This window comes from Cavia porcellus, unplaced genomic scaffold (genome assembly GCF_034190915.1).
Source record: "Cavia porcellus strain 051 isolate PalLab524CR breed Dunkin Hartley unplaced genomic scaffold, mCavPor4.1 scaffold_9, whole genome shotgun sequence".
NCBI classification, from domain to species: domain Eukaryota; kingdom Metazoa; phylum Chordata; class Mammalia; order Rodentia; family Caviidae; genus Cavia; species Cavia porcellus.
In genome coordinates, this window is record NW_026947492.1 from 15,743,086 (window position 1) to 15,815,174 (window position 72,089).

At 35.7% G+C, this 72,089-nt stretch overlaps 4 protein-coding genes across 4 annotated transcripts; all 4 read left to right on the forward strand.

The window, feature by feature from the left end:
- Positions 1-215: 215 nt before the first annotated feature.
- On the forward strand, positions 216-1,154 carry LOC100716464 (olfactory receptor 10D3-like). Its single transcript, XM_003472625.1, has one exon. It carries the CDS (start codon positions 216-218, stop codon positions 1,152-1,154), a length of 939 nt encoding a protein of 312 aa, XP_003472673.1.
- Positions 1,155-25,644: 24,490 nt separating this feature from the next.
- On the forward strand, positions 25,645-27,265 carry LOC100716177 (olfactory receptor 10N1-like). The gene is made up of 2 exons (XM_003472624.2): positions 25,645-26,551; positions 27,249-27,265. The coding sequence occupies exons 1-2, from the start codon at positions 25,645-25,647 to the stop codon at positions 27,263-27,265; spliced, it is 924 nt and encodes a 307-aa protein (XP_003472672.2).
- Positions 27,266-40,615: 13,350 nt separating this feature from the next.
- On the forward strand, positions 40,616-41,569 carry LOC100715896 (putative olfactory receptor 10D4). The gene has a single exon (XM_003472623.3). It carries the CDS (start codon positions 40,634-40,636, stop codon positions 41,567-41,569), a length of 936 nt encoding a protein of 311 aa, XP_003472671.2. The 5' UTR covers positions 40,616-40,633.
- Positions 41,570-53,130: 11,561 nt separating this feature from the next.
- Positions 53,131-54,069, forward strand: LOC100715610 (putative olfactory receptor 10D4). Its single transcript, XM_003472622.3, has one exon. It carries the CDS (start codon positions 53,134-53,136, stop codon positions 54,067-54,069), a length of 936 nt encoding a protein of 311 aa, XP_003472670.2. The 5' UTR covers positions 53,131-53,133.
- The last annotated feature ends 18,020 nt before the right edge of the window (positions 54,070-72,089 follow it).

A 72,089-nucleotide genomic window follows, 5' to 3' on the forward strand; every position in this document is an offset into this window, starting at 1 on the left:
TTATTACCTCACTTAGCATTTTAAAGAAGTGGGGCCAAATATCACACGTTTCTAAATTTGACCTTAATGGCACTTTCATTACAGGTCCTCAGCTCTTCTTCCCCTTTTGCAAGGAGAGATTGACCTAAATGAAAGTCACTTTGTCAGGAAGATAGTCTTACTTCCTGTGGTCTTAATGCATGAGTATTGCTTTGCTTTTCAGGATCATCTTCTACATGAAGACTGGGAACTCCACCACTGTGACAGAGTTTGTTCTGCTGGGAATTTCTAATATAGAAGGGCTGGAGACCATGTTATTTGTTCTATTCTTGACCTTCTATGTTTTCACCTTGCTGGGAAATCTCATCATCTTCCTCACCATTCTGGCTTCCTCCAACCTCCACACCCCCATGTATTTCTTCCTGGCCAGCCTGTCTGTGTTTGACATATTTTTCCCTTCTGTGAACTCCCCCAAGATGATGGTCTTCCTAGTGGGGCAAAGCCGCACCATCTCTTACCAGGGCTGTGCTTCCCAGGTCTTCTTTTACCACTTCCTGGGGTGCACTGAGTGTTTCCTCTATACCGTGATGGGCTATGACCGATTCGTTGCCATCTGTCACCCTATGCGATACATGGTCATTATGAGCCACAGGGTGTGTACCGGCCTGACCATGGGCACTTGGCTAGGGGGCTGTCTGCATGCATCTGTCCTCACGTTCTTCATCTTCAGATTGCCCTACTGTGGCCCCAATGAGGCGGACGGCTTTTTCTGTGATATCCCGGTGGTGCTTCCCCTGGCCTGTGCAGACACTTCCCTAGCACAAATGTTGAGTTTCACCAATGTAGGTGTCGTTTCATTTACATGTTTTCTTCTTGTCCTCACTTCTTACACTCGCATTGTTCTGTCCATATTGAAAATCCGTTCTTCAGAAGGCAGGCGCAGAGCCTTCTCCACCTGCAGTGCCCACCTAACTTCAATCCTCTTCTTCTATGGGCCTGTGATTCTCATCTATCTCTGTCCAGCTTCCAGCCCTTGGCTGGCTGCAGCAGTTCAAGTATTAAATAATGTCATCACTCCTTGCCTGAATCCTTTGATTTATTCCTTGAGAAACAAAGATGTGAAATTGGCCCTGAGGAAGGTGTTGCTGCAAATTGTCCCCCCTTCTGCAGTATAAGGAATAGAAATAATTCCTCTCTCAAATCATTTGGAGAGATGCTTCTAATTCATTCCTGCAGGAATATATGGCTACCGAGTGCTGACCTAATCAACATTAATATCTCCCACCTTTGGGAAGTTATAATGTTTAGGACCTGGAGGATTTTGTGATGGTGATAGATTTACATCTTCATGGAAAGTATTTCAAATTAACCCAGAATTTTTCACTTTTGTATTTCGCCTAAATAACATGCCTCTTCCACTCATCATTAACCGTGTTTGCTGCAATTCTGTTTAGATTGAATGTCAACCTAAACAGATTTGGGGGCCACAGACTATCTTCTTTCCCTCTGTTTTCTACCTCTGAAAATTTATGCCTTCCTCTGTCTGCAGTAATACCACCTTGGGTCATTCAACAAAGTTTGCTTTAATGTATGATAATTTATGAAATTTGAAAGTAAGAGTACATGTTTGTAAATATGTCTTTAAGCTCTGGACTGAAAAGAAGAATGGTTCTTGATGGCGACATCTGATTCAAGGAGCTACAAAGATGAGCACCAGTCGCTTCCAAGGTGCTGTCTGTTTTTAGGGCTGAAAGTTCATGGGGTGGGGGTTAATTGCATTATTTATTTATGAAAAAAGTCTGAAGGATGTTACAGAGTTAAAATTGCCTCATGGATGGAGGCAATTCCCTGGATGGAATGGTCCGTCCAGGGAAGAAAATGAGGTTGCTACAAGCCTTGCTAGGCTGCTTAGGTTCAAAATCCAAACCTTAGGAGACAAGAATTGTTGGGAAATAAATACTTTGTTCAAGGAATGAATGATGGGAATATTTTCCATCCTCTGAGAAGGAGACTATCTTCCGGATCTCATGTAAACAAAAAGGGCTGTTACAGGGAGTAAAAGTTTCCATGCTGAGTTGGTCAGTCATCCAGGGCCTGTTTTCTTTGCAGTTTTTCTTCTTCTGCTAGAACATACTTGAAATGAAAAACAACTTTCATATTATGACAACCCCTATTTTTAGATAAATACATTGTTTTCCTGCAAGTTAATCCTTATTCCTGTTTAAAGGAAATATTATGAAATTAGTTGTTCATTCTTTCATGGTATATGTAGAAAATACAATGTTCTAGGCTCCAGAAAACTAAGGAAAGGTGACAGATAAGGGTTCCTGGTAACAACGCTTATCTAGTTCATTTTCTTTCAATAGTTAATTCCAGCTGGTGGTTTCTAGGTAACTTCAAAAGTAGATTTTAAAAATTTGCAACAGGGAGCAAAGGTTGAATAAGTGAATAATGTTTTAGGGCTGATTTACAGGGTAGAGGTTATGTAGGTAAGGTGCCGAAAAACATAATGGGCTTGGTTATAGCTACAGGGTCGTTGTACACACCCACACAAAGGCTAAGGGTTTCATCTCAGAAGTTGCTGTTCACTCCAACACCCTAGGTGAGCATGCACCTGGCTGGGTTTGCACAGTATCTCAGTCAAGAGTCCAGCTGTGAGTATGCCTGTGGTCTGGTTTAAGAAGGCTTCCCTAATCAAATGTCATTCCACCTCTTACAAAGTAATTCATTTTGGTTTTGGTTTCCTTCAGCTACACTAAAAATTTGGTTTTGGCTTTATTCATTGTGTATCAAGCGGAAAACGGGCAATAATCTTTTTGTAGAAAAAGAGAATACATTTTTATAAATTTTCATAGGAAAAACTTCTACGAAAAATTTATCTTTTCCAGGTAGTATTTCTTGAGAATGTAATATATTTGCAATTAATTCAATATGATGATATTATTCTTTCTAATTTCTGAATAGTTCAGCCATCAATCAAATTCATTTCATAAATCTATATAGAGTCATTTACTTAAATACCGACAATAAGAACTGATTTCTAAAATCTTTTTATTGTCTAAATTATAATGTTCAAAGCATTTCACCTGTACTGACTGAGATAATTCCTGGAATCCTACAAAGCAGATCCTATGATACATTCTTTTCAGTAACACAGAATGTGAGAGGAGAGAAATATTCATATCCAAAATATCCAAACCAGTAACTGAGCCCTTAGCCTTTGATGTGGCATCTGCCTTTATAAGAGAACTGTAGCATAATGGTAGCTCTCTTCATACCTTTATATGTATTGTTAATTGTTATAACTGATTTTTGTACATTAACTAATTGAACCTAAACTGTATGTTGGTGATCTTGATTTTGAACACCGTCCCTAATTAGATATGAAAGAGCTGAGGCACAGAGAGGCTGAGTAACTGCATACTGACAACAGTGATGATATTGGGTATAAGTAAGACGGTAATCCAGGTAACAGTCACAGAAATGGGCAAGGAAAATAATAACTTCTATTCCTTTCTACCCTTGTATTCATTCAGTCACTGATTACATGACTCACTTAAAACACTATGTTTAACCTTTTTCCAATGTGTAGCAGGCTTGCTAAATGAGCCACACAGAAACAGTAAAATGAAAGGTCACTTGGACCCTCCAGGAGAAAGTCACCTGGTGTAGCATCTGCTGGCGAGGTGGTTCAGGGCAGAGCCCTTTAACTGGAATCCCAGGCTTCTCACTCAACACAGAGGCCTCTCCTTTAGCCATTTGTGTATCCTCACCTCACAGGAGCTGCTGACTTCATCATAAGTGATTCACTGGTGAGCTTAAGCAGGCTTCTACAGAGCCTTCCTGTCCAAAGCCAGCAGAGTTACATACCTTCACTCCTTCTTTGCTTTGATTGCAGCTAGAACTCACCCAGTCCAGCCCATGCTCAGTAGGAGAAAATTTATGCTCTGCCTTTTGAAGGAAGTATCATATAGTTCCAACGGTTACAGATACAGTTCCACTTTATTTAAAGTTACGTGCACTGCTTCGTTCTGTTTTGAATTGTTTTAGATGCTAAAGACACAACCACGACCACCTGTATTTTCCATGGTTTCTTTGGGATGTGTACTACATTTCTCACTGTCTTTGTAAGAATCACACATGTTTTAGGCATTTACCTTCTAACTTTTTCCTAACACTGTCTCTGAATTCCACACTCTGTGACAATTCCTTTCTTCTATCAGCTTTATTTAATAATGCTAACATTAACACAAATTGTGCTACTTCTCACAGCATCACTTTGAAATTTTACACAATTCATAATTTATCATTCAACTTTTAAATACTGATGGTTTTGGAACACAGTCAAGTCAGAAAACAGCCATGAGAATATCATCAAATATTTATTGGCATTTTACTATATGTAAAGCTGAGTGCTAGCAAATAAGACACAGCAATGAATAAGATAGACATGAGATTTGCAGAACACAGACATTGACAGGGTAGGCAGCACATTAGTGGAGATGAAGACTTGAAATATAATATAATGGGAGGTTTTAAGACATAAATTGTAATTAAAATCATAGAAACAAGGAGAGAGGCATCCTAGAAACTGGGCAAACGAGGGGACAATTGTGATTGTATGAAAATTAGAAGTTCCATAAACTACTTATTTTTTGGAGAGTAGGACAGAAAAGTAAATAAAATATATGATATAGAATGTTCTAAAGAGAAGACTCATATTTAGCTATAATATATAAATTTTAAATGCAGACAGACTGAAATTTAAATGACAGCTCTATGAGTTTTGGAATGCACCTTAGAAAACTGTTACATTTTTTATTGTTAAGAGAAAAAAATATTAAAAGGTCTTACATAGCCTTGTTAAGGAGCCTTGAATGGTCAGATTCTCAGTCTGCAGTAATTACTAATTCAAAACAATGTTTAAGAGACTTTGTATTCTGTGTCACCTGAGAGAAATAAAGTGGTGTAAAGACTCTAAGATGATCACTAATAAGAATTATAAGAATGTTATTAATATTAGTCAAATTTCATAAAGTTATTTTTTGTCTTCTGTATTACCACAAGGGAATTTTAGCTCTATTATTTATTAAGCCTCAGTGCTTATTTCCTAGACAACCACTAAAAATAAGGCACTCACGGACCTGTCCAATCTACCCTCATCTCCACTGATCCACTCTCTACAAATGAAACTGAATTCTGACAATATGCATGAAATGCATCAAAATAATTAAAATAGATAGAAATGTGAATGTCAAGTTAAAGGACAAAAACAGTTTCCAATAAAGAATAAGACACGAGGCCAGGGGTTTAGCTCAGCGGCACAAGCACCTGCTAAGCAAGCATAAGCTCTTGAGTTCAAACCCTGGTACAAAAAAATTGCATGAGTTGTGAATTTAGGCAATAAAAGATGCATAATTGGGAGATCATAGTTTAATTTCAGAAAGCAGTGCCCATTTGTTGTGCCTCCTACAGAATCACTGGCACCACGTGGAGAGGTGGCCTCCTGTCTTTGAGTGATGGTTTTCCTACTCTTCAGCTCTTCTTTACTGTAGATGCTTTAAGCAAAGGCTCACTGGACAGTGCCAGGTAGCTGAACCCAAGGGGTTGCTCTGAAACAGGAACAGCATGCTTCAGAGTTATGACCAAAGTGCTTTAAAGTACACAGACACAAGGCGGTGAAGAGAAAACAAGGCAGGAAGAGAAGGTCCCCTTTACTCTATGCTGCCCCAGTGCCACACCCTCAGGTGCCCACCAGGAACAAGGGTCTTAGTGGAAGCAGGAGACTGTCATCCTCTCCTGGAGGAAGTCTGCTGCGTATTCACTCAGGTCTGGACCTGCTGTGGTGTCTAGGTCATCGCACCTGAGTTTGTGGATCTTGGAAAAAGAGACTGCTAGCTTTTTTGTGGGGGTGTCAGGGGTGAACTCTGTCTGAGTTTATGTGAACACTGATGGGATGGACTGCATATTATCTTCTTAGTGTTTCTCCTGACTAATGCAGTTGTGCCTGAAACCCTTCCATGGGGACTGCACAGTCTCGTGTTTTAGCAGATGCTGCAATTGAGACTGACGTCTGTGCTGAGCCAGTGGCTGTTAACCTTCGGAATTGTGCATTGCTTTGTCCTGTACTACATATTATCTCTCCCTACTTGATTTAGTAGAAATGGAATATGTCATCTTTCTAACTGGTTTCATTAACTTAATATAATGTTTCCATCTTTGTCTGTTTTGAAGCATATTTTAGCTAAATAATATATCATTGTCTATTTATACTGACACTTTTCCATCAAAAATTGATGGACATTTGGTTTGTTTATTTTTGATATTGCAAATCACGTTCATATTAACATTTGTGTAACATTTTTGTTTGGCACCCATTTGGAATTCTTTTTGATATATAGCTAGTGGTGGAATTTTCAAAACATATAGTAGTGTCTGCTTAAATTTCTGAGGTACCATGTACTATTTTCCAGAGCATCTGTACCATGTTACATTTCCAGCAGCATTGCACAGAGGTTTCAGTTTTATTACATTATTGCTGACATATGTACTTTCTTTTAAAGATAATTATAGGCACCTTAGTGACAGTAATGTGCCTAGTGGTGGCTTGAATACTTCTGATGACTCATGATACTGATCACCATTTCACATGCTTTTTGAACATTTATATATTTTCCTTCAGAAATAACTATTGAAATTCTTGGTCCATTTTTGAAATAGGATGATTGCTTTTTATTGTTTACTTATAAGTGTTCTTTATATATAGTCTGGAATAATAGATCCTAATGAAATATATAACTTGCAAACACTCAACATACTCTTTGTGCATTTTATTTTCACCTTTTAGATAATGCTCTTTGTAGACAAAAGTGTTAAATTTTGATTGTGTACATCATACTCATACTTTCTTTTGCTATTTTAAGTTTTCTCTGTCATATCCAAGAAACCATTGCCAAATCTGAAGTCATGAAAATTTACCCCTAAATTTTCCTGTAAGTTTTTTTTTTTTTTTTTACTTTAGGTCTTTCCTTTAGACTTATGGTCTATTTTGAGTTAAATTTTACAAGTGTTGTGAGTTAAAGGCCCAAATTTATTCTTTTGCATATTGACATCTCATTGTACTGGGACTTATTGAAAGATTCTTCTTTCACTCAGAAGACCCAGACTTCATTAATTATTGGATTCGTTTAATGCTGTAGTTTCAATCCTATCCCATTGATTAGTTTGTCCATCCTTATACTGGTGCCAAGTTGTCCTGACTACCATTGATTCGAATTTAGTTTTAAAATCAGATAGTTTGAATTCTCCTACTTCCTAGCTTCTTTTCAAGATTGTTTTGGTGGATTCTTGAATTTCTATAAATTTTAAAGCAAGTTTGTCAAATTCTACCAAAAAGCAGCTGTTTCTAATAGAGAATGCAATGAATATGGATTACTTTGGTGAGAAGTATTATGTTAACAAATCTCCTCAAGCACATAGTCTGATCAGGTTTCCATTCACCTGCATACTGTCCATTTTTTAAAGCAATGTTTTAAAGCTTGCAGGGTAAAAGACTTTGGTTCAATTTATTTTAAGTTTTTATTGGTTTGGAAATGGCACCATTTTCTACAGTTCCTTTCAGGATTTTTTGTTGCCCATATAAAAAGAGTTATTGATTATACATATTATCTTATTTTGCAGAACTACTTTATGTACTCCAATAACTTTTTAGTGGATTCCTGAAGATTCTCTATATACATGATTGTGTTATTTGCAAATATATAGAGTTTTACTTCTTCCTTTCCTACACACATGTGTTGGTTACCTTAGGTCTTTTTCTTTACAAATTTCTCTGAGTAGAAAATCTTACACAATATACAATAAAAGTGATGAGAACAGATACCTGGGGCCAAATATGCTTTGGTTCCTTACTTAACAGCAAAACATACAACCTATGACCATTGAGTATGACTTTCATGGTGGATATTTTTATAAGTGCCATTTATCATACTGAAGAAGTTCTCTGCTATGCCAATTTGGTTGAATATTTTGCCATGAAAAATTTTGTTTTTATTAAGTAATTATTCTTTTTTATTGAGATGACTATGCAGTTTGTGTGTTTCAAACGGTAAAACCATTAATCAATTTTTTGAATGTCACTCCAAATTTTCATATATGAGATAACGTTTCAAGGAGTCATAGTGTTAAAATAACACTTTACTTATATTGGCAGATTCAGTTTGTGTGAATAATTTTTAGGACTTTTGTGTCCATATCATAAGAGATTTGAGTTGTCATTCATTTTGTTTCTTTTCATGATTTTGGCTTTTGAAAGCAGAGTAATCCTGGTTACAAAAGATGGAGAGACCTTCCTTCCTTTTTTTTAAGAGTTTAAGAAATGATATTAATGTTTTAAATATTGTTGTACTATACAGCAATGAAGTTGTTTAGTTTGGAGCCTTGACTCATGGCTAGCTTTGTTGATTCCACTTTCAATTTGTACTTTTTACAGAACTGTTCAGATTGTCTATTTATTCTGTAATCAGTTTGTTAATTTGTGTATTTCTAAAAATGTTGATTTTACCAAGGCCATTTAACTTATTGACACACAGATGTTCATACTATTCCTTTATAATCCTCTTATTTACTTTTTTATTTCTGTATGTGGGCACTAATGACTCCACTTTTATTGAGTTTTGTATTTCTGAGGAAGATACTAATGTCTCCACTTTAATTTCTGACACTAGTAACTTAAGTTTAATTTGTGTGTCTATCTAGCTAAAGTTTTGAGTTTTTTGTTGATTTTTAAAAAAGGATTTTAGTTGCTCCCATTTCCAATGCTAGAACTAAAAATATGTTTTCTTTATATATACAATTAGCTCTACATCATGGCCATCTTTTGAGGTTTATGGAGTGACTTTTCTTGGTTCCTTGGCTCCTGGCTCAGATGTCCAGATTGTGATGTGGGTTCAGACTAAACAAACTCACTGAAGTCCAGGGAATGCTGTGATTTTTGAACTCTGACCCAGAAGAAATCCTGCAATCTTCTGCAGAAAAAGAGAAGAATTGAGCATCTGGGATCTTGACACAAGAAAAAGAGCTGCAAATTGCTAGTAGATAAGACAGAGAGATGAACAATTAGCATTAAATAAAGGCGAAGATAAGAGAGTGAAAGAAAGTAAGTGTAAACCTTAACGTCTACGTGTATAACCTACCAACTTATCTTTTCTACAATAAACATGATACTCTAGTGAGTCATTAGCTTAGAAAGAAGGTGCATCTTGTTTAAATATGATGAAAATTATGAAATGAAGGGTAAACGAAAATGATAAAATATTGAGTGATCAGTTTCTTTATGCCATAGGAAAACAATATTTGTACAGTGAGACTGGATGATTGACATCTATGATTTTGAACAACAGAAAAAGTGGAACAGATTGTTTTACTAAATAACATGCCATCTACTTGCAGATACACTGCTACAGAAAACAGACCAGCACAGAAAGAAAAATCACTGAGAAGGTTTAGGAGGCAGTTTATTACACTGGTGGGCTTCACTGAGCTTCTCCTAAAGTCAGAACCCCACATAGCAGGGATCAGGATATTTTTGGGGAGAGCAAGTGGCATCACCATAAATCTCTTGAGCTGCAATGGAACGGTCCCTACATTGTCATCCTCAGCACTCCAAGCACTATCAAAGTAGCCAAAAAGTCTGCCCAGATTCATCATTCCTACTTCAAGCAGGTCCCGGCTTCTAAAGGTGATCAGCCTGCAGATAAGATTGCCAAATGTAACTGATAATCGTGTGTTCTCCCTTATGGAGACTCCAAGGAGGCCTCTGTCTGGCTTTAAAAATTGTTACTTATATGCCAATCATTCTGGAGTCATCAAACAAAACAGAGTTAATTGAAATGTTTGTTTCTCCTTTTGGTTAACAGCTTTAATAATGGCAGATGCAAGACCTTTGCTAATCTTTCTATTGGGCCTTATATTGTAAACAAGTTGATAAACTATGTCAAAGATCGGGGTCAAACTATAAAAGCTTATGATTTTATTTTATTTTTTAAAATTTTATTTAAAAGGAAAAAGAGAAAAAACAAAACAAAACAAAGCGGTGTAAGGATACAAGTAATACAGAACTACAAAAAAAAAAAAAACAGTAAGAAATCACCAGTTAATAGATTACATATTATCATCTTAGAGATAATTGCTCAAGTCACAGTATCAAAGCATACAAAGTGGACATTCAAACAGTGAGACTGCAAACAGTTGAGTTCAATGATCCAACCAAAAACATTAATATCGTCAGCTATTTAACACCCCTAAACACACTTGCTGTTGTGTCCTTTAGAGCACTTTTTTTCCTTCTCTATTTTACAACAAAATTTACACATTTTGGGTTTTATTACTCCTTAGTTCTTATTACTATTTTTGGGGGAGAGAATAAAGTCAAATATGGCAAAACAAAGCTGTCAGTCAAAACCGAGGATAGACATAGCACATGATGTAAAAACAGAGTACAAGGTTATCAACAATGGTTACCATAATGTCTCTTGTCTCCTTAAAAAGAATTGTTTATCTCATTAGGTATTATAAAGTTGAACAAGACAGTAGAGAACAAGACCAATAAAACTTAAGCATTGTAAACATTACAGGACTTCCAAAGGAGACAATAGTCAAACCAGAATGGGCATCTTAGTGAATCTTATTGCCTTCACAATAGTTGCCTATATCCTCAAACTTGATACTATCATACAGAATGGAACAGAGTCTAATCAGTCAAAACAAGATCGTGGGAGTATTACAGGACTTCAAAACAAGTTAATAGGAAATCAAAAAAAGTTACTATTATATATCCTGCTATTTTTTAAAAATTTTCCCCCTTAATTAAAAAAAACATAAAAATAACTAAATAATTTTTTTAATGAATAAGGGAGAGATTGAGATAAAGGAGGACATAACAATATAACAATACAGGTCAAAGTATGACTGTTTCAGCAACCTAGTGCTTCACCACCAAATAACCCGGCTTAATAGTAGTTACCATAGTGTCTGTCTTTTTCCTTGAAATATTTGAATACAACTTCATATACTGTAGCTTCAAATAGTTCCATATCAAGAAGTCCAGAATAAAGCCTTTCCAATTATTAAGTAAAAACTTTATAAGGCTTCAAGGCCACATAATGGGGAATCATGATTACCACATATTTTTATATATTTGAATCATTACTTATATTAGGGAAACTATTCAGTATTCACACATGCGAGATTGATTTATTTCACTTATGAGTATGGTCTCAAGCTGCGCCCATTTATTGATAAATATCTCAATGTGATCCTTCTTTATTAGCTGAGTAATATTCCATTGTATAGAAATACCACAACGTTTTTATCCATTCCTCAGTTGATGGACACTTGGGTTGTTTCCAAGATCTGGCGATTACAAAAATTGTGCTGCTATAAACATAGGTGCACATATATCACTGTGGTATGATGCTTTCAGTTCTTCTGGGAATATGCCTAGAAGTGGAATAGCTGGAATAAATGGGACTTCCAATCCCAGCTTTTAGAGAAATCTCCAGACTGACCTCCACAAAGGTTGTACCACTCTACACTCCCACCAATAGTGTAGGAGAGTTTCTTTTTCCCCACAGCCTCTCCAGTATTTGTTGTAGTTGGTTTTCTTGATCCTGGCCATTCTTTCAGGAGTGAGATGGTATCTCAGTGTGGTTTTAATTTGCATTTCTCTAATGACCAATGATGATGGATATTTTTTCATGTATTTATTTTCCAGTTGTATTTCTTCATCTGAGAAGTGTGTATTCATCTCAGATGCCCATTTTTGAACTGGATCTTTGAATTTTGGGGGTCTGAGTTTTTTTAATTCTTTATATGTTTTAGACAAGAGTCCCTTGTGTGAGAGAGAGTTCACTAAAATCTTTTCCCAGTTTGTGGGTTTTCTTTTCACTATGCTGGAGATTTCTTTTGACATGCAGAAACTTTTTAATAAGAAGTGGTCCCGGTTATTGATTCTGGGAAGTATTTCGCGTATGGTTTGAGTACAGTTCATGAATTCTCTACCTACTCCTATGTCTTCAAGGTTTCTACCCAATTTGTCTTCCAATAGATTTAGTGTTTCTGTTTTAATATTCAGATCTTTGACCCATTTAGATTTTAATTTAGTACATGGTGGTAGACATGGGTCTAGCTTTAGTTTTCGGCAAATGGAGAGCCAGTTTTTCCAGCACCATTTATTAAAGAGACTGTCATTCTTCCAGTGAACCTGCTTGGCTCCTTTATCAAAGATAAGGTGGTTGAGTGTGTTTGTAGTTGTGGTTGTATCTTCTAATCTATTCCATTGATCTTCGGCTCTGTTTTGATTCCAATACCATGTTGATTTTACTACTGTTGCTTTGTAGTATAACTTCCAGTCAGGGATTGTGATGCCTCCTGCCTTGCCTTTGCTGCTTAGAATTGCCTTTGCTATTCTAGGTCTCTTCTGGTTCCAGATGAATTTTAGGAGTGATTTCTCTAGATCTATATGGTATGTTGATGGTATTTTTATTGGCATTGCATTGAATCTGTATAACAGTTTTGGGAGAATGGCCATTTTCACAATGTTTGTTCTTCCTATCCATGAGCAAGGGATGTCTTTCCATTTTCTGAGATCATCTTCAATTTCTTTTTTCAGCGTATCATAATTTTCCTTGTATAGGTCTTTCACTTCTTTTGTAAGAGTAATTCCTAAATATTTCATTTTTTTGCTTGCTAATGTGCAGAGTGTGGTTTCTCTTATTTCCCTCTCTGTGATTTTGTTGTTTGTGTATTGGAATGCTATTGATTTCTGAGTATTGATTTTGTATCCAGCTACATTACTGAATTTATTTATTGTATCTAAGAGTCTTTCAATGGAGTTTAGGGGGTCTTCTATGTAAAGTATCATGTCATCTACAAACAATGATAATTTAACTTCTTCTTTTCCTATTTTTACCCCTTTTATTTCTCTCTCTTGCCTAATTGCTCTGGCTAGTACTTCCAGTACTATATTAAATAGGAGTGGTGATAAAGGACATCCTTGTCTTGTCCCTGATTTTAAAGTAAAGGCTTTCAATTTTTGGCCATTTAGTATGATGCTGGCTGTTGGTTTGTCATAAATGGCTTTTATTATATTGAGGTAAAGACCATCTATTTCAATTTTTTGTAAAGTTCTTATCATGAATGAATGTTGGACCTTATGGAAGGCTTTTTCTGCATCCATAGAAATGATCATATGATTCTTACTTTTGGCTTTATTGATATGGTGGACTACATTTATTGATTTATGTATGTTGAACCATCCTTGCATTGCTGGGATGAATCCCACTTTGTCATGGTGTATAATCTTCTTGATGATTTGCTGCATCCTATTTGCCAATATTTTATTGAGGATATTTGTATCTGTGTTCATTAGGGAGATCAGTCTATAGTTCTCTTTGTTAGTTGGGTCTTTCTCAGGTTTTGGTAGTAGAGTAATATTTGCTTCCAGGAATGAGTTAGGAAGGATTGCTTCCCTTTCAATTTCATTGAATAGTTTGAGGAGTTTTGGCATTAGGTCTTCTTTGTATTTCTTGTAGAATTCTGCAGTGAAACCATCTGGGCCTGGGCTCTTCTTTGTAGGTAAGGACTTAATTTCATTTTCAATTTCATTAACAGAGATTGGGATATTCAACAGTTTTACATCCTCTTGATCTAGCTTTGTTACTTCATATGTTTCTAAGAATCTGTCTATTTCTTCTGTGTTATCAAGCCTTGGAGAGTAGAGGTTTTTGAAATAGGTGTTGATGATCTTCTGTATTTCTATTGGGTCTGTAGTGATTTCACCTTTTTCATTTCTTATTGCATGAGTTTGAGATTTTCCTTTCCTTTTTAAAATAAGGTTGGCTAGGGGCTTATCAATTTTATTTATTCCTTCAAAGAATCAACTCTTTGATTCATTGATTCTTTGGATTGTTTTCTTAGTCTCTATTGCATTGATTTCTGCTCTGATTTTTATAATTTCCTCTCTTCTTTTCGCTTTGGGCTTGACTTGCTCTTCTTTTTCTAGCTGTTTGAGGTGTAGCATCAAGTTATTTATTTATATTTGTTCTGTTTTCCTGATGTGGGAACTCAGTGCAATAAATTTTCCTCTGAGGACAGCTTTCATTGCATCCCTTAAATTCCGGTAAGTTGTATCTGCATTTTCATTTTCTTTTAGGTATTGTTTAATTTCTTCTTCAATTTCTTCTGTGACCCACTGATTACCCAAGAGTGTGTTATTCAGTTTCCATGTATTTGCGGGATTTTTGCAGTATCTTTTATCATTAATTTCTAATTTCAGAGCACAATGATCCGATAACATGCAAGGGATGATTTCAACTCTTTTGCATTTGTTTAAATATGTTCTGTCAGCTAATATATGGTCTATTTTAGAGAATGATCCATGTACTGCTGAGAAGAATGTGCATTCTGATGTTGTTGGTTGGAACATTCTGTATATGTCTATCAAATCCATTTGTTCACAGGTGTGGTTCAGTTCTGTTATTTCTTTGCTCATTTTCTGTCTGATTGATCTGTCCCTTGGTGTCAATGGCATATTAAGGTCTCCTGTTACAATTGTGTTAGAGATAATTTGAGTTTTCATTTCTGTTAATAGTTGTTTTATACAACTGGATGCTCTGGAGTTTGGCGCATATATATTTAAGATAGTTATCTCTTCCTCTTGGAGTTTTCCCCTAACGAGTATGTAGTGACCTTCTTTGTCCTTTATGGTCATTTTTTGTTTAAAGTTCACGTTGTCTGCAAACAGAATGGCTACTCCTGCTTTTTTTTGGATTCTTGCTGCATGAAGTATTGTTTACATCCTTTGACTTTCAGTTTGTGAGTGTCCTTCTGGGTTAGATGGGTTTCCTGTAAACAGCATATGGTTGGATTTTGTTTCTTGATCCATTCTGCTAGTCTGTTTCTTTTGATTGGTGCATTGAGACCATTTACATTAATGGTTATTACTGTTAAATGCTGGTTTATTGTTGACATGTTATCTCTCTGCTCTCTGCATCTTTATCTTTCTGTTCTGTTTAATTATCTCCTTTGGTTGGTGGTTTTTTCCTTTGTGTATCTAAACTGTCTTTCAATATTTTTTTGCAGGGTTGGTTTGGTGTTCATGAAGTTCTTCAACCGTTCTTTTTCATGGAAATATCATATTTCACCATCAAATTTGAATGATAGTTTTTCAGGATACATCAATCTAGGTTGGAAATCATTTTGCTTTAGGATCTGGAATACTTCACTCCATGCTCTTCTTGACTTTATTGTTTGTACTGAGAAGTCTGCTGTGATTCTGATAGGTTTTCCTTTATAAGTGTTCTGTCTTTTCTCTCTGACAGCTTTTAATAATCTATTCTTGTGTTGGATTTCTAGGATGGTGATTATTATATGTCTGGGTGTATTTTTATTTTGGTAATGACTACTTAGAGTTCTACATGCTTCACTGATCCTGATGTCGGTTTCTGATCTCATGCTTGGGAAATTTTCAGCTATTATTTCTCTAAATATCCTCTTGACATCCTATGTGTTGTCTCCTTCTTTTTCATTACTATCATTCTTATGTTATTTTTCTTTGCATTGTCTTGCAGTTGTTGAATTGTTTCCTGATTCCTTGTTATTTTTAAAAGATCTTTCCTTTCCTGTTCACTAGCTGCAATCCTGTCTTCAAGGTCTGAAATTTTATCTTCACCTTCATTGAAGTGGTTTTTACAACTTTCAGTGGAGTTTTTTATTTCCTGTTGATCTGCATTATGTATTCTTTTTGTTTCTTATATTGCTCATCTAGGGATTCTATCTTTTTGTTTAGTTCCTCCAATTTTTTAACTGTGTTTTCTTTACATATATTTAGAATCTCTTTCATTTCTTTTATCATTTCTTCTTTTACCTGGGAGATTATTTCGAGTTTGAATTTCTTTAAAGCTTCCTGGAGTTGCTTCTTAATTTCAGTAGCTATTGTGTCTGATATTTGAGGTGAGTGGCATATATTTTCTTCTATATACATTGGTCCTAGGGTTTCTTGAGATGGGCTGGAGGTTTGAGGTTGTAATTTGATCTTTTGTTTTGTCATTTTCCTATATTTCTGTGTTTCAAGTGTTATTTGAAAGCTTCCTCAACGTCTGTTGGGAATCTCCTTCTATTTTCGCAGCTCCTGAGACTCTGGCACCCCGTTACCCCAAGCCACTGGGCCTGTAGAACCAATGGCCCTCTTCTGCCTTTTTAGAGCTCCGTAATTCCAGATAAGCTGGCCTTCAGGGACACTGTGCACCCACCTGTTTGTTGGAAGCTCCACAGCTCTCCAAGCGCAGCCAGGATGGGGAGGCGGATGTAGATGCCTCAAACCCACTTATCCACTTCACTGCACCTGGAAGCCTGGAGGGTCCCGAACAGTCTTTGGGCAGAGTGCAATGAGCACTTACCACAGGCTGCGGGGCCTCTTGAACCTGCGATGCTCCCCTGCTTGCTAAGATATCCACAGTCCTCCAGACACACGGGGAGGTGGATGCAGGTGCCCCAGATCTGCCCAGCCCCTCCTCTGCACACCAATGGTGAGGTGCAGGAGTCCCAAATAGGCTGGGCTCCAGCTACAGCATGCGCCCGCCTACTTGTTGGAAGCTCCACAGTTCTCGAAGCGCAGCCAGGATGGGGAGGCGGATGTAGATGCCTCTAACCCACTTATCCACTTCACTGCACCCGGAAGCCTGGAGGGTCCTGAACAGTCTCAAAGCTTATGATTTTAAAGACATAAAGTTATAAACAGATACCTGTGTCTAAAAACCCCATGAGCCAAAGATTTTCATCAATGACTAAAATCAGTGGGAAATGCTGTACACTAGCAAAAAGAGTTTCTTATTTCTTGTTATGTTTGTGTTATGTCAAAGTACCCGTAATGCCACATACTGGTCTGTATGCAAGTGTGAGCTCACACTTGCCAGGCAGTCATTTATGTCACTGAGCTAAATCACTGAGCTAAATTTTTGTATCTTTAATTTTGGTTTTCCTAAAACATTTCTCATACACCCATTTACCTATATGCTCCAAGCCCAAGATGCCGAATAGACTTGGAATTGACAGAAGTACAAATCTACTGAATTATTTTCTTTTTCATGTTAATTCCTGGTTATAAGTAGCATAGAGTATTGTTCTGCTCATTCTACCTTTGCCAATTTTTCCTGCCCTTGTCACATCCCATTTTCAAAGTTTGGCTAAATTCAAACTTTTAACTTTTGTCTTCTCTGTTAATAACTGCAGTGAAAAAGAACATCAAGAAAATGAAAGGGATGGAATCTCAGTGTGGTTTTAATTTGCATTTCTCTAATGAGTAATGATGATGAACATTTTTTTCATGTATTCATTTGCCATTTGTATTTCTTCATCTGAGAAGTGTGTATTCATCTCAGATGCCCATTTTGGGATTGGATCTTTGAATTTTGGGGCTCTGATTTTTTAAATTCTTTATATGTTTTACACAGAAGTCTTTTCTCTGAAGGACAGTTTACTAAGATTTTTTTCCCAGTTTGTGGGTTTTCTTTTCACTATGTTGGAGATTTCTTTTGACATGCAGAAACTTTTTAATAAGAGGTGATGCCAGTTATTGAATCTGGGAAGTATTTCCCATGTGTTTTGAGTCCTGTTCATAAATTTTCCACCTACCCATATTTCTTCAAGGTTTTTACCCAATTAGTTTTGCAATAGATTTAGTGTTTCTGTTTTAATATTTGGATCTTTGATTTATTTAGATTTTAATTTAATACATGGTGATAGGCATGGGTCTAGTTATAGTTTTCAGCATATGGAGAGCCAGGTTTCCCAACACCATTTATTAAAGATACTGTCGGTCTTCCAGTGAATATCTTTGGCCCCTTTATCAAAGATCAAAGTAATTGAGTGTGTTTGTAGTTGTGGTTATATCTTCTAATCTATTCCATTGATCTTTGGCTCTGTTTTGATTCCAGTACCATGTTGATTTTACTATGGTTGCTTTGTAGCATAACTTAAAGTCAGGGATTGTGATGCCTCCTGCCTTGCCTTTGCTACTTGGAACTGTCTTTGCTATTCTAGGTCTCTTCTGGTTCCAGATGAATTTTAGGATTGATTTCTCTAGATCTATGAGGTATGTTGATGGTTTTTTCATTGAGATTGCATTGACTCTGTATAACAGTTTTGGGAAAATGGCCATTTTCACAATATTTATTCTTCCTATCCATGAGCAAAGGATGTTTTTCCATTTTCTGAGATTGTCTTTAATTTATTTTTTCAGTGTATTATAATTTTCCCTGTATAGGTCTTTCACTTCTTTTGTGAGAGTAATTCCAAAGTATTTCATTTTTTTGGTTCCAAGTGTGAAAGATGTGGCTTCTCTTATTTCTCTGTCAGTTATTTTGTTGTTAGTGTACAGGAATGCCATTGATTTTTGAGTACTGATTTTGTATCCAGCTACATTAATCAATTTATTTATTATATCAAGAGTTTTTCAATCTCAATCCTGAAAGAATGCCCAGGATCAAGAAAACCACCAAAAACAAAAGCTGGAGAGGCTGTGGAGAAAAAGAAACTCTCCTGCACTGTTGGTGGGAGTGTAGACAGGTGAAACCATTGTGGAGATCAGTCTGAAGATTTCAAAAAAAGCTGGGATTGGAAGTCCCATTTGTTCCAACTATTCAACTTCTAGGCATATTCCCAAAGAACTGAAAGCATCATACCACAATGATGTATGTGCACCCATGTTTATAGAAGCACAATTTGTAATAGCCAGATCTTAGAACCACCTAAGTGTCCATCAACTAAGGAATAGATAAAAAAGTTACAGTATTTTTATACAATGGAGTACTACTGAGCTATAAAGAAGAATCACATTGTGATATTTATAAATAAATGGGTGCAGCTTGAGACAATAGTCATAAGTGAAATAAATCAAACTCACATGTATGAATACTGAAAAGTTTCCTTAATGTAAGAAATGATACAAATACGCAAAAGTATGTGGTAATCATGATTCCCCATAATATGTCTTTGAAGCCTTAAAACATTTTCACTCATTAATTGGAATGGTTTCATTCTGTGCTGTTTGATATTATTGTCTGTGATGATATGAACAGCTATTTTGAAGAAAACAAGACATCATAATAGCTACTGCCTACTTAATATCATCTTGGTTTGAAGTCTCATCCAACTGTTGTTCTTCTGTCTCCATTGCTTTTATCATGTTGTATCTTATTGGATTTTATTATATGTGATAGTATAAACAAAATTTTTTATAGGCAAAGAGATAGCATAGAAACCATTGTTCATTTTCTGTTAGCTGGTCCTGAATACCCTGTAGTACTATCATCTTCTTGAATGGTTTCACACTGTCTTGATATGTTTGATTAGTGCATGAAGTTATACTGAAATATTTCAAGGAAAGAGATACTATGGTAACTACTATTAAGTCGGGTTATATTGCAGTTAAACACTATGTTGCTTAAATTGTTCTGTTCTGACCTGTATTGTTAGGTTGTTATGTTCTCTTTTATCTCAATCTCACCCTTTTAAAAATATTTATTTATTATTATTTTTTTTAATTACGGGAAAAATTTAAGAATTTGGCAGATTATAGTAACTTTTTTGATTTCCTATTAACTCAATTTGAAGTCCTATATTGCTCTCACCATCTTGTTTTGACTGATTTTACCCTATTCTATTTTGTTTGATAGTGTCAAGTTTGAGGGTATTGGCAACTATTTTGAAGGCAGTAAGATTCACTATGATGCCCATTCTGGTTTGAGTATTATCTTCTATTGAAGTTCAGTAATGTCTCCAATGTTTAGGTTTTTTTGGTTTTGTTCTGTACTGTTTTTGTTCAATTTTATTACACTTGATGATATAGCAATTCTTTTTAATCTAGCAAGAGTCATCATGTTAACCACTGTTGATTACCTTGTATTCTGTTTTTACATTATGTACTATGTTCATCATTTGTTTTGACTGACTGCTTTGTTTTGTCACATTTGGTTTTATTATATTCCTAAAAAAGTAATAAGAACTGTGAGAATAATAAAACCCAAAATGTGTAAATGTTATTGTAAAAAAGAGAGGAAAAGAAAGTGCTCTAAAGGCCACAACAGCAATTGTATTTAGGTGTGTCAGATAGAGGACCATATTACTAATTTTTTTTTATCACTGAACACAACTCTTTGTAGTATCACTGTTTGATTTTGGTTTGTATCAAGCAGTCTTCCCAGGGTCCTGAGGTGAACAAAGTGCACAGCTTGATCACTATGGTGATCAAATATTGGAATGTGTTCCCAATGGCAACAAGCACCACTTAGCAGGGTACAAGAAAATGTCTGTAAATCAGAACCAAGGACAGAAGAATACATAGTGGCAGCACCTTGAAAACAGATGTCATGTTCCCATCCTAACACATAACAATCACTGCAGACAAATTTTTGTCAAATAAAAAACAGTTTTCACAGAAATCTATGTGGGATATGGAGTAAAATTTCCTGTTTTTTAAAAATGCTGCATACTTTCTATGTTTGTTTTTTAAATTAAATAAGGAACACACATCCCTGAATATAACACTTCATGAGAAAGTGCATAATTCAAAAGGTAATTGATAGAACTGTGGAGGGGAGGAAGAGGAGGAGGACTGGTGGCGGCTGAAAAGATAAGAAGTATAAAATATAAGTAATTATATATTATTAAAAATAATAATATAACTGATGAAGTAGGGTTTCCTTGGGATGTGTACTGCTTCCACACTGAAATAAAATTTAAAAAATTAGGTTGAACAATCCTAATTTAGGGATAGGCTAAGAAAGTATGACATGTTTAGTTTCTATTAGAAACCAGTGCTGAATATTTTACCTAGCCACACAAACCACTTTTAAAAAAGAGTAATCCTTTTCTTCCAAAGCTGCTGAGTTGTTTATCAGAAATAGCTTTGAGTTTCTTGACTATCGTTCAGCAATAACAATTTTTATAGATTATGAGCAAATATTCTCTTAAAAACATCAGAAGCATAAGCAAGTACCAAAGGGTCCAGACAGTATGAAATTTGTGGTGCAAATCTCTGAGGGTTACTAAATGGCAGACTTTACTCATAGATCCAAAAGTTGTGTAGGAAACTAGGAACCTGGTTCTGGTGTACCATAATCTACATGGCACTGTCATAGATTTGAGAATGTGAGCTCGAATGCTAATAGCCCAGGCCTCCAACTCTAAATCTAACACTTAATTGTGGGATCTTGGGCAAGGTCTGAGTCTATGGCAAAACTGGCAAAATGGACAAATAATACATCTTATACTTGTGTGTTTCAATGATTAAATAAAATTGATTTTTAAGGCAGTCATCACAAGTAGATATTCTTTAAAGCTGGATTTAAGGGTTTTTTTTATTGAATTGGCTTGGTTGAATCCTGAGAATCTGAAAAACTATAGTCCTTTTAGATTTCCATACAGGACTATTAAATGATTTTAATTAAAATGATTCTGAGATGTCTCACACTTTTTAAAATCTAGTGACAGAGGTTTTAAATTCAAGTCTATTAGTAAATTTGCAAATCATGCAGTTCACAGTCATCTGGGGGAGTGGTTCCATGTACATACTACATCTTGTTCTAGTTTCTAGTCCTGTTCCCTTGTCTCCCCTGCCTGCTGTTCCTGCAGTTCCCCATTCTACTTTACATACTGGTTGCTAATATTTGTCTTTGCTCATGTTATGTCATGGTTTTTGTTTTAGTTTTCTTACTCACTGTCTTTCCCCCTGTATTTACTTCTAGTTAAAATGACCCAATGAAACCACGAAACCGATGAAACATGAAAAGACAAGTTAGCCCATTTGACTTCAAATTGGAAAGGGAAGGAGGTGGGAAAGAGGAGGAAAAAGGAAGACTTCAATCGGTGAAGTAAAAGTGATGGCAAGCTAGTGAGCTACCCAATTAGGAAAAACAATTACCATCACAGGAACATACAGTGTGTATGCAAATTCATAAGTGTCATCTCTTTGAATCTATAACCATCCTGTGAAATACTAGTGTAACTCCATTCACATAATGGGTCTGAGAAGACCATTTGCTTGCTCGAAGCTCTATGCCTATCTTCAGAGACAAGGCGGGTACTAATTGCATTTTGTTACAATTTCTTTCCCAAACATAAGAGGTAAACTAATAAGCAGCAACTGAAAAACTGACAGATTTGGCAGGCAAATCCTTCAGACATTGAGAGGAAAATTGGTAGATATCTACCCCAAAACTGAAAAATAGGATGATCAGGTGGATTCACATGCTCTCTGATTACCAATTACTTTAAGGATTCTCTTGATTACTGTGTTCTATTTTGTAACTCCCAAACTCTCAGTACATTGATTGGTCCCTGTTCTCAGAGGGCTTCTGCTCCCTCTGTCTAAGGGTATGTCATGAACAAAGCTCCAGAGGGACCATGACAGCTTTTAAATTCACACAAAGATAGATAATTTCACTTCTAACCCTGAGGAATTCACTCTGGGTGGCAGGCCAGCCAGTGGAAGTCAAGCATTCTTTACCTGTGTGACTGAGTGAGGGAAGGCCGCTTGGTGCCTGCAGCCAGGGAAACCAAGCTCAGTTGTAAGGCTACTAGACACAGGCACTTTTGAATGGAGAGAACCACAGCTCTGCAGCCAGAAATGAAGATGAAAGGATGGGGAAAATACTTGCTTTCCTTTTTTGGGTCAGCCATGACCCCTTTGATCATGTAAGTGCACAGAGCTTCTCTTTCAACTTCCTCAAATTTTACTCAAATTCTAGAGTAGAGAGACCCAAAAAGCAAGGATTGCTAGAAACCACCATCCTGGTGTTCTCCTCTCTTGACATGATGGCAGGATCTTCCCCCCATTCACTCTCATGCCCAGCATGTGGGAATGTAGCACTTTATTTTTCTTTGTTCCATTCATGTTCTAAGTACTGCATGGTGATTTCAGATTTAAAATGAGCTGGGTACATTACTTGATATGGACAAAACAATAATTTTTATGAGATAAAGATGCAAATAAAGATTAAAATATTCTAATTATCATTCTAATTCACTGGAAAATAGGTACTTTTTTTTATTAAATATCTCTCTTTCTTTTATATTCTATTAAAATACAGTGCTGTTCAAGGTGTGACCACTATTTTGTCCTGGCCTTCTTCTTTCTCTGTAAATGTTCTCAGTTGGGTGTAAGTAATTGACTACCCCTGCCACACAGGCAACTCCCCAAATCCTTCACAAAAGAACTTGAATAATAACTATATTAATAACAAACCATTAGAAAGCATCACATTATATATAACACAATCATTTAGATACATTACCATATTTATCTTACATTGGTTCTGCAAGGTAAATATTGCCTGATTTAAAAACATTTTGTATGTATCCACTATATATCAGTCACAATTATAAGATTATTCTACCTATGTTCATGAAATACAGAATGGTAGATGCCAAGATATACATTATGGGACACAGCATGGGAAGAAAGAGAATATTCAATGGCATGGCATGAGCTTTCCTCTTTTATCCCTATTATTCTTCCTTCATGAATTATGTTCCCCTCACTCAGAAAACAGCTCTAAGTGGAGATGATAAATCCTTAGCTGGTTGGATTGAGGTTACTAGATTAGGGAATGTTTTCTGCTTCCTTCAAGATAGGAAGTTGAGATACAGAAATTATGAATTACTGATCCATATTCACATGAAAGAAATCAGAGTTTTATTTGGTCATTAGATTATTAATTCAACTTGTTTCTTCATATTTTATCCCAGAAGAAGACAAATATTTGTATTTCAATTCAATCATCAAAGAAAGGTGCATTAATTTCTACTGTTGCAGATGCAACAGTGATGTTCTAGGGTTAATTTTAAAAACTATTAAAATTATCTAAGAAAATCATCATTTCACAGCATTTAAAATTTTAATTTAAATAATGAGTACATAAATAAATAAGATTAGTGCCTATCAAAGTAGGTATGGTTTCCTACAGAACTTGTAGTAAAAATATAGTTACAAATTAATTAACAATTCTTCCATTCATTCCCTCTTTCACTAGTACATCTAACAAATATTTAATGCCAGGTATTCCATAGAGAGTGGTGATAATGTTAATTCACTGACAAAGTACTGTCTTTACTCTCAGGGACTCTGAAGCTTAATGAACCTGAACTAAATTCCGTCAGAATTTCTTGTGTACATGTCGATTGATATAGTAATTTACTACCTCCAATTTTCTAGATGATAAAATTATCAACCAGTAACTATGAAGGAAGATAAGAGACATTGATAAGGAATTAAAATTAAAAGGCAGGGCAGTTATAATTGGACAATTTTCATATGCTGTGTAGCCCCTCCTCCTGCCCCAAAAAAGATCACGAGTAGAACAAAGTCAAAACATCATTTCTTCTTGGATGATTCACAAAAACTTCTAAATTCAAACACTGTGACAGCCAACTGCAGCACATCCCAGAGGCAATTTCAGATTCTCCCATTTACTTATCTTCTTCTATTGAAACAAAACAAGCAGCAAAGAGCAGGATGGTGAAAGGCAAAATGTGGAGTTACCAATCAATGGATACAAAAGTTAAGTATAAAAATAAGATAAATACACTCAGGAAGTCTACAATATATTGTACCTATAGTTTTCAATATTGCACTGTGGACTTGTTAATCTATTAAGATGATACATTTCATATTAAGTGTTACCACCAAAATAATATTTTAAATAAAAATTTCAATTCTAAGAAAAACATTAGTACATGGTAGGTAGTTGCAGTACATAATGATCACATTCATCATGAGGAGCTGGCACATGTACCTAACATACCTTGCTTCTCTTGCTTTCCATTTCCCTTCCCTTCCTTCTCTTCCCTAAAAAGCTATGGAATAGAAAGATTCTAATTTCATTACCCTAACAATTCAAAAATTCTAATTTTACCAAAAATTAAATCTCATAATTTCTATTTTCTCATGACTTCACCACACTGAAACCTTAAAAGTATATAATACAACTAGACTGCTGATCTCTAAATAATTTAAGGCCCTATGACAACAGCCAAATATCCCACTATTTTTCAAGAAAATGACCATTTTAATGTAAGAAAATCATCAAACCAAGACTTATATCCAATAAAAATGACATTAATACAACCCAAGGCCCCACTACTCGTGCTTTATCACAGACCACTGTGAGTGCCCAGGTTGTTCACCAACACATTCAGGGTATTGGACAACATTTTTGAGCTGATACCAATGCTTTGAAAGGGAATCAAAGGTCACCCTTTCAAATTTGATTATCCTCGGTCATCCAGGTTAAAGGATGATAATTAAATGCTTGTTCATGTTTGTATTGAGATCTTTATTCTCTTGGCTCACCCACTTATCACCATGCTAATGTTTCACTTTTCTTTGTTTCCATATTTCTGAAGGAATAGTTTACAAGCTATGAAGTCCCACATGTGCTTTACTAGTTCGATGCATCTTTGGAAGACTTCCTAACTCTTATTTTCAACATTGTATTTATCTGTAAACAAACAGTGAAATAAAATGTACAGATAACATAGGTGTCAAAAATTAACCTGCATTCCTGTCTTCCTGTCTCTTATGGAAACCAAGGCCACTCTCCCAGGACCATGAGAAATCACACACTGCTAGCTGAGTTCATCCTACTGGGGATACCACACACAGAAGGGCTGGAGCCTGTGCTCTGTGCCACCTTCTCTATCATCTACCTCTTCACACTGCTGGGAAACTTACTTATTTTTACCGCGATCACTTCTTCTTCTACCCTTCACACCCCCATGTACTTTTTTTTGGGCTTTCTATCTATTTTTGACATGTTGTTCCCATCTGTTACCTGTCCCAAGATGCTACTGTATCTCTCCGGCCAGAGCCGAGCCATCTCTTATGAGGGATGTGCTGCACAACTCTTCTTCTACCATTTTCTGGGCTCCACTGAAGGCTGCCTCAATTCTGTGATGGCTTATGATCGCTTTGTTGCCATCTGTCACCCACTGAGGTACAAGCTCATCATGAAACCTGAAGTTTGCATTACACTAGTCACAGTATCCTTCATGATAGGCTGTCTTCATGCCACCACACTGACCTCCTTCACCTTTCAGTTAACCTACTGTGGCCCCAGAGAGGTGGACCACTTCTTCTGTGATATTCCTGCGGTTTTACCACTGGCTTGTAATGACAGCTCCCTGGCCCAGAGAGTGGGTTCTGTAAATGTTGGCCTTCTGGCTTTAATGCTTTTATTTAGTGTTTGTGTCTCCTACACACACATCGGGGTTGCCATTCTGAGGATCTGTTCAATCGAGGGCAGGCAGAAAGCGTTCTCTACCTGCAGCGCCCACCTCACCGCAATCCTCTGTGCCTATGGACCTGTGATCATCATCTATCTGCAGCACACTCCCAACCCCCTGCTTGGTGCTGAGGTGCAGATATTAAATAACATTGTCTCTCCCATGCTGAACTCAATGATCTACTCCTTAAGGAACAAGCAAGTGATAAACTCTCTAAAGAAGATACTCCAGAGTAAGTTCTTTCTGTTTAAAAATGAATTTTGGAACTTGTGAAGAATTTAAAAAAAATTTTGCCAACACCCCCTTTCCTTTTTTGAAATAAATAAGCACACAATAGAAAACACTTCCTCTGAAAGAAATAAATTTGATTTGCCTATAAGATTTTCTGTACTGTTGCATCTATTTTCCTATCATTGACTCTATCATTAATGCTAGTTCCTAAGACTTAATCCTGGGCAAGAAGTCCAGTGCACATTGCAGGCTACTGGAGACAGATTTCTGGTTCCTATAATGGGCAGTCATGTCTGCTTCATAGAAGAAAAGGACTGCTGGCTGTCTGAGAAGTGCAGTGCATTGGCCTTCTCTGCACTAAAATCATCTGCCTTCAAAAGTCTGTTCTGCTTAAATTGTAATTATTCTTAATTTGTGCCTTTAAGTATTTCAGTTCCTGTCTCTACCAAAGAGTAGAGCTGACATGTGTGGGGCTTGGTCTGGTCTTCTGGGCACTGTGATGGATTTTTCCACATTTATCATTTCTGTAGTCTGTATATTTTCTATTTAAAAAAACTTTGAGGATTAGGATCCCTTAAAAGCAGATTCAATGCTGCTCATTAATCAGCAAATAAAACCTCCAATTCATGTCCTATTCTTCCCCAAAACCTTGCTCATAATATTTCTACTTTATGACTCTCTTAAATTATGTTTTTCAGGTTCTCATCCGTTGTGACCTTTCTCCAGAGTCATACTGAAAGCACCATGTTCACTAAATAATTGAGAATTAAACGTTGACATAGACCATATTTATACATGAACCCTATTCTTACCTTCATTAATTTTCTTCTATTCTTGGTTCCCAACATGTAGATAGAGCAGTAGTATCTTGCACTCTGGGAGACAGAGATAATAAAGCCAGGCCTATTCCCAGACCTCTTGAATCCTATTGTGTCATGATTTTCCTCCAAAAACACGCTGTCACTTTCCTTTCTTCATAGTACAAAAATGGTAGAAAAACCCTCCCCTAATTACTGTTTCAATTAACATGCCCATTTGGTTCCATTACCAAGTAAGTTTTTACATTGACCTTCAACAAGACTGGAATTGAGAATTATTTCTCAATGTTCTCAGAATCTAAAAAGAGAAAGAGCCATGGTTACTGGGATTTCCACAGGCCTATCTGTTCATTTTGATAGCATTGTTTATATTTTGTGCATATTGTATTCTGCTTTCATTCTCCAAATTCATCCCTCTTGAGGTCATTAAAACCAATAAAAATAAGTGGAAATCTCAAGTAAAACATATTACTCCACACACCGAATTGTGAAGGAGGCAGAAAGAACAAAGCCAGACCTATCCTAGATGATATACAAGGCCAGATAATTATAGTATTGTTTGCTGTTCTGTGAATGTTGGGTATTGGTGACGAACACACATGTGATGACAGTCAATCCTGGATGGTGCTGATGAAGATATTTGTCACATGAATATTTGCTTGCTTTTCTTTTCCTTTTCTAGACAATGGAAGTTTCTAGACAGATTCTTTTTCTAGACAATGGAAGTTTTTGTTAGAGTACAGATTATGTTTGTCTTATGCCTATAGTGTGCAGAGGTCATAGTACAGTGACATAGTAAACTTCAAGCACAGATTTTTGAATGAATGAATGGCTACTGAAACATACAAAGTATGAGGGAAGTACATGTTTACTGTCATAGAAATTAGAACATAAGTTAAATAATTAGGATATAACCTGATTTAATTCAAATATATATTCACATTTTACAAAGGTTGAAGATAGATATATTACAAGCAAAAATCTAAATAACCACTTCTTTAGCCCTTTCTGAAGGAGTATTGCATTTGATGCTGAGAAAAAATATATAGAACATACTAAAATTTTCATTTATTAAAAGTGATTAACAAAGCACTTAAACATATGCACATATATGTATATTACAACCTTAATCTATCAGAAGCAACAACAGAAAGTAACCTGGTGGAGAAAAAGGCAAGGCACAAACATTTTTCACTGTGAGTGAATGTAAAAATATTGTGAGCCCTTAAATGTTATTTTTATCTTCATGTAAATGTGTCCCTTTATAAATTGGATGATTGAAATAATGTTCGCTCAAATGTTAAAATAGGAAATTGGGGGGTACTTTCATTTATACTTCGTGTCATTTTTGTTATTCAATAAATATATTGTCACATTTTCTTTTATTTTACAAAGAAAAATAATAAAAAATACACAGAATTTCAAAACAAAATAATAGGAGATTAACAATAATTAGTATATAGTATATTTTTATGTTCAAAGTGGTTGCTTGATTATAAGATAGAGGCATGAATGATCAAATGATGAGAGCACAAACCATTCTTTTTAGTGACTCAACTGAGATTAGTATAATTATCTATCATATATATTAGTAGTATCATTATATATATATATTAATAGTATGATTATTTATCACATACATATATTTTTCCCTTTTTGAGCATTTTCTTACTCTTTCACTTTCACACTAGCTATTGTACATTGTGCTTCTTATTTTTAATTAATTAATTATTTATTTTTTGTACCAGGGATCGAACTCCTGACCTCACGCTTGCCAGGCAGGAGCTTGTGCCTCTGAGTTACATTCCCAGCCCAATAACTATTGTACATTTTGGATCCTATTCACTCTTTCAGTTTTTTACACTATGGAGACAATGCAAGTCTGATTTATTTCACTTATAAGTATGATTTCTAGTTTTATACCTTTACTATAAAAGCTTTGAGTTTATACTTCTCTATAACTGAGTAGTACTTCATTGTGTAAAACTACCACGTCTTTGTATCCGTTCTTGATGAGCATTTGGGTTGTTTCTGATATTTAGCTATTACAAATGTGCTGCTACAAATAGGAGTATGAGTATATCACTGTGTATGATATACTCACTTCTTATGGGAGAATACCCAGAAGGGGAATAGCTACACAGAATGGGATCTTCAAACCTGATTTTCTGAGGGGTATCCTCACTGATTTTCACTGTACTTATACAAGTCTTTACTCCTAACAATAGTGGAGAAGGGTTCTATTTTCCCTGCGACCTGCTTAGCATTTGTTATTGGTTGATATATTGATGATAGCCATTGTTTCTGAAGTGAGATGTAATCTCAATGTTGTTTTAATTAGTATTTCTTAATAAGCAGTGATACTGAATATCTTTTCGTGTATTTATTTGCCATTTGTGTTTCTTCATCTGAGAAGGATGTATTCATCTCAGATACACATTTTTGGATTGGGTTTTATATATAGGGAGTCTGATTGGTTTTGATTCTTTATATGTTCAGGTAGAATTCCTTTGTTGGAGAGAGTGTTGCCTAAAATATTTTCTTATTTTGTGGTTTGTATTTTAACTCTGTTGGTGATTTTTTTGATGTGCAAAATCTTTTCAATAAGATGAGATCTGAGTTGTTGATTCTTTGAAATATTTCACTTTCCATGAAGTTTGGGTTTTGCTCATAAACTCTCTGCCTATCCCTATGTATTCCAGGCTTTGGTGTACCTTGTCTTCCATAATGTTTTTGTTTTAATTTTTAGATCTTTGATCTACTTTGACTTTAGTTTAGTGTATGGTTATAGACATGGGTCTAGTTTCAGTCATTAGCATGTGGAAAGCCAATTTTTTCAGCACCATTTAAAAGAGGTGAACTTTCTCTCAGTGTAAATGTTTGACTTCTTTGTCAAAGATAAGGTGACGGAGTGTCTTTGTAGTTATATCTGCATCCTCTAATCTATTCCAGTGGTCCTCAGGATTTTTCTAATACTATGCTAATTTTATCACAGTAGCTTTGTAGTATAATTTCAACGCAAGGATCATGATGTTTCCTGCCTTGTCTTTGCTGCCCAGGAATGTCTTTGCTACTCTAGATCTCTTCTGTTTCCAAAAGAATTTTAAGAATATTTTCTCTAGATCTGTGAGGTATTATAATAGTATTTTGATCATGATTACATTAAAACTGTGTAACAGTTTTGGGAATATGGACATTTTCATAATGTTGATTCTTCCTATCCATGAGCAAAGGATAGCCTTACATTTTATGATATCCTCTTCAACCTCAGAGTATTGCAATTTTCTAATGTATAAATCTTTCACGCCCTTTGTTAGACTGATTTCTAAGTATTTCATTCTTTTGGATGCTATTGTGAAAGGTGATTTTTAAATTTCTCTGTGAGTTTGTTGTTTGTGTACAAGAATGCTGTTGCTTTTTGAGTATTGACTTTGTATCCAGCTACAATGCTGAATTTGGTTATTAAGTGTAGTAGTCTTGGTGGATTATTTGGGATCTTCTACATAGAGTATCATATCATCTGCAAATAATGATAACTGCTTTATTTCATATCTTTATTTTATTAATTTCTCTGTCTTGTTTAATTTCTCTAGCTAATGTTTTCAGCACTATATTGAATAGGAGGGATCAGAATGGACTTCCTTATTTTGTTCCTGATTTTAGAGTAGAAGCTTTTAGCTTTTGTCCACTTAGTATAATGTTGGCTGTTGGTTTGTCATAGACGGCATATGTTAGGTTGTAGTAAACACCATCTATTCTAATTTTTGTAGCATTATTTTTTATCATGAATGGTGTTGCACTTTATCAAAAGCTTTTTATATATCTCCGGAGAAGATCATGCAATTTTTGTCTTGAGCTCTGTTTACATTGTGTGTTACATGTACTGAGTTGTGTACTTTGAACCATCCCTTCATTCCTGGGAATCCTAGTTGGTCATGGTGTGGAATGTTCTTGATGCATTCTCTTAGGTAGTATTTTATTAAGGATTTTGGCATCTATATTAATTTGTGAGTTTGGCCTGTGGTCTCTTTGTTAGTTGGGCCTTTGTCTCTTTTTGTTATAAAGGTAATATTTGTCTGCCAGAATATATTAGGGAGCATTGTTTCCTTTACAATTTCTTTAAAGAGTTTGAGGAGTAGTGGTGTTAAATTTTCTCTAAATTTCTTGTAGAATTCAATGGTGAATCCATCAGTAATTTATTGGTAAGTTTTAATTACATTTTCTATTTCATTAACTAATATTGGGTTGTTAAAAAATCTTAAATCTTGTTGATTCAGCTTGGTTGTTGATTTATTTCTAGGACTCTGTCCATTTCTTCGGTGTTTTCCAGTCTACGTGGGTAAAATGTTCAAAGTACGTATTGATGACTTTAATTTCCACAGAGTCTATAGTGATTTCACACTTTTCATTCCTCATTGAATACATTTGAGTTTCTGTATTGTTTTCTAAGTTTCAATTTTGGACTTCAGTTGCATGTTTTGGGTCTTTAATGTGGACAGATTTCTTGTACTTTTTAAATTGATGTTTTACTCTGGTTTTTTGGTCATGAATTTTTTAGTTGCTCTTTGTCATGAAAATATATTATTTCTACATTAATTTTGAAAGGTGGTTTTGCAAAGTACATCAATCAGGGTTGGAATTGTTTTTTTGTACATGAACCATTTCACTCCAAGTTCTTCTTTTTTTTATTTAAAGAGAAAAATAAAACAAAACAGTAAAAAGGTACAAATAATACAGAATTTCAAGACAAAAATAAACAGTAAGAAATCACTAGTTAATAGATTACATATTATCATCTTAGAAATAGTTGTTAAAATTACAAAATTAAAACATACAAAGTGGACATTCAAACAGTGAGATTGCAAAGAATTCAGTTCAATGATCCAACAAAAACTTAGTAATATGGTTTTCTATCTTACACAATTAAATATACATGCAGTTATATCCTTTAGATCACTTTCTTTTCCTCTCTTTTTTACAATGACAGTTACATATTTTGGGTTTTATTACTCCCACAGTTCTTACTACTTTTTTTGAAGAGAATAAAACCAAATGTGACAAAACAAAACAGAGTCAGTTAGAAGAGAAGGATGGACATAGTACATGATGTAAAAACAGAATACCAGGTGATCAACAGTGGGTACCATTATGCCTCTTGCTTTCTTAAAAGGAGTTACCTATATTATCAGGTATAATAGAATTGAATAAAACAGTACAGAACAAAATCAATAAAACCTAAACATTGGAAACATTACAGGACTTCAAAAGAAAATAATGGGCATCATAGTGAATCTCATTGCCTTCAAAGTAGTTGCCTATACCCTCAAACTTGATACTATCAAACAAAACAGAATAGAGTAAAATCAGTCAAAACAAGATGGTGAGAGCAAGGGTTCCAATAATGTTAATAGGAAAACAAATGTCACTATAATATATCCCACTATTTTTAAATTTATTTTTCCCTTAATTAAAAAATAAATTAATTAAAAAAAAAAGAAAAAAAAGGAGAGACTGAGATAAAAGAGGACATAACAACAAAACAACACAGGTCAGAACAGAACAATTTAAGCAAAATAGTGTTTCACTACCAGGTAACCGGACATAATAGTAGTTACCATAGTGTCTCTTTCCTTGAAATATTTGAGTATAACTTTCCTATACTATAGACTGTTTTGTTTTGTTTTGTTTTCTCTTTAAATAAAAAAAGAAGAGTTTGGAATGAAATGGTTCATGTCGTGAAAAAAATAAAACTTCCAATCCTGATTGATGTAGCTTGCAAAACTATCTTTCAAAATTAATGTAGAAATAAGATATTTTCATTAAAAGAACAATTAAAAAATTCATGACCAACTCTTCTTAACTTGAGGGTTTGTATTGAGAAGTTGGTTGTGATTCTAATGGATTATCCTTGATAGGTGATTGGCTTCCTTTCTCTAATAGCTTTTAATATTCTATTTTTTGGCTGAGTTTCTGGGAAACTGGTTATTATAGGTCTGGATGTGGATTTACTTTGGTTATGGCTGGGGTACTATATGGCTCATTTACCTGTATGTAAGATTCTGTTCTCATGCTTGAGAAATTTTTTGGTATTACTTCTGCAAATAGTTTTTTATGTCATTTGTGTTGCCTCCTTTTAAAAAATTTTATTTAAAGAAAGACTAAACAAAACAGAAAATAGGTAGAAATAATTTATACATTCAGACAAAAAAACAATACGAAATCACTAGTTGATGTTTACATATTGTCGTTTTACAAGTCGTTCAAGATACAAAAATGGAACATGTAAAGTGGGAATTCAAACAGCAAGACTGCAAACAATTCTGTTCAACTGTCCAACAAAAACTTAGTAACATGGTTGTCAATCCTATATGCTTAAACATACATGCAGTTATGCATATCATCATTATGTTTAGATTAAACAAACTAAAGCAGGTTAAAATCATTCTGAACAAAGAATAATATTGTTGGATTTCACATCGTGATACTCCATGATCAGCACTGGGTACTGTAGTGTCTTTTTAAATTTAATTTAAAGAAAGACTAAACAAAAGAAAAATGGGTAGAAACAATACATAATTTCAAAAAAATAAACAGTAAGAAATCACTAGTTGATTACAGATTGTCTTCTTACAAATAGTTATTCAAGATACTAAAGTGAAGCATATAAAGTGGCGATTCGAACAGTGAGATTGCAAGTTCTGTTCATCTATCCAACAAAACTTAGAAATATGGTTATCAATCCTATACACTTAAACATACATGCAGTTAACCATATCTTCAATTATGTTGAGATTGAATAAACCAAAGCAGGCTAATATCACTTTGAACAAGGAATAATACTATTGCTGGGTTTGACATTATGACACTCCAGGATCAGTACTGGGTATTTTAGTGTCTCTTTTCCTTCAAAGTATCTGTTCATTTCATCACGTGTCATAAGATCAGTTCTCATAAACTGTTTATAGATTCTACACATGCATGAGTCTTAACATGTAATTCTATCTTTTCTATATTAGAGGGAGAAACAAAACAAAGCAAGACAAAACAAAACATTTTCCTATAAAGACATGAAATGAAAAAAAAACATATAAGACTGTTGCACAAGGAATTCTACAGTGGTTCCTGTGTTGTCTCTTGTTATCGCCCATAGAATTGGTTATATCATCAGACATAGTATAATTGAATATATCAGTACAAAATTGTATTAATAAAAACACAACTTTGTATATTGTATAGAACTTCAAAACCAGCAGTTATCAAACCAGAATGTGTATTGTCGAGTCTTGTCATCTTCAGTGTAGTTGCCTGTACTCTCAGACTCGATACTATCGATCATATCAGTTTTGAATAAAATCTTCTCTGCCTCATTTCTGTTATGCTCTTTTTTTTGCCATCAGTTGTCTGCTTGTTTTCTTCAATCTGTTTGCTGCTCCATTCATTGAGGTCTCTCTGCCACTGTTCCTGGAATCCTAATAATTTTCTCTCTTTCTAGAATGTCCTGCAGTATTCTCCGTAAAGTTGGATTGGTGGTTGTGAATTTCCCAAGTTTCTCTTTGTGTTGGAAGCTTCTTGTTTCTCCATTAATTTCTAGAGACAGTTCAGCAGGATATATCAATCTGGGATGGAAGTTATTTTCTTTCATGGCTTGGAATATTTCACTCCAGGCTCTTCTTAACTTAATGGTTTGTTTCAAGAAGTCTGCCATTATTCTGATGGGCCTTCCTTTATGGGTTATCTGTTTATTGCCTCTAACAGCTTCTAATAGTCTGTTTTTATATTGAATTTCTGGGATCTTGAGTATTATATGCCTGGGTGTAGCTCTGTTTTGTTTGTAGGTGGCTGGAGTTCTGTATGCTTCATATATAAGAATTTCATTTCCTTTTCCTATGTTTGGGAAGTTTTCCTTAATTATTTCTGAGAATAGACTTTGTAGTTCCTTTGTTTTTTACCCGTGCTTCTTCATTCACATTTTTTATTCTCAATTTATAGATCCTATTGTCATCTTCTAGCTTTTGTATTGTTACTGTTTGTTTCCTTGTTTTTTTTTAATTTCAATGGAATTTTTAATTTCCAATGTGTCTGTTTGAATGTATGTCATGCATTCTATGCCTTTCCTGAGTTGTTCATTCAAGGTTTCCATCATTTTCTTATGGTCTTGTACTTTTTTTTATCTATGATTTATCTACATATCTTGAGCAATTCCTTCATTAATGTCATTTATTTTCTTCTCTTCTTCTTCTCCTCCTCCTCCTCCTCCTCCTCCTCCTCCCCCCCTTCCTTCTCCTCCTCCTCCTCCTCCTCCTCCTCCTCCTTCTTCTTCTTCTTCTTCTTCTTCTTCTTCCTAGAGAGACTGTGATTGATTTCCTCTGTTGTCTCATGGATTAGTTTTTTCACCTCACGTACTATCTTTTCAGAAATTTCAGGTGTGTATCTTCCAGGGTCTTCAAAGTCACTATCTCTTGGATATTTTTGCAGATGTGCTGGAGATATGAGACTACATTTTGCTTTTTTGTCTTGTCTGGTTTACCTCTTGGTTAATATTTCTTTCTCTTCAGCCTCACTAGTCTCAACTTTTTATCCTGTGCGTCTTAATGTCCTGCTGTGTGGCTGGCATTCAACCCATTGCTGTATCATACAGTGTAGGTGTGGTCAGTCCCCTGAAATTATCTTGTGGGGCCAGTGGGTGAGTCCTGGATTTTTCCTGGGCTGATTAGCCTAGGAGTATTCATGTGACCCATCACTTCACTCATATTGTTACTGCTCTTTCAGACTTGTCAAGGGTTCCAGACTCACCTGTCCATGATGTACACTATAACTGGGACCTCCTGTGTCACTGGGGAGGGGTCTCTCAGGCAGACTCAGTTTCCTCTGGGTTGGGGAGGCTTCATTGGCACTCTTACTGTCCTGCTCAATTTCTTCTAGGTAAAGTGAGGGTTCACTTGTGCTCTCCTTGATCTTTCCCAGGGTCCTCTGGGTGGGTGGGTGTGCTGCTCATGCTTTTGCTGGCCTGCTGAGTTCCTCTGTGGGAGGAGGGTATCTGACACTCCTGCCAGCCCGCCAAGGTCCTCTGGGTGGGAGAAGGGCTTACCTGGACTCTTGCTGGCCTCCAATGTCCTCCAGGTTGGCTCATACTTTTTTTTTTTAAACTGTTTTCAGAAAGAATGGGATTGAATGAAGCTGATTATCTGAGCTATAAAATGTAAGGGAAAAATTTAGGTGATGTGGTTTCATTCCATACAGTGGAATTTCCTTATTTCTATTTTCTCATTTTTGTGATTTGATAGTTCCTATCCTCTGTTGGTGCTAATCCTCTGGATATTTTGAGGCAATTTCTCCAGAGGGCTTGTCCTGATATTGAGAATTGAAGTAAGGATCTCAGGGTGCTTTCTGGTAGAGAAACTTAAAAAACAAATATACTAGTCTATTCTGAAACCATCAGCCATGCATCATTAGCAAGGTCTTAATCCACACACATTCCATGTATTATTTCTTTGACCTTGTAGTATTCCACTGCCTTTCCTCCTTTTTCCTAAACAAGTTATCTCAACATTCTACAGTCCTATAGTGTTATGTATCTTGAAGTATCTTTTGCTGCCTAAAAAATCCTTTTTCTCCTATAGCTAGAATTAAATTTTCCACTCTTTTTGTCACATTTTATATTGAAATATAAGGTCACACTGAGTGATTACAGCTTATAAGTATGATGCATTCATCAATGCCTGTCTTCTCCTTTTGGATGGCAGTTCTATTGGAAAAGACAATATAACCAATTTCCGTTCTCCAGAGTGTCAGTTTTGACACATCATAATAAAAGTCAGTAGACTTGTGCAGACCGAATAAAGGACCTCCTTAGAATCCTCCTGCAGGATCCTCCTCTTCATCCACGTGATTTTCTCTTTTTCTCCTATCTCCTACCTGTCTTTATGTAGCTAATTATTCAGTTGTTTGCCATTATTATATTTAGTTCTAAAATACTCAAATCTTCTCTCTAGCATTTCCTTCTTAGAGTGAATTAAGCTGTCTACTTCCATCCTACAGTTTTCCTGGTGGATTTTTGTAGAGAAAGATTATATATCAAGGTGTTCAGAAACAATAAAATAAATTTTCACTTATCTCAAGACTTTCTAAAAAATATATTAATTTCTTTAGTAATATTACCCCCATTCCTGATTGTGATGACTGTGGATATGGGTTAGAGTCTAAGACCTCTTTTCCTAGTTTCTAACACAAAAAATAAAAACAAGAACTACTTACAAGTGCAAAAGTAATTTATTAATCACACACCCTTAGTCTTACCATCACACTCTCTAGATTCAGCCACCTCTGAAATAGCTCCATGACGACACGAGGCTTTGGGAGTGACATCTAGAGACAAACCATAGCAAATATACAGTATTTTATTGATTAAAACACCTGTATCCTTTATTGTAAACATATATTTGATGGTTCAAAGCACATATAAAATCTCTATTCTACCAAAGAAATGATGAAACATTGAATTTTGCTTAAAATATAAATAAAATACCCTTATAATTTTACTTTTCTACTTGTAATTCTGGATTATCTTTATGCGTTTTGTTTAAGAAAAAAAACCATTGTATAGGGACACATAAGAAATATACTGCATATTTCATTAAAGTCTGTCTCATTGTGATCTCATCACTACTAACTCTGTAACAAGTATCATTACAGAGAACACCTGAGATTTTGGGAGTGCAAAATGTGTTTTCACTGTGACTTATATTACTATAGCACACCCCATTTTTAACCTAAAGCATTCTGCTAAAGTCTCAAATAATCCACAATATTTGTTTTCATTGAAGCAATTTTTGCCAAACAAAGACAAATTTAAAAGACTTTCACTTTCTGGTTAAAAATGTAATCATTCTCTATTTTATTCATACAAGTTTTTCCAGATAACTATTGTGCTTCAAAACATTAAAGATAATCAAGGATAAGCAGGATGGTAAAATTATCAACTGTATCCTCTTAGTGTGAATGAGATGTATGGGAAAAACAATACTTCATAATAAATATTGCAGGTGTATTTAAATTCATGTAACAACCTACATTCTCTAAACTCTAAAACTTTGATGATTAAAAACTTTATGATAAGAATTTTATAGTCAAAATTTCTAAAAATAACTGAACCAACTTTAGCTCCTTCCAGGGCAGGATCCAATGTTTTGGACATTGATTTTTATTAATTAATTAATCAACTTATTTACTTATGGTACTGGGGATTAAACTCAAAACCTCATGCTTGCCAACCTCACTTCCTTATCCATAGAAGATACCATCAACATATTGAGGTTTAAATAAAATTCTGTAATTCTCTTTTTTCCATGTACATTAGTTTTTTTTTTTTTTTTTTGCTTTAAGGGAATACAACTATTCAACTTTCTCCTAGTAATCTTTTGTTTCTCTTGGCAAATAACTAATGCCTGACATAGAGTTGCCATTCACTACTTGTCCCAATATATGGGATCCTTCTATGCATAAACACATAAATGGATATTTCATTATTAGGGAATTAGGAATACCATGCTCCTACCCAGTATCTATTGATTACTCAAGACTTCTAACATGGATCACAAAAGATGTCAATAAGTCTAAGGCAGATACTTCAAGCTCACATTCCTTTTGATATACCAACACATTTGCTTTTCTCAAGACAGTAGTTCTTCCCCCATCCTTTGAGAACTGCCACCTCCACTGTGCTGTACCAAATGCCCTGGACACAGATGCCAGTGAAAGGCTCAGCCAAGGAAATCAGAGCTGTATCTTAAACTGAGGCACAATGAATGAGAAGCTGCTGTGGCTGAGCCTGCTGGTGACAGTTTCAGGAGGCTGCTTCTCAAACTTTCTGCCTGGAGCTGACCTAGTCCCCACTTTCCCTTTGTCTAAGTTTCCATAAGCTTTAATTCACTCCGTTATCTAGGTACTATTGCAATATGTCAATCCTATTGGTGCTGTGTATTAAAAAGTTGTAATGCTTGTTTATAAACAACACCATGTAGAAAGCAATAAATGTAAAAATTCATGTTTATGTGTGATATGGTTACAAAATGCTGTTTTTGAAAATGTTTTAAAAATGAAATGATATTAATCTTTTTCTCATTTCTAAAATCGAACTACACCAAGTAGTTAAATATACCCTTGCTCAGTAATATGCCTATCTTGTGGGATTAATACCCAAAGGAAGCCAAGGTTGTTTAAAATCTCCTGTGTGTATGAATTATTTCAGTTCCTGGCATCAAATAGGAGACTGCTGCAGGAATTGATCCACAATTGGATGTATGACACTATATTTAAAAGTGATTGGAGAAGAATGGAACTCACCACACCTATGTGCAGACTTTGAGATGGGTGGTGTTTAGACAGGGAGGAACCCTCCTTCTTTCAGGAAGGCAAGGAGAAAGCCCTGAATAGCACTAGGCAGCTATGCCCCGGTTGCCAGGCAAGTGCCCAGATTTTCTCTTACACTTATTAACTTGGCTTTCATTTTTCCCTATCCTTAAACCCACTAGGAAAAATATATGCTTAAAAGATATATAAATAAGTAAATGCTACATAGATTGGATAGATAGCCAGAACAGATGATTTAAAGAGTCTTAGGAAATAGAATCTGTGAGAAGATGTATAAATTAAAAATATCACTGGATTGGAAAATCTAACATAAGTAGAAAACAATGCCAGAAATTCAAGAATGTAATACTTTTAGATTTACTTTTACCCCGTGTCTTTTACTGGTAAAATTTACTAAAACTTAACTTGCATGTGGTCAGAGAATTGCAGGCTGTGGGACTTGCGGTGTACTTTACAACATAATTATCTGTATTAAACTGAGGGAACTCAGAGGATGAATAGCCAGTCAAAAATTATTTTGTTCATTAAGAGCTATGTTCCTTCTTTTAGCTAATTTGTTCCTTTAAATCACAAAGGAACATTTGGAGTTAACAAATTTAATTGTGTGTATGGAAATGGAAGGTTAGGGGACTAGCCCTGTAACTCTTTTGTGGCAAAGATTATTAATGAATACAATCTGCGCTGTGAAACTTCAAACTTAAGAAATTTCAGAAAGATATCCAGTAATGAAGAAGCAGACAGATCAAGAAATTTCTCTTGGGATCACTGTTCTATGAATATCTGAACCTTGTCTTCCTTATCAGTTAGCTGATAAGGACACAATTAATTCATATATATATTAAATTTCATCACAAATTTATTTTCACCATCACTCAAGAGCTGACTCTTCCATAAGAATGAGAAATATCACACTGGTGACCGAATTCATCCTGCTGGGCATCCCTGAGACAGGAGGTCTGGAGACCGCCCTCTTCTCCCTGTTCTCAGCATTGTATCTATGCACCATCCTGGGAAATGTGCTCATTCTTACCGCCATCCTCTGCTCCTCTCGGCTTCACACTCCCATGTATTATTTCTTGGGAAACCTCTCCATCTTTGACCTGGGGTTCTCTTCAACTACTGTCCCCAAGATGTTGTCCTATCTTTCAGGGCACAGCCCAGGCATTTCTTTTCAGGGATGTGCTGCTCAGCTCTTCTTCTATCACTTCCTGGGCTGCACTGAGTGTTTCCTGTACACAGTGATGGCCTATGACCGCTTTGTCGCCATCTGTTATCCACTGAGATACACGGTCATCATGAACCACAGGGTGTGTTTTGTCTTGGCCACGGGGACCTGGATGAGTGGCTGTGTCCATGCCACTATTCTAACCTCCCTCACCTTCAGACTGCCCTACTGTGGCTCCACCCAGGTGGGCTACTACTTCTGTGATATTCCTGCAGTGTTGCCTCTAGCTTGTGAGGACACATCTCTAGCTCAGAGGGTGAGTTTTACAAATGTTGGTCTTGTGACTCTCATTTGTTTGTTCCTCATCTTTGTTTCCTACACTTGCATTGGAATCTCCATATTGAAAATCCGCTCAACAGAGGGCAGGCAAAGGGCGTTCTCCACCTGCAGCGCCCACCTCACTGCAATCCTCTGTGCATATGGGCCAGTCATTATCATCTACCTTCAGCCCCATCCCAGCCTCTTGCTTGGCGCTGTAATTCAAATGCTGAATAATCTTGTAACTCCCATGCTGAACCCACTGATTTATAGCCTGCGGAATAATGATGTAAAATTGGCCCTGAAGTGTGTATTTCTGAAAGGAAGCCATGCTCTAGAAATTGAGTGATTAACTCTAACGCTTGAAAGGACAAAGTTTGAGCCTCAATTTTGTGGGGCAAATTGTTGTGTGAAACTTGTAAATCATCAAAACCATTTATCTCATTGATTTAAAACATATATCTGTTTTTCAATTTCCCTATGCTTTACAGTGAAATATAGTTGAAAATACGTTAGTAAACATTTTAGCAATTTTTATACTACAAGGATGATGTCTCAGTACCACAATAACCCAACAAGCTTTTTTTTTTGTTGTTGTTCTTTAAGACCTTAAAAATGTTATGAGAATGATTTGCTCTCTTAAGTTAGTGGTAACGTGTATATATCCACTTATATCTATATCTATATTTATATCTAATATATCCATCTAGAGGAGAGAGAGAATAAAAAATTTACAAGTATTATAGTTGTGTGTCTTGTTTTTCAGAATGTAAACCCCAAATTACTGAAAATAAACCAAAAATTCAAACTAATTAATAATGCTCATGGGAAATCTCACAAATATACAGTATTAAATATATTTTTACATTTTTTTAGTCCAGATATTTATTTGGAAGCATAGCTATTTTCTTTTCATTATTTGACCCTTGGTACACTATGAACCTGAATAATTTCTCATTAGATGGGAGAGGAATGAGTTTCACTTTTGTAAATGTCTGAGTTCTTGTTTGTCTATACCTTGTCTTGTAAGCCACATTGTTCCTTTTGGAAAACAAGAATCAATTCCCAGGAGTCAGAGGCCTAAAGTGATGAGAAAGGTGGAAGATTGGGTGCACCTGGCAAGTGAAATTTTTTGCTGAAGTTCAAATCAATCTTCTGGCGTAAATTTAAGCTGGGCTGGCAGTGGCTACTCTAACTAAAGGAACACAGAAGTGTGAGGAATCACCATCCAGTAATGCATAAAGCATTAACCTTTAATCTCTAAAGATGACAGTCTATTTTGGTGAAAGCATGGTAGCACTCAGACCAGAAGGCAGATCCCAGCTCAGGGAAACACCCTCTACTACACACTTTAGAGAATACTTTAGGTTCTTATGAGCCTGATGAAAGAAAAAGGGCAGAACATGCACCAACAAAGCAGGACGATATCCATAGCTACTATTAGCTGAGCATTTATCATGTATCAAGTGCTGTGTGACATAATGCATTATGACTAGTCCTTAATCCTAGGCTGGGAAATTGGAATCACTTCTCCTACCCTGCACTAGAGAAAGCTAAAGGGGAGATATGACAGCATAAATGAAAATAGAGGGAATTTTAGGAAAAGGGGGCCCCAAGAGAAGGGAATTAAGTGGAAAGGGTCATCAACTGGGAATGAGTTTAGAAATGCAATCAGGGATGTGTTCTCTTGGTGCCTATGGTCAAAGGGAATAATAGTTTGCCACCACCCTACTGATCAGATATGTCACACATGATTTTTCTCCTTTGATTTGGGTGCTCTGCCCAGAGGGTAGGCCATAGAACCCAAGGAAGTCTTCAGCCTCTGACTTGGAGCCTCAGCAATGACAACTAAACCTCTGCATTGACCTTTCTCTCCTCTTTAAGACTTGATGCGTCTCTTCTTTGAACTTCCAGTCACAGGGCTGAATGACCTTCTCAAAGATACTATAGTGGGCCCCCTTTTAAAAGTGCCAAAGTAGCTCCATCTAAATTTGTGGGAAAAATGACAAATGCCTACTAAATGGGAACATGCACATTGGGGACAACTTTGCCCTTGCTGTTGCAGCAGTGTGCCCACCCTGTCTCATAGTGGATCTGTGTCATCCACCATTGCTCACACCGCCCTGTCCTTCACCTGACTTTCAGTGTTTTCTTGCCTATGGCAAACTCTGAAGTGCCCCTGAAACTCCCGCAGTGCTTCTCCCCAAACTGGTAGAGGCACTCAATAACCAAGGAGAAACATCTGTAATTGTAGAAAGATTGAGGTTAGAGACAAGGACTCAAGAGGAGAATTAGCAAATTGACACAAAAAAATTTAAAGAGTATGGTGAAACATTTATTTCCTTAACCATAAGTCTGACAATTAAAATATTATAAGTATTCTATATTTAGGAGCCATAATGAACACTTTATGTCACACTACAATTGTGGTGAGTCTACTGAGAAGCAGGGTGTGGTTTCATTTTGAAGAGAAAGAACTGAATTCCAGAAAATTCAAGAAAGCTGCTCCAAATACTTGCCTAATAGTGCTAGAGGCTACATTGCAGCACTGGTTTGTTTGACTGCAAGTTTCCTAGGCAAAGCAAAGCAAAGACCAAAACTTTCAACGATTTTGGCTTAAAACTGTTCTTTCAATTTATTATGTTGCCTGGGCAGGCTCTTCTCAGGTGAGTGCAGTTTTCATCCTGTTCATGTAACTGGAAAATTCTTACCTTGCACCATTCTGTTTGTATAAAATAACCTCTTGGCCATAATTTAATTTCCTGAGTAGAACTGTGTATAAAAAGAATATAAATTGGGAATACACATAGAAGCATTTTCACAGAGCAAGACAAAAATAGCTCTCATTGTGAACTGATAATTGGAATTTGACTCTATATCAGCTACTTCTGACAGGGTTGATTGTGAGTTGTCATCCTCAATCTAGTGCATTAAGATTAATGTTCTAAGTCTGTAAGGACAAAGGCCTGATTTGAGTTGCAGGGATCTAACTGTACTCATTTTCCCTAAATGCCACATCCTGCCAGTAACTTCCCACCATCACTTTTAGATTTCAGTCATAAACTTTGAAATGTAACTAACATTATTAAGCACATGGATATATACGTCTCTTCTTTTCTATGTATGAACCTAAAATTAAAAAGTTTTTAGTCGTGGTTAAATATATACCTAGAACATTACTAAAGTGCTTAATGTGAATGACCATAAAAACAACAATTGATATATTAGCAGAATTTGAAATAGCACTTATTTTGTGTCAGGCAAAATTTCTGATGTTTTACTTACTTTTATTGTTTTAATGTTCATTATAAGCTTATAAGATAAATATTATTAGTATTACCATTTTCAAGTGAGAAAACTGAGTCTTAGAGTTTAGTTGATTTGTCTAAAACCCAAACAGGCAAAAGAGCTAGTACTTAACTATTTGACTTCTTAATGTGTCATGACTTTATAGGAGTTAAATATATGACTTAAGGAAAATACCCTATGTCAGTTCTGCTCACAACAATGCTAGAATAAATTGTTTCAAGCTGATAGAAAACTAGATAACCTATATATAGTAATTTTAATAATTAAAAATATTAGCATCGTGCTAACAATACAACACAAAGCTATGAGGCAGGGCTTAGGAAAGGAATAAAGCCAAGAGAAATGAACATGGCATCTGGTGTCCATTCACGCTTTGCAGCAAATGTCACATAAAAATGATGCCTGAATAATTAAGCTGTTTCACAGGGGTAGGAAGAAAAATGAGAAATTATGGCTTTCCAAATGTCTCCGTACTGCAGATTTTTGGATGGAATCCTATAGCTTCACGTTGCTGAGGTCAAGATTAGCAGGAAATAGCCATTAAATTGATAGAAATTCATTGAACAGAGTATAACTGGATCAAGTGTGTTTGCTCTGAATCCAGTGACCCATCGTATCCAAAGACTGAGTCCTTTCAGAAGCAAGATATCTTTTATATTATTGAAGACTTTTCATACTACTTCATATAAAATATCTAAAAACTACAAAAAGATTTGAAAATCTAAAATAGGATTATGCTACATACTTATGAATAACAGACTTAAAAAGGAATCAGAATATTAATTAGGAAATATTTTCAAGTAGATATCCCAATTTAGGATTCATTTAGATTCTATACATATATAAATGTATAGCTCTAAAAACATATATTAGAAAAGAAAGTATAAAATGTACTACTTAGGCATCCATCTCAAGAGGATAGAAAAAGGATAGCCAATAAATCCAGAGACTTTAAAAGAAAGAAAATAACAAAGTTAAGAGCAGATATTAGTAAAATAAAAAACAATTGCACAATGAGAAGATGAAAAATGGAAATGTGATAATATCCTAAATTTTAGTAAAGTTAACAAACTTCATAATAAGAGACAAATAATCTATGTGAGGAATGGAAAGGTACTATCAATGGAGATTCTACAACATTAAATGTTATTACAAATGGCAAATGATATTGCAAAGCAATGTAATAGAAAATTTGATGCAAATACACTTGAAAACGTATATAGAATACCCAAACTCCCATGAAAACAGGAACATATATAGTATAAACAGTTAAAAACAAACAGAGGAGATTGGAAGACGGTAGTATAGAATCTCAGTCTCTCTGGGACTTGGACTTGTAGTACCGAGAAAATAATAACAGCAAAGAAAAAGAAAGAAAATCACCTGGAAATAATAAATAATAAATAATAATCACCCGGAATCACAGAAAAATGGAGAAACCGAAGACAATGCTGGAAAAGAAGGCAGTATTCTGTAAGTTAGCCTCAGATCCTGGGCAAGAGGACTGGGCTCCTAAGGCACAAGGTAAGCCCAGAGGGCTGGCAGATCCAGGGATAAACAGTGGAACAGGAAAGCAATACCAGCTCCAAGAAAACACTTGTGATTATTGAAAATTGCAAACAGGATGGGGTTTTACTTTGAAAGTACCCTCTTCCACATGACAGCTAAAAATTGGAGAAGAAATGTATTGTAATATCTGCCATATTGGAGAGTGATAAATAAGGAGCCATTTGGGGAAGGGATTGTTTAAGACTGAGGTTTCCTCTGATAAAGAAGCCACAGAATAACTCTGCTTTTGAGACCACCCTAGCACAGAGAATAGTGGGGAAATGGCTTCAAGAGACAGATATCACAGGCTAGACCTAGACCCTCTTGAGAATTTTAAGCAGTGGGAGGTCAGCCTGGTAAAAGCATAGTGACTGTACCCTTTGTGGTGCGAAGTCAGGCTACTCTGTGGGGTTTTCCGGGAGCTGGGTGTAAAGACACTGACAGGAACCCCACTGGACAGCGTGAACCCCACACCAGTGCTTCCATTCAGCACGGAGTTCAGCAGTCTGTCGTCTTTTCCCATTTGTGAATATGATGGTTGCTTTGGCTGGGATGGTTGCCACAGCCTGGGGTGTAGGAACAGAGGGTCCTCATAAAACAAGGTGGAGAAATCCACGGCACAGGGTGCACAGGGGAACATGGAGACTGAATGTCCAGAGCGAAGCCTGAGAGTACACTCCATTGGTGACAACATCCTTCAGGAAAGATGGGGCCCATTCAACATTCACACACAAAATAAGTGAGCATGGAAACGAAGCAGACCTCAGCGGAGACCCACTATCCTCCCTCCACCTGCTGGATTCTGGCACCACAGCCCCTGAGAAGAAACCACTAATTCAAAAACAGGAAAATTTTGCATTAATTGTATTTATTCACTGGTTTGGTTTTTTTTTTTAATTTGAATTTTTTTCTTTCCTCTTATTTTTTCCTCTGTTCTCTATATTTTGCTGGTTTTATTTTTTGATAATTCTTTTATTTTATTTTCATCTAATTCATTCTCTTTCACTCTTTAATTGTATCCTTTACAGGATTTTCTCTTTTTATTTAAAAAAATTTACTTTCAGCTTCCCACTCTCTGACTCTTATATCTTTACTAGAATTACTATTTTTATTATTTAGTCTTTAGATATTTAGTTAATTCCAAGTGAATTAGTTGCTATTGTTAGTGGCAGCATCATTGCTGCATTTAGTGGGTATTTAATACATGTCGACATTTAGTCTGCCTTTGTGTTTAGATGTATAGATATATTTTCTATGGTCATGGGTGGTACAAAGGTTGCTTTTATTGGTTCTTCTGTTGTATCAGCATCCGGGTTGGTTTTGGCTCTGTTATTTTTCCTGATTCCACTACTGCTGCTAGTTTGGCATAGCTGTTACTTTTAATTGATTTTTACTGCATGCCAACATCTGGTTTGTCTTTTTGTGTCATCAGTGATACTGTGGTTCATTTCTGGAGAACTGGGTATGAGTTCAGCTTCACTGCACCTCCCTCCCAAATTAACCCAGGTGCTTGGATCTTGGGACAGAGATTGAGGTTTGTTGTTAACAACCACAAAGTGTCTCACTAAAATCAAATACTAACTAGAGATCTCCAAACTAGTGATAAAGACTTTCCATTACAGTCAACTCAACCACCTTACCACTCAATCATACAAAGAAAACGACAGAAATATGGAAAAATAAGGCAACAAAATACTTCCAAAATCTCCTAATTACCCTAAAGCTGACCTGTGGGGCATCAACAGGGAAGAAATCAAATGCCAAAGAGATAAACTACATACAAAGAAAAAAGAGGAGACAAATAAAAACAGATCAACAAGGTGCTCAGAGAGCTCAAAGCTGATATAACTATACAGAAAAAGGACTTAAAAACAAAGCAACCCATGAGCTTACAGAACATACTAATAAAAAACTAGCTGGAATAAACAAAATGACGTAAAACCTGAATGACAAGTTTAATAATTATTACAGATCATGACTAGACACCAAAAGGAGATCTAGAATATGAAAAATTCTATTGAAAATAAGGACAGAATAAGTGACTATTACGAAGAGACAATATCAAAACTAGAAGAGAGGGCTTACACAAGTGATCATACTCTTAGACAGTATGAGAGAGACCAAAATGAGAGAACATGAGAAATGGATGAAATAGTTTCTTATGACATGAAGAAGACTCACCAATATTAATAGGAATTAGTGAAAAGTTAGACTGCACAAATTGCATAAAAACCAGCTTATAGAAATAATAGGAAATTCTCTAAGTATAGGAAACAATTTAGCATACAGTAAATGAAACATGTACCCACAAATAACCGTGACCAGAAAATACACACAATAAATCGTGATCAGAATCCCAGAAGTGTAACACAGACTCTTAAAGCCATTCAAGAGATGCAATAATACACTTGTAAAAGTAAGCCGATTAATATTATAACACAATTTTCAGAACAAACTTTAATGCCCAGGAGATCTCGAATGTTTCAAGCCATAAAAGTAAACAACTTCTATTCCTGACTTGTGTATATTGTAGAACTGTCTTTCAAAACTGATGAAGGACAAAGGCCTTTTCCTCACAAAGAATTCATCAAGAAATCCAAGACCATCACATCAGCACTCCAAAAAGATTCTCATGGACACCTTAGAGAGAGTCAAATATACTAAAATGTATAATGATATGAATAAACTTGTCAAGATTAGCAATTAAACAGAAGGGAAAAATAGGAATAACAGACATAAAAAAGTGCAATGATCTTTTTTATACCATGGAGACAATACAATATTTATAAATGTTAGTTTGATTTATTTTACTTATGAATATGGTCTCCATGTTGCTTACCTATAAAAGCTTCAAGATCATCCCTTTTCACAGTTGAGTAATATTCCAATCTTTTTTGATCATAGTTGGAAAACCTAGGGCTAAGATTGCTGTATCACTCACAGAATTCATCAACCCTAGGTCTTGGGAAGGCTCTCTAAGACCTGCTGAAGGCATGGGGGGATACATTTTCCTTATTCCCCCCACCTTGTACTTGTCCTGGCAAGACTGTTTTGATTTCCTAATCCACTGTAGTTGCCATTGCTGCTCCCGCAAACACTCAATATCCCTTCCTCATTGTCCTTGACTCAGAGGTAGTGACTAAGTGCCAAAGTTCTGGGTGACTCATGACGTTTTGTTCTTGGAGACCAGCTAGTCGTCCCACATCCCTGCTATGAACCCCTCTGTCTCAGTCTCTTGCTCTTTCTCTTCTTGCTGTGCACCATGACACTTGGCAGGAGACTGGGGAATCTCTGCAGGAATCCCTGTTAACTGGAGCCTTGGAAACCATATCTAGTATCATACAATCCCTGTAAAAATACCAAGACTATCCTTCACAGGATTAAAACAGTCCTAAAATTCACATGGAAGTGAAAGAGACCCTGCCAAAACAATCAGTGGACTAATTTAATATCCACACACTCCAGATCCTAGGATCACAGTCTTAATCCCAGCACCAAACCCTTTAGATCCAGCCACCTTCGAAAAGTCCCACCTATGTATGTGTGAAGCTTTGGGGCAGCGTCGAGATGCAAGTCACAACATCTGTTATGTGCCATTTGTCAACACTAAGCAAATGAAATAGAGTTTTTGGTTTGCTGACTGAGAAAGAATCTATACCAAGAAAAATGTTTCTGTTTGCTGCATTATCATTTCTTCCTTACCACTACTTCTATTCATAATTTTACCTTCCTAGTCCTATGACTTGGTTATGAGAAAGTAACACAAAATCACAGCTAGTATTTCAGAGTTAGGAGACAACTTTGAAGGGGGCTATTTCGGGGAAAAGATTTTCCTTAGGTATCCTTTTTTCTCCTCTCCTAAAATGGAGTGGGTCTTCCCCAATGAGAGGTGATGTCCTGGTAAAATTATCTTATGCCATAATTCCAGCTAGCATCTCAATCAGATAGGCATCACATACTTGATTCAGTTTGTTAAAATTTCTCTGTTATAAATAGATAAGGGGAAAAAAGAAAGCTCTTCTCAGAAAGCCAGTTAGTAAGTGTGATAAGAATCATTACACTGAGAAAATATTATTTGTAAACTATCATCAGAATAAGATGGTCCTCAATTTACAATAGTTTGATCTATAATCCTATGATTCTATGAAAGTGCAAAAACAATGCACATTCAAATGAAACTGTTTTTCACATTTTGGATTTTGACCTCATTCAGAGGTAGGAATATGAAATGTGATTCTCTCCAGATATAGTGCAGTAGCTGCAACCTGCATCTCTCAGTACGTCTTGGCAGTAGTGAGGGTAAAAAGTGGGTACTCTACCACGTCCTACGTTGTCTGTGTTTTTTTAATATAGTGTTTCATATTTTCAAATCCCATCATACCTATACAATGTTTAGTGTGTGTATTAGATATTCAATGCTTTATTATACAGTGGGCTTTGTGTTAGGTGTTTTTGTTCAACTGTAGTAAACTATATTCGGCTTAAAGTAGGCTCAGCACAGCTATGATGTAGTAGATACAGTCTATTTAATGCACTTTTGATTTATAATGTCTTCAATTTATGTGAGTTTAAGAGTTACAATCCCTTCATAATTTGAGGAGCATGTATAATTGATTTAGACAAAGATAATTCATAGATTCTAAAGGTAAGTGGAAAATTTGAAGGTTAACAGGATATTAAAGGATTGTAATGTATCTTCCTTTAAAACAAATTCATTAATTGGGAAAGTAAAATAATTCCTTTAGTTGAGTAACCTAGAAGATATCCTCTTAACCAAGCGATCCAAATTAACCTCATTATTAGTGAGCAAATCTACAGCACCTTTTCTGAATTGGCCCTGACAAAAGTATATAACCTGAATCTAATCAGAAAGAATCATCAGATGTTCTACATAGTACTAGGCCTAACATGTTCAAAATTATAATGTCCTGAAATACAGAGTAGACTCAGGAAATTTAGATGAAGAAAAAATCAAACAAAATAATTTTATATAATATATGACCCTGATTTTTGACTATGAAAGGAATTATGTACGTATACAAATACATGAAAGAGAAGGATACAGTATATGTGATGATTGCATCTTTGAGATATGAGCAAATGCTATATGTGGATTCTTTGTATAAATTTTTTAAATTTTCCATAAGCCTAGATTATATCTAATTTCTTTTCCTTATGGTGCTAGGCATTTAACTCATGGCTTTACACATACTAGACAAGTGCTGTACCACTGAGCTACATCCTCAACCCTTTCTATTTAATTTTGAAATGGGGAATCTCTGTTAGTTTCCCAGGCTGGCCTCAAAGTGTTGATCAGTTCACATCATATTTAGAAGGTTTTTTTTTTTTTTTTACAAGATTTTACAAGTTTTTAGAAGTATTTCTTTAAAATATAAAAACTTAGAAATGCTTTCTTTGATTTTTTATATTTTGTCCTATGTCAGGATCAAGAAATATTGTGTTTCAATAGAAATTCTGTTGTACTAACCAGTTGACAGCAATATTTACTATATTTATTGTTATAACTTGAGTTGAAAACAAAAATAAGGTAGCATCAAGAGGAGCAATACTTTTTGCATATTTCAATTTGTAAAGCAGAAGAGAACTGAACCGCCAATCAGAAGACCTGGATTCAATGACTGCTTTTGTCAATGATTAAAGAAATTTTGAAGTCTAGGCTCTTTCACATGAAAAGTGAAACTTTTGAGTGAGAAGAAAGGAGGAATTGAAATTATATTTTAATATACAATAAAAGAAAACCATTAAGATAAAATTTAAAATTTTCTAAATCACAGTAACTTTTCAAATGTTTATCAGTTTTTAGTATTATCATGTTGGTAATGACAAAATGTAAAAGATAAGACAAAATGAAAACTGATAAATGCAAAAGTTCAATATAAATAGGTGTGATAGAGATAAAAAGAACTTTAAAGATTATTATTTCATGAAAATTTACTTTAAAAATAAATTTATAGTAATGTTTCTTCTCTTTCTAAGGCCTAATTATACCAACTTCATAACTATTGAGCCTCTTTCTAAATAAGATTCATGATGAACACCAGAGGGAACGAAAACCCAGAGGAAACCAAGTTATTTAAAAATTCCCTGTGGTACAACTCATTGCAGCTCTTGGAATCAGACAGAAGATACAGCAGGGGAACTGAATCACATGGGACATGGAACACTCCGCTGAAAGTGACTGAAAACAATCAGGGTTCAGGACACCTATCTGTGGGCTGCAGAATGAAAGCGACTTAGGCAGGGAGGGAGGCTCTTTCCTTCTGTGTGGGAGGAAAGGAAGACAGCGCTGAGGGCACAGCCAGCTGTGCTCCCTGTCTTCCAGGCAAGGGCCCAGGGGCTGCCTTCCACTTTTTACCTTGGTACTTGCTCTTTTCCTCTCTTGCAACCACCAGGAAAATATGTAGACAACAGATGATAAGACAGACAGACAGACAGACAGACAGACAGACAGATAGGGGTAACTGAATCCATGGGTAGGTGTATAATTTAAAGATAGCCCTGGATTAGAAATTGCAAAATAAAAAGGTACCAGAATTTTCAGGACATCAAACTTGCAAAGTTTTACCTGTACCTCTGTGTCTTAGTACTAAAAATTAGTATTGTCTAATTTGGATGTGGCTAGAGAATTACAGATTCTGAAGCTTAAAGTGAAGGTTACCAGAAACTCATCTGTGTTACGTTCATGATTTTTCAGTGAGTGAGGGACCTGCTAACTAAATGTTCTGCTCATTAGGAGCACAGAAACTTTTTCAGGCCAGTTTTTCTTTGTTGACCCACATGGTAAGAGATGTGACTAGGGAAAACATTAAATTTGTGCATTTGTGCTTTCCATACAGTAAGTGGAGACTTATTGGAATTAAATGATCTTAAATGAACGGAAGGAATTTAGATGCAGGCTTGTATGTTATGAAAATTGATCATTATGTAAATATCTTGATCATTATGTTCTTTACGCGCTACTAATCTAAATAGATATTGTGCATTTAACCATAAATTTCTTTTCACAGACAAATAAGAGTTGACTTGTCCATAAGAATGAGAAATCTCACTCCGGTGACCCAATTCATCCTGCTGGGCATCCCTGAGACAGGAGGTCTGGAGACCGCCCTCTTCTTCCTGTTCTCAGCGTTGTATCTATGCACCATCCTGGGAAATGTGCTCATTCTTACTGCCATCCTCTGCTCCTCTCGGCTTCACACTCCCATGTATTATTTCTTGGGAAACCTCTCCATCTTTGACCTGGGATTCTCTTCGTCTACTGTCCCCAAGATGTTGTCCTATCTTTCAGGGCACAGCCCAGGCATCTCTTTTCAGGGATGTGCTGCTCAGCTCTTCTTCTACCATTTCCTGGGTTGCACTGAAGGTTTTCTGTACACAGTGATGGCCTATGACCGCTTTGTCGCCATCTGTTATCCACTGAGATACACGGTCATCATGAACCACAGGGTGTGCTTTGTCTTGGCCACGGGGACCTGGATGAGTGGCTGTGTCCATGCCGCTATCCTAACCTCTCTCACCTTCAGACTGCCCTACTGTGGCTCCACCCAGGTGGGTTACTACTTCTGTGATATTCCTGCAGTGTTGCCTCTAGCTTGTGCAGACACATCTCTAGCTCAGAGGGTGAGTTTTACAAACGTTGGTCTTGTGTCTCTCATCTGTTTGTTCCTCATCTTTGTTTCCTACACTCGTATTGGAATCTCCATATCGAAAATCCGCTCAACAGAGGGCAGGCAAAGGGCGTTCTCCACCTGCAGCGCCCACCTCACTGCAATCCTCTGTGCATATGGGCCAGTCATTGTCATCTACCTTCAGCCCCACCCCAGCCCCTTGCTTGGTGCTGTAATTCAGATGCTGAATAATCTTGTAACTCCCATGCTGAACCCACTAATCTACAGCCTGCGGAATAAGGATGTAAAATCAGCTCTGAGGAAAGTTTTCCTCAAGAGAAGTCTTACTTTAGGAAATGAGTGAAATTATCTAAAGCTTGCTGGACAAAATTTGATTTTCCAAGTTTTAGAATGAGTTCTCATCTGAATCCTCTGAATTAATCTCCTCTTAATCTCATATGTCTGTTTCTATTACTCTATGTTCTACAATGTAATATAAATAAGACCGTTATTTAAAGCCATTGCATGAATTTTTATACTGAGTGAAATATTGCTTAGCACCACTGCCCTGCTGAAATATTTATATCCTACTTCTTTAGTCCTTGAAAAGTATTAAGAATCTCAGAGGCATGAGCGCTTGCCTTGCAAGCAGGCAGTCGTGAGTTCAATCCCTGGTACCAATAAAAACGAAAAAGAAAAAAAAAAGTATTAAGAATATATTTTAGTCTTTCATACTCTTAATTAAAAGTCTATTCGTATGTCTCTAGCACGTAGAGAGAATGAAAAAACAATTTCTGGAAAGATCAGCTTTATATCAAATGTTAGCATTCTGTATTCTTCCTTTTGTAATTTCTAATTTACTACCAATACGAAATAAAATTTAAACAAATTAAATAATGCTTAAGGTAAGATTTCCTAAATCTATAGTCTTAGGTGGATTTAACATTTTACCTAAATCCTAGTTTACAGGCTTTGTGGGCTCTAGTTATTTTCTAGACTTCTAGAAAGCTTTGAACCATGATAATTTATCATTAAAAATCAGAAAAATCAATTTCAGCTTTTTAAAATGTAGCCAAAGCAAATAAAAAATTAAAGTTGAATGGTTATTAATGTTTTTTTAAATAATAGCCATATTGACTTATTTCTATGTCTGTAAACAAAGTCCATGTTAGAGATTTTATTTAAATTTAAGCACCAATAGTAAGTTTTGCACTGCACAATTCTTTTTTAAAGTTTTATTTCATAGAATATACACAATTTTATAATTTTGCTTAATATATTTTTCACACTTTGGATTCCACCTACTTCATCAAAGTTGAACTTGGGAGAAAAGCACAGGTCTGTCCCTAGGTTTAGAAGTGAGAATTTTGTAGGGAGGGATCTCATTTTTCCAACTTGTTCCTTTACAGTTGTGCTTTGTATATGGAAAAGAACAGAGCTTACAATTGTTATTTGATGATAATTCTACTTAAGAATTTAGGGGAATATCATTCCCTAAATTAATAGGGCAGTTTCTTGTTGAAGAATCACACTTTTAGTGTGCTTGACTACCCTCCTGAGAACAAGTATAGATTAGTACAGTCAATTTTTATTTTTCCACTGTCTCTCTGTTAAAAAATCTGCAATATAGTAATTCACAGTGTTTCACAGTTGTTTGCCATTTTTGACCGTGAATGAAGCAGAGTCTTTGAAAGTTTTAAAATGCACTCAAGCTGTCAGCATCGTGCATACACTAAAAGCAAACAAATAGCACCATACATGTATTTTTCAAGCCCTGGAGCCTACTAATAGCATGTATATGTCAACTAGATATGTGGTAACTTTAGACAAGTACTCAAAGAGGCAGCCATATGCTTGTGAGTGTGACTGTTTTTCAGAGTAATAATCAGCCAGTCATATCCTGTTGCATTATTTTGCATCTGTGCTTTCTCTGCAAGCAGCCAAAGCCTAGGTCATAATTCCATGTTGAAAGTGGGCTGTATTCCAGCCTGCCCACAGTCACTCTTGATATCTGTCTGGTAGAGAACATACCTAGAGACGATTTTGTGAAACATATAGTGGAAATCTCGGTTCTGGTGGGCATAAGTGGTATTGACAACTGAATTGGCATTTGGCAGAATGGTTGTGTTCATTGCCCACTTGGGCTTATCCTTAGCTAGAGCTGGAAAAGAGTGACACAGTTGATAGCATGTATTGAAAGCTAGCACAGAGCAAACAAATCCCCATGATCATAGCCAGTAACTTGGCTGCGTGAATCTCCCGCTGGAGGGAGGTTTTTGAGGGGTGCATCAGCTCAGTACATTGAAGCTGCCTGCAGCCCACTATGAAGAGCTAGCTGTGGTCACCAGCGTTATGAGCAGCGAGGCTAGGACATACCCGAAGAAAGTGAAATACAATGTGTAGTTCATGGGGGCCACATTCCCAGAGAGATATTTCTCAAGGCAGCAGCTTTCATTTGTGGCTCTGTCCCAGGACTCTGTGCAGTTGTTGGTGGCACTGTCTTTACTGTTTCACCCAGAAATGGAGTCAATCCAATGCCAAAGGAAAGAACTCATAGGACACCAGTGATCTCTCTTGCTGAGCTCCAAGTGACCAAACTTTTATACCTTCTCACATCTGGGTACTTGCACGTCCCTGCACCACACCTCTGCTAGGAGTGTCTCTGCATGTAGAATTCTTAAAGAAAAGAATAGATAAGCTTCTTTTTTTCAAAAAAATCCAGATTTTTATGGTGTGTTTTACAGTGAACATATTCTCTTCCTTCTCTTCATAAGTTTGTTTCTTTTAAAATTTTGGATCCATTGAGTGTTCTTGATTTTTCTTGAATCCACATATTTCTTTTGGAAATCATCATAGAATCATTGCCCTGAAAGCCAAAATTAAATAATGGAGAAGATGCAAGGCTGACTTTTTCTTAGAAGTCGCCATCTCTTGCCGAAATCCAAATCCACCTATCTGTATTAATAAAGAAGAGTGGGGACACACTGGAATCCTCCACGTCAGTTAGGCAATATGCAGTTAACCTCTGACTCCTGAAGAAGACAGTTTGTTCTAGTGACAGTATTGTAACAGACAGGTCAAAAGAAGCTCTTCCCCCACAGGCTGTAGAAGATGTTTCAGGATCACCTTGTATTATGTTTTTACATTATCTATTATGTTCACCCTTTTGATTTGACCGACTCTGTCCTGTTATGTCACATTTGGTTTTACTCTCTTCCAAAAAAGTAATAAGAACCGTGGGAGCAATAAAACCCAAAATGTGTAATAGTCATTGTACAAAAGAGAGGAAAAGAAAGTGCTCTAAATGATATAACTGCATGTATATTTAAGTGTATAAGATAGAAAATGATATCACTGAGTTTTATTGGATCACTGAACAGAACTGTTTGCAGTATCATTGTTGGAATGTCCACTTTACAAGCTTTAATTTTGTGACTTGAACAATTATTTCTAAGATGACAATATGTAATCCATTAACTAGTGATTTCCTACTGTTTATTTTTTTCTGTAAATCTGTATAACTTGTACCCTTTCTCTGCTTTTTTTTTCTCCTTAAATAAAAAAAAAAAGAAGATGTTTTAGGAAGCTAGGAGCCTGATGGAGGAAACAGAGGAGAGTAAGTACCAGCACAACTGACTGATAATCATAGCTACTATTAACTAAGTATTTATTATGTTTCAAGTGCTATGTAGCAGAATGCACATTATTCTTAAACCTTCAGCCTATATCGAGGAATAGGCATTGTTTTTCTTTCTTTGCACCCCTGGAAATGTGAATTGTGTACCAGATGTCAGCAATTGGGAAAGAGAAGCTTAGAAATCTAACAAGAGATGTGTCCTTGTGGTGATTACTGATAAAATTAAATGTTGACTTGCTACTTAATGCAACCCATTAGACAGGTCGCATGTGATCCTTCTTTGCTGTGTATTCTTTGCCTAGAGGGTTGGTTGTCATGCCAAAGGAACTCTTACAGCACAACCCCAGAGACAGAACTGAAAGCCAAAGTTCTTGTTTTCTTTGCCCCTCCTCTTAAACACAAAGGCCATATCCCCTTTCCGTTCCTCTTTCGGAATCTCTTCTTTGGGCTTCCAGCTGGTAGGACTAGATGTCATTCTCTAGAGAACAGCTACAGTGGCCCCCTTTTCAGAGTCCAGAAGTAGCCCCACTAATACAAACAGCCCCACTAATTACACCAGGAAAATGGAAAACATGTTTAAATGCAAAGTACATAGAAAAATGCACCTGGAGACAAGTTTTGCCCTTGTGGTAATGTCCCCACCCTGGCTCAACCTTGGTCTGCACTGCCCACTTCTGGATATATTCTTCATTTTGGCCGGCATGCTATCTTTGCCTGTCATTAACTCATGATGCACCTCCTGATATCTGGACAATGCCGTTTATAGAGCTGGCGAGGAGACTTTCTCAAATACAAATGGGAAACATCTGTAATGATAAAAAAAATTGAGTTTAGAGACAAGGACTCAAAAGTGCAGTTAATAAATTAATATGCAAAGGTCAAAATATATGATGAAATATTTTTCCTTTATCAAAATTCATTGTACATATTCTATAATTTCAGATGTGATAAGTGCTTTAATTTATGGTAAAATCTCCAAAATTACAAAGTATTGTTTCATTTTTGAAAAGACAAAAATGAATTGCAGAAAACTGCCCAAGATCCTTTGCTTTTTAATGGTAAAGATTACATAAGAGCAGCAGTTTATCTGATCGCAAGACTCTACGTACAACCTGAGAAAAAGACAGAAAATATCACCAGTGACTTTGTGATTCTTTTCTGATATTTTATGTGCCCTGGCCAAACCATTCTTAGGCAGAGGTAGTGTTACTCTCGCTACATTCTTTTTTTCTCAAAGAGCTTTTTAGCCACAATTTGATATTCCAAATAGAACTGTCTATAAATTTAGACTGATAATACAGATACAATCACTTTTAGGAAGACAGAAACAGTTTGCATTGTAGATCTTCATCTAGAATTTGACCTATGTACCAGCTACTTTTGGCTGGGGCTAGTGTAAATCATCATTCTCAAGGTCTAATGATATCACCATGAGGGTTACTTCTCTGATTTTGTAGGGACAAAACCAAACTTTGAACTGGATTGACCTTACTGTGTTCATTCTCTCTCCATGCGTCAGTCTGCCAGCACATTTACACCACCACTTCTAAAATTTCAAGAAACCCTTTGAAATGTAGCCTATGCTGTAAAGTGCTTAAATAGTGACATCTTAGTTCACAGAAACTTTTGCTTGCAAACAATTTGGTTGACAAACAGAAGCACTTGGCAATGTTGTTTTTGCTTCAGATGATGCACAGGAGCATGGCCATCTTCCTCACACAAACAGAAACATGGACATTTTTCCAGAACCATACAACAAATTAAGTTCATAAACTCAGGCATTACTATCTATATATTATTTTAGAGTTTTCTATGTCCAAAACTAAAATAAAAGAGTTTTAATGATGGATAACTATATGCCTAGTACATCACTAGAATGCTTCATGTGAATGATAATAAAAACAATATGACAGTTGTATATACAGTATAAACACACAAACAAAAACATCACATTAATTTTCCAGCAGTCTTGGTGCAGGCTGCTGCCTCTGCAATCCCTATATCATGGTTTCCTCTTCAGATTTCAGTTTGGAGCATATTTCCTGACTGTCCCATCATCCCCCCAGGAATTCTAGCTGGTCACACAGACCAGGATTCTGGTAAATACTGACTGGTGTAAGCAGGAACAGAAGAGTGCATTAAGCAGATGGCTTTCTCTTGTTACACCTTATGCAACCCAGTGAATTTTCTTTCCTATCAATGACCATATTAATTAGAGTTTATAAGTTTGATAATACGATTAGAACCTCTGGGCTCGTGTTAGATAGCAATTGCTTTAGATGCAGAGTTGATAGCTAATTCCTGTTCTCCAGAATATAGCTGTTTGTGTATGTCATGGTAGATAGTAATACGTTTCTGTAGAATTAACAAGTAATGTCCTGGATCCTCTAATTAATTCACATGACTTGCTTTCCACCTTTTAGTCCTTTCTTGTCTTTATGTACCTAATTCCTTAGTTCAAACTTCATGGCCATTATTATAACTAGTTCTCCTCAAGTTTTCCCTCGATCCTATCTTCCTGCCCAATCTTTTAGTGAGTCTGACTGCCTGCTCCATTCTTGTACCTATCAAGGCAGAGGAAAATCACAAACCAGGCAGTTTTGGGACACTAGGAATTCAATGCCGTTTGCTTTGTTTGTTTTCTGGCAATCTTGTTGCTTTATTTAGTGAGATTGTTCCCATTCCCCACTGGGATGAATATATGGGCTTCTATTGAATTTCTAACTCACAAAGAATGAAAATAAGAATCACCAACAAGTGTAAAACAAAAATATTATCATGCTCTCAATATGGTCCATTAGAAGGCTCCTTGTAAAGTTAACGGAAGATGTTACTTCAACTGTGTTTTGTAGAAATGCCTCTTTCTTGGCTAAAGTGAGACAACAAGACCTACAGCACTGGACCTGTCTTATTTACTTACTGAGTCACCCGGAGAGCCATGAAAACAAGCAGAGAAAAGGACAATGACTCCTGTAACTGTAGTGCTCTGGGTCCTCTCTGTGTCTCAGAGTGAGGTCAAATGCACAGGTCTGTCCTTTTGTCTTCCATGATGCTCGCTTTCAAGTAGCTAACTATCACTGTAAGCTTCTATAAATAAAATGTTATTTTTAGTAAATTAATTTTCTTAAAGAGTTTATTGCTTATTATGCATAACACATGTTCTTCATGTGCTAAAATGTGAAAATTCTGATTAAATGGTTTTGATAAAATGAAATAAACTAAAAAGTTAAAAAGTATATTTCTTTGAAATCAGAATGTGTTTGCAGCAATGTCATGTTCAGGGGATGAGTAAATAAAGAAAATGTAGTATATATACAAAATCAAAAACCAGTCAGCCTTAAAAAGGAAATCCTGGCGCTTATGCCGCTGAGCTAAATCCCCAGCCCCCATAAGAGGACCTGGATAGCATTGTGCTAGGCAATGTAAGTCAGGCAGAGTAGATAGAAACCATATAATCTCATTTGTATGCAGCATCTAGATATCTGAATATGTACAAGAAGAGAGTGCATCAAAGTCCGCAGAGTTTCCATTAGAAGAATTAAGTTTGGTGATCTATTGTACAACATGTTGAATATAGTTAATACATTGCTTGAATAATATTGCCAAAAATAGAGATTTTAAATGTTCTCATCACAAAATGTAAGAAATAATCAATATGCTAAATAACTTGATTTAATCATTGTAAAGTGGATGAATATATTATAACATTGTGTTACACTGTATGCATCATTCTATATTTGTGCTTTATACTAAAGCCTGTGGAGAGTTTTAAGTAATCAAGAGGTATCCTAAAGAGTTCATTTTAATGAATATGGACTTGCAGCTGGACACAGAAAAGAATAGTGTTTGTGATTCCTCTTAAGAGGGCATCAAGGTGTAAGATGAGGTCATGGCAATTGTATGGGACAAACTGAAGAAATAGTTTTGTGGTGTATTCAGTATGAAAATTAGTTTGACTTTTGTGAGCAAATATTTGTGATGCTTTATGTATAATAGGCTGAGGTTAGAAAGAAATTTAAGCAAAGATTTTGAATTCAAGTTAAAATATTCATTCATTTAACTATAAACAGCTTGGGTGGTATTAAGTTTGTAACTCAAAGATAAAGTAATGTAACCAGGTGTATTTAGGGAGCTTAATTTGTCATCTTTCTGCTGATTTCATTTCTGTTAAAAATCAATAACCTTGTGTGATTCTTTTTATTAGTATATATTTGTAGTACATAAAGATTGCATTTATTAGGAGGAGTTGTTGCCTATACATAACACAGCTTAGTTTGTGTGTGTGTGTCTCCAATTAAGGATCAAAATAAACTATTTTTTGTTAATTATAAAGATGGATTAAGAATGTTAAGAGAAGTGATCAAAAGTGATGCTGTAGAGACCGGCAGCAAAACACAGCCTCCCTGGTACCTGGAATTGAGATGCTGGGAAACAACAACTTGATGAAGAAGGAAAAAAAAAGAGAAGAACTCATAATTGAAAGGAAGTTGACAAGAGAACTGTATGCTACAGAGAGGCTGGAGAAATGGTGTTACGGGAAAACTCCAAAGCAAAGCCAAGCCATACCAAATTGAAAGGGAGTCTCTTTGAATAGAGGAGATTAGAAGGTAGCAATTTAATCTTTATACCGGTGTTGGATCTTCACACCAGTGAACTGTTGCGGGATAATTTCTCAAAGGCAACGGCACTAAATTTAGGAAGAGTTTGGCTAATATAGAATTTAGTGGGAGGTACAAAGCAAGTGACAAAATGTCACATAATTGGTTACATGCTTTGAGTCATATATTGACAGACTGGCTAGTTTTGAAACAACAGAAACACTCCAAGGGGATGGGGGGGTCGTTACAGAGACAGCACAGTTAAGGGTATAACCATAACGTAGGAAGACTCTGGGGAGGGGCCCTTGAGTTAGTTTTTGGTTCCAGTATTGTTCCCATTTACCACTCTTTCCTCTCTCCATACTTTCATTTTCCCAAACCTGTAAGTTGGTCTTATGAGAAAGTCATATGGATTTCCAGAATATCAGAGCTGAGAACTAACTCTCAACTCAGGTCTTATTCTTTTTATTTTTATCTTTTAAAGAAAAAAAAAAGATAAACATAACATTGAAACCAAGTTTCAAACAGGTTAGTAGGGCTGTTGCAATAGTTGATACATGGTACATTGTTGTCTTTGTTGTAGTTGTTCAAAGTATAAGATATAAGCATGATATCTTGTCCAAACAGTATTAGCACAAAACTCTTTTCAAAGAACTAAGAGAAGTCAGTTGAACAACTATTTTAACTATCTTGTGCGTATGTATATATTTTCTTCCTTTCCCCTTTTCCCCAAAAAAAAAAGTTTGCCTTTTCTTTTGAACAATTTCTTCCCAGTTCACAATATCTATTGCACATTTTGGATCCTATTTATTTGTTCATTATTCACACTAGTGAGATGATACAATGTTTACACATATAGGTCTGATTTATCTCAGTTATGGGTATGGCCTCAAGTTTTATCCATTTTCCTATAAAAGTCTCCAGTTTATCCTTCTTTTTTGACTGAGTAGTACTAATTTAGGGAGAGGTGGAATTCAGGGAGAGAATCTTCCTTTGACATTTTTCGATCACCTCTCCTAAAAATAAATACTTTTTCTCAAGCGAGACATAGGTTCTAATATGATCACCTCTTTCCCGAATTCAGGATAGCAGCTCAATATGGGGGGACCTAGCCAAAATCCCCAATCTCCCAAATGAATGTATGGTGAAAGCTTAAATAAATGAGACAAGTTGTATAATTTTAGTGCGCCAGGAACATCAAAACCCTCTGCAGTGTTTGAGACTCTGGGGATTGAGACAAAGAATGTTTCTGTGACTCATATTTATTTTGTTTTCAAACAAGGAAAGCATTAGAATGGAAAATGCTGGAAACTGAGTAGGACCTTGGGAGGGGTTCATGGACTTTTCCAGTTTCAGCAGCTCCCTGTAGTTCAACAAGATGGGAGTCATATGCTTTTTTCAGTTTGTCAGAATGTTTCTTTGATAAAAATAAATATAAGAAAAGGGAAAATTCTTTGCTGTAATAAAAAGGTAATTAGTAAGTATGATACAAGTCTTAAATTGAGAAAGTATTATATGAATTACTATTATAACACAAGTGGTTGCCAATTTACAATGGTTAGATTTAGGCTTTTTTATTTTTGTGATGGTTCAGAACAATGTATATGCAAAAGGAAACATTTCAGATTTTGAACTCTGATCTCATCCAGAGGTAGGGATCTGATGTGTGATACTCTCAGGGCATAGGGCATCAAAACCAGGTGCTGAATGGAAACATGCAGTACTGAGTAGGCTGCCGAGTGTAAGCATACAGTTCTGAGAGTAAACAACTGATGTTCTAACAGACTGGTTTGCCAGTGTTTTTGAATATTTTGTTTTTGTGTTTTCATATCACATCATATCTGCAAAATGCTTGATGAGTTCCTCAGATGTTCAGCTTTTATCATATCTTAAAATATGATAAAGATAATTTTATTAGATAGTTTTGTCCACTTGCAGGTTACTGTATTCTGAGCATGTCTACCAGAGTTCACTTTAGCTATGATGTTTGTTAGGTTAAGTTAGTATACTTTAAAAAAATTTATTTAAATAAAGACTAAACAAAACAGAAAATTGGTAGAAATAATACATACATCAAAGAAAAAAATAAACAGTAAGAAATCACTAGTTGATGTTTACATACTGTCCTATTACAAATAGTTATTCAAGATACAAAATGAAGTACACAAAGTGGGGATTCAAACAGCAAGACTGCAAGCAGTTCTATTCAACTATCCAACAAAAACTTAGTAATATGGTTATGAATCCTAACATTTAAACATAGATGCAGGTGTCCATATCTTCATGTATGTTGAATTAAACAAACCAAAGCAGGCTAAAATCACTCTGAATAAAGAATAATAGTATTGCTGGATTTTACATCATGACATGATGGAATCAGCACTGGGCACAGTAGTGTCTCTTTTTCTTCCAAGTATTTGTTCATTTCATCATACGTTATAAGATCAGTTCTTGTAAACTGTGTTTAGATTCTACGCATGCATGAGTCTTAACATGTATTTCTATTCTTTCTATATTAGAGGGAGAAACAAAACAAAGCAAGACAAAACAAAGCATATTCCTATAAACACATGAAATGAAAAAGATGTATAAGAGCACTGTGCAAGGGGTTCTATCATTGCTACTGTGTTGTCTCTTGTTATCTTCAATAGAATTGACTATATCGTCAGACATTGTATAATTGAATATAGCAGTACATAACAATATTAATAAAAACAAAACTTTTTAGATAATTTAAAACTTCAAAAACAGGTAATAATCAAACCAGAATGTGTATTGTAGTGAATCTTGGCATCTTCAGTGTAGTTGCCTATACTTTCAGACTTTGTACTATTAATCATAAGAGTTTTTTGAATAGAACCTGTCAATACCAAACAGCAATCAAACAAACCAGATATAAATATGACCAATCATGATAAAACAGTCTAAGTTATACAGGGCTCCAGATTAAGTTAATAGGAAACTAAAGATGATTACCTTACTATATTCTGTTATTTTTGGGATAGTTGTCTGTGCCCTCAGATCTAGTGCAAGCAAACAAAATGGGACAGAATAAAATCTATCTAAGTGGAGCAGTGTGAGTAATGTGGGTTTATTTTATTTTATTTTATTTTATTTTATTTTGAAAGTAGTAAAAATGCAACATCACAAGACAGAACAAAGCCAATTGAGACAATGCAGTGAAATTGGTACAGAATTTCACAGTAGGATACTAGGGGATAGTAGTAATATGTACTATGGTATATCTCTTTAACTTCACAATAGTTGTCCGGTCAGTTAGGTATAGTAAAATCAAACCAAAAATAGAACATTATAAAACCAATTGAGACTATTGAATGGAGCAAAAGTAACATAACAGAACAGTGAGAACAACCTATGCCTTCGAACAGAAGATAGAAGGAAATTTCCCATGTTTGCTATACCACATACAGTCATCCTCCCAAGAGATTCTGAAACATCTATCCCCAGTAGCTATGGGCAGAGGGGTCAGGTAGGGGAAGGGTGTTTAATTTTCAGCCTGCATGCCAGTAGGCTCACAGGTTCTCCTCCAGGCCCAAGCTGCAGGTGCTTACCAAGAGGGAGAGTAAATAAGCTGCCTGACTCCCTCCATGGCCTGATCTCAGGAGCTCTATTCTTCTCCTGGCCCATGCCACTTACCAAGAGGGCGGGTGAAATTAGTGTACTTTTAACCAAATGATTTTTCACTTTACTGTAATTGTACAAATGTAACCCCACCAAAAGTTGAAGAGCATATATAACTGACTCAGGTAATGATCAGCCATGTATATTAAAGCAACATGGTAAAAACTTGAATATCAACAGGCTAGTAAATGATTATAAAGTATACCACTCTTTAATTAGGAAAGTAAATTTCCAGGAGAACATGGCAGATAGATAACAGCAGCTACAGAGGTTTTCTGAGATAGCCAGCTTAGATTAAGGAATGGTGTGGTGTGGTGAGTCCTAAGCAGGGGGAGATATACCCTGCTGACCAAGGAACAAACTAAGCTGAGAGAAACCAACTGGAAATGCAATCCTGGTGCTATGACTGAAACAGCTAAAGTCTCAGTGCTGAAGCTGGAACCACACCTCTGGAAACCATAGCTTGAATTTTCTGCCACTGCTGCTCTATCTGAATGGGCACAGCAGGGATAGAGATGCAAAAGCTCTGAGAGCGGGAATTGGTGAACCGAATTGAGAGCAGAGCTGGTGGGGAACCCTGCATCAACCTGTAGCGAGTGAGAGGAATGGGAACCCTTCCATAGACTAGGAGGCTCCAACAGAGAACATTCTGGGCCCAGGCAGACTAACCAGAACAGGACGCTGCAGTGACTTCAGTCACATATTTCCCTCTGAGAGGGATTGGTGGGGAGCACTTGACCTGGGTGAGGCCGTGGATGAAGACCCAATAGGCTAGCCCAAACCAGGTCCCTGCCCTTGGCAGTGCACCCTAATTCAGTGAAGCCTTCAGCAGGTTGACTGACCTGGTGGAGTGGACCCAGCATAGGCTGCACAGGTCTGTGTCTCCCTAGTACACTGCAGTGGGATGGAACACCTAGCTGGGGTGATTCAAACAAACTGTAAGCGACAAAGAAAGAAACTGGGCCTCCTATATATGCTTGTATGGAAGGAACAAAAAGTATGGGAAGAGGGAGCAACAAGAAAGGGCCCTCCGTCCCCAATCCTGAGAACACTGATCCAGGAAAGGTAAATGCAAAGGAGAATGAGGCCAAAAAACATGCAATATCAGGCATGGCACCAATAGACATAAAATGATATCTCTGGGACCTAATAGACAAGTTCAAAGTAAAGTATTTTGCAAGTGAAGCAAAATATAACTAGAATAGTTAAAGAAATGCTAAGCACCTCCTAAGGAAAAAAAAGATGGTGGAATGGAATAACAGAAAAAAAGGGGAGAATTGTTTGATGGAGAAAATAGAGAAAACATAGAAAACATGAAGCAGGCTAAAAGAGATTACCAGGAAACTAAAAACTCTATTGAAAGGTGCCATAGCAGCTTAAAAGAAACTAAGCATAGATTATCTGAACTGGAGGACAGATTTGTAATGTGGGAGCATGAAAGGAAAATTTTCTTAAAAATAACAAAGAAACCAGCAACAACAATACAAAGGCTAGAAGATGATAAGAGGATCAATAACTTAAGAATGTAAAGGAAGAAGCAGGGATACAAACAAATGAACTGCAAAAGCTATTCACAGAAATAATCAAGGAGAACTTCCCTAATATGGGAAAAGGTAAAGATACTCAGATCTATGAGGCATACAGGACCCCAGGCACCTACAACCCAAACAGAACTACACCCATGGATATAACAATCCACATTCCAGAAATCCAATATAAGAACAGAATATTAAAAGCTGTCAGAGACAAGAAACAGATCACTTACAAGGGAACACCCACCAGAATTACAGCAGACTTCTCAGCACAAAACATCAAATCATGAAGAGCATGGGGCTAAATAATTCAAGCTTTGAAAGACAATATACTCCAGCCAAGATTGATATATCCTGAACAACTGTCCCTAGAAATTAATGGAGAAACAAGGTTCTTCCAGGATAAAAAGGAATGAGGGGAATTTGCAACCACCAATTCAACTCTACAGAGAATACTGCAGGACATTCTAAAAGAGAAAAATATCAAGATTCCAGAAACAGTGGCAGAGAGGCCACAATAAATGGAGCAGAAAGTGAAATGAAGAAGACACACTGAAAACTAATGACAGAAAAAGAGCTCAACAGAAATGAGGCAGAGAAGGTTGGATGGTATGAACAGTTATTTTGGAGAAAACAAGACATCATAATAGCTATTGCTGATTTAATATCATCCTGTTAATGAAGTCTCATTAAGCTTTTGTACTTCTGTCTCCACCAGGCTTAACATGTTGTATTTTATTGGATTTTATTATATGTGATAATATAAACAAAAACTTTTATAGACAAGGAGATAATACAGAAACCATTGTTCACTTTCTGTTAGCTGGTTCTAAATACCCTGTAATACCATCATTCTCTTGAGCAGTTTTACATTGTCTTGATATGTTTGATGCCACAGTATACGAAGTTATACTCAAAGATTTCAAGGAAAGAGACACTATGGCAACTAATTTTATGTCAGGGTATCTTGTGGTGAAACACTATTTTGCTTACATGGTTATGCTCTGACCTGTGCTGTTTTGTTGTTCCGTCCTATTTTATCTCAATCTCCTTTTTTATTAATTATTTTTATCTTTTAATTAAGGGAAAAATAAAAAATAGCAGGATATACTATAATAACCCACTTTGATTTTCTATTAACTTGATTTGAAACCCTGTTTTGCTCTCAACATCTTGTTTTGACTGATTTTACTCTATTCTGTTTTGCTTGATAGTACCAAGTTTGAGAGTATAGGCAACAACTGTGAACACAGTAAGATTCACTCTTATGCCCATTCTGTTTTGACTATTATCTTCTTTTGAAGTCCTGTATTGTCTCCAATGTTTTGGTTTTATTGGTTTTTTTTTTACTGTTTTGTTCAATTTTATTATAACTGATGATATAGGCAATTATTTTTAAGATAGCAAGAGGCATTATGGTAACCATTGTTTATCACCTCGTATTCTGTTTTTACATTATGCACTATGTCCATCCTTTTAATTTGACTCTGTTTTGTTAGGTCACATTTGGTTTTATTCTCTTCAAAAAAAGTAATAAGAACTGTGGGGGTAATAAAACCCAAAATATGTAAATGTCATTGTAAAAAAGAAAGGAAAAGAAAGTGCTCTAAAGAATATAACTGCATGTATATTTAAGCGTATAAGTTAGATAACCATATTACTGAGTTTTCGTTGGATCATTGGACAGAACTGTTTGCAGTCTCACTGTTTGAATGTCCACTTTATATGCTTTAATTTTGTAACTTGAACAACTATTTCTAAGATGACAATATGTAATCAATATGTAATATTAACTAGTGATTTCCTACTGTTTATTTTTTTGAAATTCTGTATAACTTGTACCCTTTTTCTGTTTTTTTTTCTTTTTCTCCTTAAATAAAATTTTAAAAAATAGGAAATTAAAATACTTGGCTTTAAGTAATCTAGTAGACACTCATTAATCAAATGATTAAAACTGACCTCAGTATTGATCAGTGAATCCACAACAAGAACCTCCTGATATGCCAGACAGAAGAGTCTTTTCTAAATGTTAATAAGAACACATAACCAGAATCTGGAAGGATCATCAAAAAATTTAAATTGGTGAATGTTCTACAGAATGACAAGTCTAAAATCTTCAAAAATATTAATATCCTGAGTATGGAGTATGACTCTAGAACTTTTCTAGGTGAAGGGAAATCTAGGAAAATTAACATTTGAAATATGTAACCCCAGGTTTTTTCTTCTACAAAGAAAATTGCTGAAATAATTTGCAAAACCTAAGAATATAGTTTAGATCATAGTGTATATATATATATATATATATATATATATATTCCTTTTCTGATTGTATAACTATATTACAAATATTTAACAGTTTTCCTTTTGAGTAGCACATTTTAAGTAAAATATGTCAGACAAAGGAGTATAGGGGGGTAGCTCACATCTACAATTCATTTCAGAAATAAATAAATAAATGCACACACAAGTATCAGAAAGAAGAAGAAAGAATAAAGCAAATATAGTGATAATATTTTGGGAATGTGAATAAATGATTCTTAGTATCATTGTTTCACTTTTCCCCTAAATCTAAATTATATCTAAAATCTTTTCCTTGTGTTGGTAAGGAATGAGTACAGGGCTCTATGTATGGTAGACAAGTGGTCTACTATTGGATTACATCCCATCCATTTTTATTGCTTTTTGATATATGAACTCACCAAATTGCTCAGGATCATCTCAAACTTGTGATCATTTCAGTGACCATGCCCACATAAATTTATACAAATCCCTATGGTGAAGTTTCTGAAAGTGTTTCTTCAAAACAGAAAAACTAGAAATTCTTTCCTTTGTATTAAACTTTTTTACATTCAAAATTGTTTGATTTGTTTTATGCCAGGATAAATAAAATCTCTCATTCAGTGGAGTTTTCTTTTGCATCAAAATGAGAAGTTGTCTTAAAAGTATTTTTATTGTTATGATAACTTTTATAGAAATTAACCAGGTGATGCAGCACCAAGATCATCCAGAATTTTCTCAGAATTTTAAGTTTCTAAAGTAGAATGACAATTTCCAATCCAAATCTATTCTAATAAGAGTAACTACCTAACTGCTTGTGCAATAAACCACAGGTTCTCCTTTTAGTTCCGCTATCAGCTAAAGAAATCGAATAGTTCAGGATAGTGGTCTGCAAATCTGATCTTTTTATGAAAAGTAAACCTATTGAAAAAAAAGATAAAAACAGAATAAGATAAATTACACTTCAGGGTTCACTAGAATAAAAGCATTAGAAAAAAACTCAAAGAAATATTCTAAACCATTGAAACTACTTTACAAATATTTTACTAAATGTTAGTATTACCAACTGTTTATAATGGAAAAAGTAAAATGTTCAAACAAAAATGCCTGCTGTGCATTTAGAGGATACAAGAGAGACTGGGTAAGACTTGTACACATTTCAGTATCTCTTCCCCCACAATTGGAAGTGCAGGAAAGAAAACAGGAATGCTTTAGACAGCAGGGACTATGTTTGTTCACTAAATAACAGGATATTTAAAATTACAGCAAACTTAAAGCAACAATCATTGAGTTTTTGATGTTTATGTTAAAGAGACCACAAAAAATAAGGCATTATTTACATTTCATTCAATAATAACAGGCATTATTTACATTATTTACATTTCATTCTTTTTTATGTGAAACATTTCATATTCTAATCCAGTTGCTGCCTATCTAAATGTAATATTGGTGTCACTAGGGTTTCTTGAAGGTGGATTACTGATCTTTTTATTTCTAACAAGAGTAGCTACCTAATAGCCTGTGCTGTTACACACTGTCATGCATTAAGGAGTTACACAGGGCATCACAGAGCTTTGGTTACTGCAGTGTCCCTGTATAATGGGAGCCCTCTTCATGCTCGCTAATACTGTGCTTCAAATCTGCTGTTTTAATGGTTAATATGTGGAGAGATGATTATCAGTCACCTAGATGGGATTGAAAAGGCAATAATCATTCCAGTAGAAAATTCTATTCTTTTACTCCTAAAATATGCAGCCCATTTCCCCCTCCTTTCATCTTTTTGCTTCGTTTCTTCCTTCTTTTCTTTTTCTATCCCTCCTCTTCCCTCTGCATTACTTAGTCTTTGCAAAGTTTCTAATGACATTTAAGGGGGCTTACAAGAAAAGCCACAAACAACTAACAAGTAAAAGACCAAAAAAAAGTGAAAGTAAAATGAGGAAAAGAAGAAAAATATTCTCAATAGAACCTTTAGCATGTATTTTGGAAATAAAATTTATCTACTTTCCCTCAGAATGATGGAATGTAGAGAGTTAAAGAAGCAAAAAACTCTTATGATGAGAAGAGGAGAAACATGCTGTCTTATGTACAGACAAGTTTATTATTGGTACCTGATTTTACAAAAATTCTAATGAGGGACTTGTTTATATACATAAATGAATTAATATTCCTTTTATTTTGGGTAGAATACATCATGGAAGACTTTTAATTGTTCTTTTTTGTCAAATACTATTATACAACTTATATAGATGCTTTTGTCATCTAATGAGAAGTGATCCAGGTTCTAGACTAAGACTCTAAAACTCAAGGGAAGTGTCAACAGTCTATAAAAATCTGTACACTAAAAAATTCTTAAAGTCACACAGGTTGTGTATTTACCAGAACTTTTCTTAAACAGAGTTTTTGAGCTAACTGACAAAAAATTGTGCTTATAATCAACCCAAAAGAAAAGATATGCAATTCCAATGTTTGATATTAAGCTACTGTTTCTTGAATTTTTAATTTCTTTTGCCATTCCATATGTACACACACACACACACTATATTTTATCCCAGATAGACTAGATGTCTTCCTTTAAACCTTAGAAAGAACTGAAATACTAACAAGTGTCTAGGGAAGCAGTAGTGCTGACACATGATTCAAACAGCATTAGAATCAGTACACTGCCTGCAAAGCAGTTATCAGTTATATAGAGAAATAG

Excerpts from the sequence above, each read along its gene's own strand:
- LOC100715610 (XM_003472622.3), top strand. The coding sequence starts at position 53,134 with ATGAGAAATCTCACTCCGGTGACCCAATTCATCCTGCTGGGCATCCCT.
- LOC100716177 (XM_003472624.2), top strand. The coding sequence starts at position 25,645 with ATGAGAAATCACACACTGCTAGCTGAGTTCATCCTACTGGGGATACCA.
- LOC100715896 (XM_003472623.3), top strand. The coding sequence starts at position 40,634 with ATGAGAAATATCACACTGGTGACCGAATTCATCCTGCTGGGCATCCCT.
- LOC100716464 (XM_003472625.1), top strand. The coding sequence starts at position 216 with ATGAAGACTGGGAACTCCACCACTGTGACAGAGTTTGTTCTGCTGGGA.